Source organism: Carassius gibelio, chromosome B6 (assembly GCF_023724105.1).
Source record: "Carassius gibelio isolate Cgi1373 ecotype wild population from Czech Republic chromosome B6, carGib1.2-hapl.c, whole genome shotgun sequence".
In the NCBI taxonomy this organism is placed as follows: domain Eukaryota; kingdom Metazoa; phylum Chordata; class Actinopteri; order Cypriniformes; family Cyprinidae; genus Carassius; species Carassius gibelio.
In genome coordinates, this window is record NC_068401.1 from 5225341 (window position 1) to 5296298 (window position 70958).

The 70958-nt window shown below is 35.6% G+C and overlaps 7 protein-coding genes across 7 annotated transcripts; 3 read left to right on the forward strand and 4 right to left on the reverse strand.

The window, feature by feature from the left end:
• Positions 1–622: 622 nt before the first annotated feature.
• Positions 623–17949, forward strand: LOC127959440 (CD81 antigen). The gene is made up of 8 exons (XM_052558613.1): positions 623–840; positions 5586–5688; positions 11541–11638; positions 12095–12169; positions 12269–12352; positions 12432–12479; positions 16211–16294; positions 16458–17949. Exons 1-8 carry the CDS (start codon positions 772–774, stop codon positions 16521–16523), a joined length of 627 nt encoding a protein of 208 aa, XP_052414573.1. The 5' UTR covers positions 623–771; the 3' UTR covers positions 16524–17949.
• Positions 17879–24537, reverse strand: LOC127959439 (mitochondrial glutamate carrier 1). Its single transcript, XM_052558612.1, has 10 exons — positions 24384–24537; positions 23073–23187; positions 22704–22829; positions 22260–22315; positions 20175–20265; positions 19971–20089; positions 19599–19791; positions 19350–19504; positions 19165–19240; positions 17879–19046 (listed from the first exon to the last, which is right to left on the reverse strand). The coding sequence occupies exons 2-10, from the start codon at positions 23087–23089 to the stop codon at positions 18887–18889; spliced, it is 993 nt and encodes a 330-aa protein (XP_052414572.1). The 5' UTR covers positions 23090–23187; positions 24384–24537; the 3' UTR covers positions 17879–18886.
• Positions 24538–26519: 1982 nt separating this feature from the next.
• On the reverse strand, positions 26520–31677 carry LOC127959912 (thyrotropin subunit beta-like). The gene is made up of 3 exons (XM_052559347.1): positions 31484–31677; positions 28990–29170; positions 26520–28690 (listed from the first exon to the last, which is right to left on the reverse strand). Exons 2-3 carry the CDS (start codon positions 29146–29148, stop codon positions 28397–28399), a joined length of 453 nt encoding a protein of 150 aa, XP_052415307.1. The 5' UTR covers positions 29149–29170; positions 31484–31677; the 3' UTR covers positions 26520–28396.
• Positions 31678–31808: 131 nt separating this feature from the next.
• Positions 31809–39262, forward strand: LOC127959910 (sodium-coupled monocarboxylate transporter 1). Its single transcript, XM_052559345.1, has 15 exons — positions 31809–32312; positions 33037–33102; positions 33313–33364; positions 34006–34073; positions 34253–34407; positions 35411–35551; positions 35645–35774; positions 35852–35940; positions 36761–36873; positions 36977–37044; positions 37187–37273; positions 37916–38106; positions 38435–38544; positions 38630–38718; positions 38888–39262. The coding sequence occupies exons 1-15, from the start codon at positions 31959–31961 to the stop codon at positions 39005–39007; spliced, it is 1833 nt and encodes a 610-aa protein (XP_052415305.1). The 5' UTR covers positions 31809–31958; the 3' UTR covers positions 39008–39262.
• Positions 39263–39351: 89 nt separating this feature from the next.
• si:ch211-105j21.9 (sialomucin core protein 24-like) lies at positions 39352–42207 on the forward strand. Its single transcript, XM_052559346.1, has 4 exons — positions 39352–39566; positions 40252–40762; positions 40855–41016; positions 41320–42207. The coding sequence occupies exons 2-4, from the start codon at positions 40273–40275 to the stop codon at positions 41556–41558; spliced, it is 891 nt and encodes a 296-aa protein (XP_052415306.1). The 5' UTR covers positions 39352–39566; positions 40252–40272; the 3' UTR covers positions 41559–42207.
• On the reverse strand, positions 41999–49235 carry LOC127959909 (synaptonemal complex protein 1-like). The gene is made up of 32 exons (XM_052559344.1): positions 49146–49235; positions 48767–48893; positions 48569–48650; positions 48422–48465; positions 48089–48253; positions 47933–48000; positions 47788–47861; positions 47611–47669; positions 47435–47501; positions 47242–47315; positions 46960–47068; positions 46791–46885; positions 46501–46685; positions 46287–46354; positions 46136–46197; positions 45923–46039; positions 45727–45831; positions 45524–45627; positions 44730–44847; positions 44571–44641; positions 44399–44480; positions 44251–44313; positions 44107–44169; positions 43851–43967; positions 43656–43766; positions 43463–43555; positions 43028–43153; positions 42818–42955; positions 42616–42684; positions 42428–42535; positions 42227–42310; positions 41999–42145 (listed from the first exon to the last, which is right to left on the reverse strand). Exons 2-32 carry the CDS (start codon positions 48890–48892, stop codon positions 41999–42001), a joined length of 2994 nt encoding a protein of 997 aa, XP_052415304.1. The 5' UTR covers position 48893; positions 49146–49235.
• A 326-nt stretch (positions 49236–49561) lies between these two features.
• On the reverse strand, positions 49562–58374 carry slc16a1a (solute carrier family 16 member 1a). The gene is made up of 5 exons (XM_052559498.1): positions 58254–58374; positions 55764–56006; positions 51814–51957; positions 50855–51649; positions 49562–50453 (listed from the first exon to the last, which is right to left on the reverse strand). Exons 2-5 carry the CDS (start codon positions 55978–55980, stop codon positions 50224–50226), a joined length of 1386 nt encoding a protein of 461 aa, XP_052415458.1. The 5' UTR covers positions 55981–56006; positions 58254–58374; the 3' UTR covers positions 49562–50223.
• Positions 58375–70958: the final 12584 nt, after the last annotated feature.

A 70958-nucleotide genomic window follows, 5' to 3' on the forward strand; every position in this document is an offset into this window, starting at 1 on the left:
CACCAAAGTAAATATAACCTAGCTATATAATTTATGTATAATGTAGAGACTGGGTTTTACATGTAAAAATACATGAACCCTCATGGGTTTGAATAAATACAGTAAAACGACAGCCTCTCCTGAAAATGTGAGAAAGATTTTAAGATCATCAGCTAAGTGAGTCGAATTTGACCTCAAACTTGCAGACAATGGCATCCTCTCACCAATGAGATGACAGTGATTGTGACTGATGTGTTGTGCAGTGAGACAAACCTTATGAAAGAGACTCAATAATGAATACCCTGAATGTCTGACCACATCATGAAGGCGTTGTAAATTACACCATAGGTTCAACATAATGCCTGAAAGCAATTCTGAAAACAATGTATTTTGTGTGTACATGTAGATCTCATCTTTAAAAAAAAATGTTTTTATTGCGATTTATATATAGCCTATCTATCTATCTATCTATCTATCTATCTATCTATCTATCTATCTATCTATCTATCTATCTATCTATCTATCTATCTATCTATCTATCTATCTATCTATCTATCTATCTATAACCATAGCTGGACCACTGGGCGGTGCTGATCCGCGTGCGCGCTCTAGCTCTCTCTCTCTCTCTCTCTCTCTCTCACACACACACACACACACACACACACAGACGAAGTGCAGCGATAGTGTTGACGGTCTGTGAGTAGATTCTGCTTAAATAATATTCCTGACCTACATATCTTTGCAAACATTTTGGTCCAAACGGCGAGCGCGCGGAACGAAACGGCAGGCAGGATGAGTAAAGTCCAGGGCTGCATGAAATGTGTCAAATACCTGCTGTTCGTCTTCAACTTCATATTCTGGGTGAGTGCTGGTGGTATCTGAGATGATGTCACGCATGCATGCTTTGATTTAGAGTGAAAAGCACGAAAGCAAATGTACGTGCATTTGTTGTCACCTGTTTGTCGTGGAGTTGCTCAACATGCGTATGATGCTCTTTCTGTTTTAACGCGAACTTGTGACAGCTCTCTGTGGACTCTGGGATGCAGATGATTTTGTAAAGTACAAGTTGGTGACAGATGTCGGTAGTGTCTCAAATTCAGTGAGCTGCCTACCTGGACAACACGTCTGAGCATCATGGGCACGTGCAGATATTTTGAGCATCGTATGTGCATCAAGCGCCTCAGATGCTCAATATCTACTAGATAGACAGCCACCATTTACCTTTGTTTTAGAGGAAATCTGCATTTTTATTAGTATACTTTCCATTGGTTATGGAAAATGTATTATAGTTGCGTGGATTGGAGACAGTCGCCGGGCACAATTGGAAGTTTAAAATGGAAAAAGATGGAGAAAAAACACCTACAAACAAACACATATACAGTATATATATATATATATATATATATATATATATATATATATATATATATATATATATATATATATATATATATATATATATATATATATATATATGTGTGTGTGTGTGTGTGTGTGTGTGTGTGTGTGTGTGTGTGTGTATATATATATATATATATATATATTCTTTCTGCTGTTCTCTTTCTCTCTATAATTTAATGCTGTCAAACGATTAATCGCGATTAATTGAATCCAAAATAAATGTTTTTGTTTACATAATATATGTACGTGTACTGTGTATATTTATTATTTATATCTAAATATACATAATATACATATGTATACATAATAAATATACAGTACACACACATATATGATGTAAACAAAAACTTTTATTTTGGATATATATACACACATACATTATTGGCTTTTTTTTTCAAAATGCTAGTAAAAAATTGAAACCTCAATTAATATAAAAACATTATTCATTAGTTTACTCTTGATTGAATGGACTTTAGTGCAGTTTTACTTTGTTCACTAAGGCTGAACTACAGAGCTCTTGCAAACATCCACATCTCTGTAATCAGATGCGTTTTAAACTGCTGCCTTCTCACCTCTGTCAGTTTTTGATGTGTTTATTTTGTTTTTGAGAGGAAAGCGCATAGTATATGTTAACATATATATTACGTCGCTAACTTTTGCTGCTTTTGCTCTGAAGCCCTCCCCAGCGTCTTCTTCTCTTGAGTTGCATCTTCTGGAGAGCTTAATTACAGTCTTGCGGTACAGCGCCACACTGGTCAAACTGCGTTATTGCAGGTTCTTACATTAGGTCATATGACATAAAACGACTACTCGACAACAAAAATATTTGTTGACAATTTTTTATTATCGACGTTGTCAATAATTTTGAATAATCGTTTTAGCCATAATATCAACCATGTTCGATATTCACGGGCTGCCTCTGACGTGATATCCGCGGTAGCCAATGAGAGCAACAAGCACAGAGAACATCCATATTCTTTGTTTTACTTTGTTTTTCACTGTGAAACAGAATGCATGTCAGGAGAGCCAGCTAACAACATTGATTGTCCTCTGTTTGTTTTTCTTCTCAAGTCATGTTTAGGGATGGGTACCGAAACCTGGTATTAAACTGGCCCCGGGGCTAAATTATGAAAGACCGTAATATCAGTAAGATCTGGAGGGAAAAAAAAAATAATGAACTATGTATTTTTGCTTAATAATGTTATTGTGCACATTTTATCTCAACAAACATTTCTAATTTGCGATCATATTAAGACTTTTGTCTGTGAGATATGCGCACGCACACATAACAGTACGAAAACTCCCGCTTAATAAAAAGAGTGACGATGGCGGAGATAGCAAAACATTCCAAACTGTGGTTATACTTAACTAGAGTTGATGCGGACAACATAAGGGCAAAAAAAGTTTTTTTGCATGTAAGGGTGGAAACACAAGCAATTTGTCAAAGCATCTTTCAAAAGTGCGTCATGTGCAGACAGATAAATGCAAAGTTTTCGACTGCCTAGCTAGCTCGTCTCTGGTTGTTGCCACATCTAATGTCACCATTCTGAATCATAGGAAAAACTGTTGCTTAGGCCTATTGTTTATTGGCTGTCTGTTCACTAACTTACAGTTAGATACTCTCCCAGTTTGTTTTATTTGGCTCCTAGAGTCTTTTTCTAGTACTCCCCACCAGCTGAGAGTGACAAATGTTTCACAGACTGTCAGTTTGTTGTGATATTTTTTACAAATCTCAGGCAGTGCCAGAAACACAGAATTACTCTTATTTATTGAGAAATCATTTGAGATTGGGATGTGATTTCCTTTGGGCAAGTATTAGAAAATTTCTGTAGATCCATATTGTGATTCAAGTGGAAAGCATATGCCTGAAGCTGATTATGTAAGTTTGATAATCATACTTCCACATTAATGTGACAATTTACTAACAGGATTCTTATAGCTTGAGTATGTAATAAGCAAACAACATGCATAATTTAACGTAAGTGTCTTTGAAATTCTCTCTGTGGCTTTGTGAATGGTTTTTAAGATTCATGCTGCACACGCTGAATGAGCAAGCCTTCAAAGCTGGTCTTCAGTCAGTAAAGGATCGGCTTTCTGTGGAAAGTTATTGAAAGTGCCACTCTTTTGTGCTGTATTCAGCACTCCTTTATTCACTGAACCACAGTGAATTCTGAAGGGTGCATTGAACTCTGGATAATAGTCTTATCATTTCTTCAAAGACGAGGCCACAGTGGCGGTCACTTTTTTGTCACATGCATGCTAAGCGGAGAGATAACTCATATACTATGATAATAATGTTACAAAATCTCCCGTGAGGTGGAACTAAGGTTGCTTTTTAATATTTTATAGTCTCGGTTTCTTGTAATGCTCACTTTTATCATTTGTTTTATGAAAGTGCAATCCTAGTGCTATAAACATAAATCCACACTGTCTAAATAAAAGATAACCTATGCTGCTGCTTCTTAAAGTGATCTTCTTATCATGTGACCAGTTGTGATGCATCATGTTATGAATACACTCAAAGTCTATTATTGAACAATACTTAAAATGATGACTGTTTTTATCTTTTTCTTGTTTATTTGTTTCTATTTAAAATTTAAAATCTCTTTGTCTTTAATTTTTTTTTACATTTTTATCATAGCTTCATTTCTGTTTTAGTTTACAAAATCACTGTATCAGATAAAGCATAATTTCCTGCATTTATTATTATTATTTTATTAAATTTGAAGCTGATGTGAAATAAGTTCTTTTAAAATCTTTCTCCAGTCTTTAGTCTTGGTTATTTGAATCCATTCAAAAGTCATAGGAACTGTTGAAAGAGCACACGTAACTCCTCCTACTTTTCATCACACTGATTTTTTACCGCGCTAATGGTCACATAAGATTGGCTTAAACTGTTAGTGTAAGATGTAATGTAAGGCAGTGGCGTCAGTCATTGTCATCTGTAGAGTGTTCTCAGTGTGCTGGACAGCACGGCCTTTGTTTTTGAGAGGGCAGGCAATAAAAGAAGTGGGTCGTTGTCCTGTGCAGTTTTATGTTGTGTCGGGTGGGCATGAGGGGGCAGGGGATGGCATCAGGGCAAGCTTGTCAGACTGGCACAGCCTGCCTGTTGATCATAGAGATGGGCACCACAGTAGACCTACAGTGGCCCTAAAACTATTTAGATGCTCACATTACACTAAAACAACATGCTTGAAGCTAAACCCTTAAAAAACTTTTCTGAATTGTCTTTACAATTATCACCTGCTCTATTTAATTCCATTTCCACCAAATAAGAAAAATATGCTTTTTAAATCTGAATTATTACATAAAAAGACAAAACTGAGATACTAAGACATAGTTATGAGATAAAACTCCAAATTCTAATTTAAAAAGTCATTGGATATAAAAAAAATTGACATAAAAACACAAAATTATAACAAGATGCAGAATCAACTCTTAAAAAGTCAGTTATGACATTACAAGTAAAAAGTATTAGAAAGTCATAACATAAAAGACAATTTTTAACATTTTTAACATTGTGATGCTTTTTTGAGATACAAGTCAGTTTTGGTATTAAAAAGCAAAATTATGAGACTTTTTATGCTTTTTAATGATTTTGACTTTTAATAGGCTATAAATTTCTATCTCATAATTTTTACATCAAAAGTTAAAACTATGAGATCAAGACAATTATGTCATAAAATTCAGATGTTTCTCTGAATATTATTTTCAGTTTTTGTCATGAATTCAACTTTCTATCGTAAATTGTGAATTCACAAATTTAACATTGATTTAACCGAGCTAACATGAACTGTAGTCTTACTGGAAAGGATATATATATTTGTAAATGTATGGTTCCCTTTGACTTGATAACTAGGAGGCAAAAGGACTTTAGTTTCTGCTGTCCTTTCAGATGGACAAATGATTGTTTCCAGTATCACAATAAAGCACTTTACCTTACAGAATTACAATCAATGCTCTATTTTAGTCAAGGTTATCTCTAAAGTTACGGTGGTGAGCAAAATACTAAGTATCCTGTTCTCAAAGTCAAACCCAGCATTCATGTGTTTGTACTTAAATAGACCTTTGCAGAATGTGAAACCAGTGACATGGAGTAAACCAGCAAATCTCCCACAAACAGTTTTTTCCACTTGTTAACAGTGATCTAATGAAGTGGTGATGTTTCCGTACATGTTTCTGATCTGTTTCACTCTTGTTTGCAGCTGTCGGGGTCACTGGTGTTGGCTGTGGGATTATGGTTGAGGTTCGACCCAGAAACGGCCGACCTCTTAAAAGAAAATGATGCCCCTGAGCACTTCTTCATTGGTGAGTTGGAAAAGAATGTTAAAGCCCATGTCAAATGTTTACATAATAGTTTTTGTAGGTTTCATAAATCTGTATAAACCTAAGCCATAATAAAGTGTCAGGAATGCAGAGTTGCAGGGGTTATTAGGAGAGGAAACGGGCATGTGTATATCTGTGAATGAGAGAAACTGTAAAAAAAAATGTGACCAACATATAAAATCACCAACCAAAGTTTCCTTTCATTTTCTTCATCATTTAGGAACGGGTTTATTTAAAACAGTTTATACCACAATGATAGACTGACATAGAGAAAAAAAGTAATTTTTCTTTTTTATGTGCATTTGTCATTTTTATAATTATAGCTACTTTTTCTATTTTTATTTCAGTGTATGTCCTAGTTATTTTATTTTATTTATTCAGTATTTTTTTTTTTTTTGTACATAGTTTTAGTTAACAATAACAATTGAAAAACAGAACAAAATACTTTGTCAACTTGTAACCTTTCTACCCTGCCTTCTGGATTTTGCATAAAGCCATCCAAGAGCTCTCAAGGTTGAGGAAAAACTTTTTGTGTGTGCAATATATCAGACAGACGTTGAATAATCATTAAATAAATACTTCCACTTTTTCTGTGCTTGAATATGCTAAATTTGCCATTATGCACTACATAATGTGACAGGTGTTGTTATGATCATGTGGCATTTATTTGTTTATAACTATATCATCAATCACAAAGCACAGAAACCGTCATAAGGAAACCCATACATTGCAGTTTCATTCATACAAGCACAACACCAACACACTATTAACAACGCACCGGGCTTCAATGGGAGTTTCAGGCTGAAATTTCCCATCTGCCTCATGAAGCCCTAATGGCCTCTGTAATGGCGTATCTGATATTGGTGTTAGGTGTGATAAATGAGCAGGGATGCTGATAGTTCTTGCTAATGGCTAAAGCTGATTTCTCATAGGAGAGGCTGTTAAACTGGTGGGGTGAATTATAAAAACATTATTTCCCCTTTAGCTCTGGTTTAGTTCAGCATCCTGATGTTTTTTCTGCATGTGATAGCAGTTAGATGATGTTTATTGGCCTCTGGTGACTAGACTGCGGTCCTGAGCTGCGTTTAAGGGCTCATAATGGACAAACTACTACTTTGCAAGTGCTAACCATAATGATTCTGAAACAAAATGCAGTACTGGTTTATTAAGTGTTGACATCATATGCTCGGATACCCAGAAACTGAGCGGTGAGGTTAATCATCACTGCTCAAATCTTAAGCAGAAATGTTTCAATAATTTCTCAGCGACAGAGCAAATATAAAAAAGGAGAAGTGAGAGAAGCTCTGTGGATCTGTTGCTGACACACAAGATAACAAGCATTTCTTGGCAACATGCTTATACTTAACAAACAGTTTTTACCCAGAAACGGAAGATATATCACTTGGCAAACAACTATGTGTTATGAAGCTAATGGAGCAGATGCATAGAGACAAAAACAGGAAGAAAGATTGAGAATTCAACAAAACACAGCAAAGTAATACACTTATATGTGTGTCTGCTTTTTAAATTACACTTTTTATTTTTATAAAACTTTATTATTTACATTTGATGTTTGAATAGTTAACACTGGGATCTTTTATTTCCATATTAAACACTGCTCAACTCAGACTTCTTATTTAACCAAAGACATTTCAGATGTAGATTTGGGTATCATGTGAACAGCAATATACAAATTGCACTTATTTTAGCCACAGAAGTGGTGTTAGAGTGTGATACTTCTATAAACAGATGGTTGCGCTTAAGTGATTTTTTAAAAAAAGTAGATTAGAATGTCAAAAACTAAGTGTTGCTGGTGCAACAGTTTAATCTGTATTCGTGAAGATTTACTACATTTATATATGCACGTGTCAGTACTTAGATTTAGATTTTTTTTTATTAATGTACTTGAAACCAGTCACAACAAAAATTCATTTGGGTCAAATTCTGTTTAATCAATAAGATACCAATGCATCACAGACATTAAAATATTAATTAAATAAGTGTCATATAGTCAAGTAAGTCATATATTTCTAGTGCTAAAGTTAATATTTTGCGTCTGTGTTTGTTTTTTTTTATGTAGCAGCATTGCATCGTATCTGTTGCTGTATTGTGCATTTGAGCAACAATGACTGGAACAATCGCTTTTACAATAACAGTGCAGAAGTTAACTTCCAGTAAACATCTTCGCAGATGAGTCAAAGCTTTCCATGTGCTCATCTTTTTGCTTTTCTTGTCTGGGGTCATTGCTAAACAACAAATGCACATATTCCATGCCCTGAAGTCAGGAGCAATTGAATTGCCTGATTCCTGGCATGTTTAAGAGAGATCTCTCTGCCCATTTAGAGATGTTCAGTGTTTGTGTTAGAAGGAGGGCAGGAGGCCCTGTTTATATGAAATGCCAGTGTGTTTTCCATCCATTTGGAAATTAGGAAGTCAAGAGTAGTAAGGGCTTGGTGTTTTTAGCTTGCTGAACTCACAGAGGAGTCGTGTCAAATCTCCTATGTCCTGTCCTCAAAAACAACATTATTTTCTCCCTCGGCGATTAATTATTGTGTGTTGGGATGATTGTCTTCCCTCAGCGTTTTTGCTTTTTGGCAAGTCTTTTGGTCTTCTTGACTCCTTGGGGAATGGAAATGTCATATCTGAATTTATTTAAACCAGTGTTTAATGGTAGAAAAATGTTTGAAAAGCTGTACTGCTCGTTGTTAAACGACTGGGATTGTAGTATATTTATTTAGGCCTTCTGATTTTGCTCTAGTTTATCTTTTTCCATTAATTAGTTTGGCCCTATCTTGTCTAAAGTGGCTCTCAGTTGGCAATGAGGGAAAGCAGTTGCTCGCGAGGGAGATTGCGGCATCCTTAACGACGGTGTCTCGAGTGACTGTGCTAGCGCCATGCGCCTGGGGGGACTGAGTTGTTGCTATGGTGAGTTACTTGGCAAGAAGAGGAGAATGACAACAAGATCAGGAAGATCCTGTAATCATGATTGTCCACAATAGATCTGAACTGTTATGTCTTTAACTACAGCTTTACATTTTCTGAAGAAAATGACTAAAGTGTTGTGCCAGGGCATGACTAGGATGTTTTTAGGTGGTTGTTTGTTGGTTTTCAGGTCTAAAGATATATGACACATTTGGTGGGTCTCTAAAGAAAAGCAACCAGTAACTTCTATAATGTTTTCTTTGTATAGTTAAAAGGATAGTTCATCCAAAATGAAAATCTGATGTTTATCTGCTCACCCCCAGGACATCCAAGATGTAGGTCACTTTGTTTCTTCAGTAGAACACAAGCTGAGATTTTTAAGTCAAACTGTTGCAGTCCACCAGTCTTATAATGTAAGTGGATGGGGATCACGGCTAAGACATACAATAAAACTAAACAAAAACATACACAAACAAAACCAAATTAAACCCTGCGTTTCATGACGATACTGGACGATACATAGACTGCAACAGTTTGACTTAGAAATCTCAGTTTGTGTTCTACTGAAGAAACAAAGTCACCTACATCTAGGATGTCCCGGGGGTAAGCAGATAAACATCACATTTTTATTTTTGGGTGAACTATCCCTTTAATTAACATATAACAGCCATTCAGTCTCAAGTGAAAAATGTGTAGCTTAACAATTACCAAGCCCAAAACAAAAATGTATATATTTTTAACTATTAGCCTATACAACAACTTTGCATAACGTATTTTTCGGACTATAAGTCGCATCAGTCCAAAAATACGTCATGATGAGGAATAAAACATATATATGTCGCACTGGACTATAAGTCGCATTTATTTAGAACCAAGAACCAATAGAAAACATTACCGTCTCCAGCCGCGAGAGGGCACTCTATGCTGCTCAGTGTAGACTATAGGGGAACTGAGGAGCATCTCTGGCAGCATTGAGCGCCCTCTCGTGGCTGTAGACGGTAATGTTTTCTATTGGTTCATTTCTCTTGGTTCATGACAAATTAATTTTGATAAATAAGTCGCACCTGACTATAAGTCACAGGACCAGCCAAACTATGAAAACAAGTGCGACTTAAAGTCCGGAAAATACGGTAAATACAATGGAATACTAATAATGATGATGACCATGATGATGGACTATTAATACATTATATCTGTGCTGCATTTAGCACAGATATGATTACATTTTTGCATCCTTACTAATAAATAATTAAATTAATATTTTGCAAAAAAAAAATTTGCATAAAAATAACAATATTTACTTAAATATATAATTATTTTTTATATAATTATATTTATGTAAAGTTGTTTTATGATTTAAATTGTCTGCTTTTGACTAAATGATCAGTTATAAAACATAACATGCATTAGCAACAAAAGCAAGAAAATTAAGTAGCAACAACAAACTGGTCTTTTGTTCCTGGGATGTTGTATTGCTGCATAATTCATCATTTCTTAGAGCATCAAGTAGATGTTCACAGTGAATTGAGGCTGTTAACAGACTGTGGGATTGAGATGAACAATGAAATGTGTGCTTAACTTGTTTGGGGGGAAAAAATCTCACCGGTAAATAAGATTATAGTCTCAGGGCACTGGTTGAGCTTGTGGAGTCTGAGTGTGTTGTGAACACAAAGACTGTTTGTTTCTGTTGAGCCGAGGCCTTTGACACTCTGCTTGTTGGAGATACGTGAGGAGACACATTTCACACAGTCTCAAACTTCCCTGCATACAAGATGCAAAAACAGAAGAATTGCAGTGCGCTTTTATGCCTTGTGCTTTTGCGTGGGATTGTAGTTTGCATTGCATGGGAAAGTACCACAACATCTGTCAGGAAATGCCCACAGAACTTTTATAAAATTAGAATCAGCTGCTTTCATTCTCAATCATCTAAAAGTACACCTGGGTCCACATTGATAAACCACCATGAAGTGAGAATAATGAGAGAGACTGGTTTTACATCAGTGATCCTAGAACACTGTAAAGTGACAGAGAGAACTAGATTGCACATCGAAGTTTAATAATAAAGCTTTGTCTTTTGCATAATAGTACTCTATATCAGCCATTTTCTCATCCTTTAAGGTAATAAATAAGCTGCTTATTTAAATGTTTTTAAATATATTAAAATCATTAAATATCATTATTGTACATAATTAAAATTAATATTATTACATCAAGTACTCTTTATGACCAATGAATGTAGGACTGTTAAAGTTAACTAAAAATGTAAATATTATCAACATTTTTGTGAAGTGAAATTAGGCTGAAATAAAATAAAATATAAATATTAGATGGAAAACCTAAAAAAAATTAGCCTTGGTGTTGAATCGCTAAAATAAATAACTGTAAATAAATGAAAACTAAAAATCAACTAAATGAACGCTGAAAAGTAATACTTAAGAGCCCAGAAAAAATGACAAAAGTACATAACTGAAACTTACTAAAAAAATTATTTTATTTGAAATCTGAAAATCTGAAAAGAAATAATAATGCAATTATTGTTATATTATATAAATAATACTAACGCTGAAATAATTTTGACTCACAAACAATTTTCTCAGCAGTTTTTACATAATAATAAAATATTTATTTATTTAGATAGATAGATAGATAGATAGATAGATAGATAGATGCTAATTTGCATCTTAGAGATAAAAAGAAATAGAAAATATTATTTTCATTTATTATATCCACTTTTTAACATCCACATACTCAAATTGTACAGTTGAAAATGAACAGATGATTTCATTACACAGTTCTATTCATGTTCTGCCATCATCTGGTCATACAGTGAACTGCATGCTGGGATGTTTGTGGACTTCAATTTTCAGTAGACCAACTCTAAACATTACACTATACTCCTGGCTTCTCCTCAGCGGTGTACATCCTGATCGGAGCGGGAGGCCTCATGATGTTGGTGGGGTTCTTTGGCTGCTTCGGGGCCGTGAGGGAGTCACAGTGTCTTCTGGGATTGGTGGGTAAGAACCGCGCAACCATCCCCATCTACAGTCTACATGCACACTGAATGTTGAGACTGCTTTAAAGCACCACTTCTGTGATTTCTGCCTTAAGTTTGTTTAAATGAAGATTTATTTATTGATTATTCTTGAATTGTGATTAATTTATGTTCTGGAATCCTTTTAATTTATTATTGGTATTAAATCTAATTTGGTAAAAAAATGGATTGTGAATCCTATCGCATTGTGAGTTGAGTGAGTTGAGTGAGTTACATCCCTAAAATGGACCCTGTTTACTTTCTTAATACATGTTTCGGGTCTGATTATGGACAGCCCATCAGTTCAAATTCTAAAATAAAATAAGTAATAACCCTCCTATTAGAAGTAAAAAACTATATTTATATCCTGTGAAATAATACTGTTTATTTGTAATTAGTATTGACAAACTAAAGTGAAGTTTCTTTGTTGTCTAGTTCTTCGCTTGCCTTCTTGTCATTTTTGGGGCAGAGGTTGCTGCTGGAGTCTTTGGCTTTCTTAATAAAGATAAGGTATGTCACACACTGTATCAGTCATTTTATTGAACATAAAAATGAACATCTGTCATTTAATGATGTGATATGATCAGATACTCTCAAATGTTTTTCTAGATCATTGGCGATGTCCTACAGTATTACAATTCTTCTGTGGAAAATGGCAATAGGACTGCTGTTGTAAACATGTATCACAAAGTGGTAAGTCAAGCTTTTGTTTTACATAGAGTTAGTAAATGGTCTGTGGCTATCTTCTGACATTTCTGTTCTTCTTTCACAGCTTTCATGCTGCGACGCTAAGTCCTCTACCCCTTCTGAACTGTGCAAGGTATGTTTAAATTCACCATCTGTTTTTGAAATATGTATTTGAACACAGATCTGAAGGAATCTCTTGAGTTAGTTGAAGGGAGTCATAATTCAGAGGCTTAAATTTACTTTATGATGCATGATAAAGATGTTATATTTACATTTTATTTACTTAAAACAGCATATGTTACCCTGTAGATAAAAAAAATGTATAACCTTTATTTTACTTTATTATGTGGCACTTATGAATCAGAGCTTTTTAGTGCTTTTTTGTCTCACAAGCAGGGCATGTTTCAGACTGAAGTGATGAGTACTTCTGACTTAGGCCTTTAGATGGTGGCCATGTTGTTCTGTACGGTGTATAAAGAAGGGAAGGAGGGGTGCGACACAGACCAGTGGACTGTGGCGGTAACAGGGGCTTAGAGAGAGAAATGAAGCAGACAGTGGCAAGACATCCCATGAGTCACTTGATCCGATAAGCCCTTAGGGGCACAAAGGCGACAGTTTTTTTTATTTATAGCAGGCGGGAAGACACATTGATTGGCTGATAAACATGAAACACATTGTGCTTCAGTTGTCAAGTTCATGCTGTCAGTTGATCCCAATCATTAATGCACATTAGAGAAAAACAAACTGCAACAGCATGTTTACATAGTGTTTACAGTGGCTAAAGAGCACAGAAATGAAATATTAAAATATATTTTGTGCACTAGAACTATTAGCTGCAGCTCTGTTTTTGTGTAATATAAAATGTTGCAATCTTGTGAAATAATTTTACATTTTACTATTTAAAATATGTGCTTTCTGTTTTAAAATGTAGTTTATTCTTATGATGCAAACTGAATTTTCAGCATCTTACTCCAGTCTTCGGTGTCACAATAATTTCCAACAATCATTCTAATATACTGGTTTGCTTTTTAGAAATGTTGAAAACATTTGGTGCTGCTTAATATCTGCATGGAAAACGTTAAACATTTTCTTTCAGGATTAGTTGATGAATGGAAAGTTTAAAAGAACAGCATTTATTTGAAACAGAAATATTTTGTGACGATGTAAAGTCTCACTGACTGCTTGCAAAAATGAACTTAAAGACAAGGTTATTTGTTATTTGGTTTGCAGTCAAATTTTCTTTCAATTTAAACTATCATAAAATAAGTAGGCACTGCCCACAGTTGTGCATAACAGTGATTTGTACATAGTCCGATTACTTTATAAGCAATTACAATTATTGGTTATAAAACATGCATATCTGCTATTTTATAACTTTGATAGTGGTTCATCCAGTCAGATTTCAGAGCCAGAGCTATTCATTGTATAATCTGTAGAAGAGGGGGGTGCGAGGCCCTGTGCAAAGTTGACGTGCGAGGCCCTCTACAATTTTGTGTGTGTGTATGTGTGTGTGTGTGTGTGTGTTTGTGGTTGGGGGTTGCTATAATAACGAACACAACTTTTACACACATCTGATCGATTGTGATGCAATGCTCACTGCCATACTTGCGCACAATTCACGGTCACACACACACTCATAAGGATCTACTTAATAATAATAATAATAATAATAATGATAATAAAGTAATTAAATAAGTAAATAAGTATGCTTTATGTTCAAATGCAAAAGCCTCTTAAGTACCATCCAACATTTTCTTCTAAAATTATTATTCTATCATTATGTTATAATTATTTTATTATGTTTATATTCTATTATTTTACTTATATGGGAAAGAAAAGAAACTATTCATTGCCATTAAAGTGAAATTACTGAACCTACACATGGGAGCTTTAAAAAATTCTAATTTTAGAAGAAAATTTGAAACGCCACTTCATATGAAGTAGTAATCAATTTACACTATTTGAAAATAATATTTTATTTTAACGTGTGCACACTCACTCTTATTTGTATATCTAATAGTCGAAAATGCAAACATCTGTTGTCACATTTATTTACGATGTACCATCGTATATTTTCAATTCAAAATGGAAATTTCAAAATTAAAATTTAATAAAATGTTGAGTGGGCTAGTTTGCATCACTAGATAGTCCATTACTGTCGGTCAATAAACATTTGTATCGTAAAACAGTTTTCTAATACAGTAGGCTACTGCTTACATCTTTCCACAAACTCTAGCTGCGTTGTGACAGTTACAGTAAGGCCCGCAATCTTTGTTTTGACTGGCCATCTCGATCATTTTGACATTGATTAGTGCTGTTGGACCACTGAGGCAGACCAGCCTAGAGACCCCTGCACGGCCTCAAATTTAAGCCCTACCCCGAGACGCTCAGGCCCTAGCACAGACCGTGTCTGACAGCTTATCAGAATTACCGGCTCAAGCTCGTCTTTTTTTTACCCCTTCTCCCAAAACATCTAATACTATTCTTTCAGCTATTAAAATAATTAAGTTTTGTATGTAATGCCAAAGTGATTATATTTAGTTTAGTGTTTTATTATTTTTTTATTACATTTAGAAAAATGTATCGACCGTTTTTATTTTGTTCGTGAAATATAAGTTGTTGTTTTTTAACAACCAAGCAGCCAGCGCCAGACAGTGGTTTGATCAATTTAACCTTCTCAAATCATCATGACTTGCCTAAAATAAAAAGCTATAGATAAAAAAACAGTTCAAGCTCGTTTAAACACTAAACCTATAAGTGTGCGCTATATCCAATAGTTTGTGCAGAGAGTGCAAGCTAAAGAGCGCTCTGCAGGACATGGAGACGGCAGCGCAATTACTTTTTTTTTTCAGAGGATACGCTGTAATTTTTGCTCATAAATGTAAGAGTAATGCATAATTCATAAATGTAAATTGTCTCCTTTTATTTGTGTGCACTCACAATATCAACAAAATGTTGTGCTTTTATAAAATACAGTGCTTAGTGCAAAATGTTTTAAAAATAATCATGATGTGCTTTCTGCTGTCTCTTCTTGAACAGAAGCGCTTCACAAAAATAAACCAAAACTCAGTGAATACATGCCTCATAGACATGACAAATATATCTATAGAAAGCTTTAAATGACTCCTTAATGAAAAAAACAACAAAAACTTTCTTTATAATCATAATCAGAAGCGTGATTAGAGGTGGCGAGTCAGGATCGGCAACTTCATCCTTGCGATACCGACTCAGAAAACACTATTTATTAGTAAATAATTCAAATATATCCTTCCTATTTCTCCCTGACTCATTTATGGTTACTTTTGCCGGTGCTTTGCGGCAAGCTTAAGCCTATTGGGTGCATTTGAATGCAGAACTCTTTAGCTGCTCTGACGACGCGCTGCAGGACACTAAGCACTGTTGAACCACTCTTGACAGTCACGGTAACTTGTGTTGTTTCCACCAGCGTGCCAATTTTTTCATCACTAATTGATGGATGTCTAAAATATAAAAATAAGGAGAAGCCTAAAATAGGCCCAAGTCAGGGTGAAATGCAGGGCTCTAGACCAGCCTAAAAGTTAAACTTTTAAAACTGTTTGTCATCCTAACAAACACTTTTACTAATACAGAATATTAAACTGTCTATCAGCCATTTTTTTAGTCTTTCAAAGGACAAAATGGGTGGAAAAACAGACATAGACATAAATGACATAAATTTCAGGCCAGGAGTGAGGCCCTCTAGAGGTGCGAGGCCCTGTGCGGTCACACCCTTGGCACAGCCCTTGTGACAGTACTGCATGTGGTGTATGTATGCTGCTGTTGTAACATTATCACACTGCATCAGTTTGCCATACTCAACTAATGTTCTTTTGAAATATTTTCAAGGATTGTAACGAGGCTATAAAAGAATTCTTCGTCGAAAAACTCTTCATAATCGGATATGTGGGCATCGGCATCGCTGGAATTATGGTAAAATTCTATAAATAATAATATAAGTAATATACAAAATGTGTTATAAATATTATGAATGAGACTTGATTTGATATTTTGCATTGCAGTGACCTTCATATGTACGTGTGTAGCCTATATTTGTCATATTTAACATTTGAACATTCCCTCTCTGTTTTGGCAGATAATTGGCATGATCTTCAGCATGGTTGTATGCTGCGCCATTCGGAACAGCAGAGAAGTTATTTAGGTTAATCGTGGGTCCCCTCTCATCCAGTTAGACTGTTTCAAAGCCCTCCATCTTTGACTTCATTGGATCATAACATTCAGGCTCGGGAAGCGGGTGGAGGAGTTCCCATGAGGCAGCGAGGGTCTTGTGGTACTGTTTTGTGAACAGTGTTCTGTCTTTGATTGTTTCTGTCTTTTTTGTTACTTGCATTGTTTGATGATGACCTCCACTGCATGGACTTCTACTGTAACAGCATTAACCTTTACATTTATTTTGTCTTTTTTTATTACTGAGTCATCATCATCACATTGGGGAAACATCAATGTAAATCTTACTTTTTTCCAACTTGATCTCCTTTAATAGAGAGTATTCAGTTTAGACTTTCATAGTGAACTGGACATTTACTTAAATAAGCTCTCTGCTGCCTCACTGATCAACTACTTTTCAACTTTTTTAATGTTATTTATTGTGTGAACAAGACCAGGTTTTTGTGCTAACAGATGATGGGTCATATGTTTATTGTTTTTTTTTTTTTACTATTAATATTTGGTTATTGTAATTTTGCCACATCATTAAGATCCTGAATGAAGCTGAGAAGTGGATCGAGTCAACATGAACTTTTCATAATATTTAAAGTTTTATAATGAAAGGTTTGTCAGTGCATGGTTTTCCCAACGAAACAATTAGCTTTATAATTTTATTAAAACTTAACTTGCCGTCTCTGAAACAACTTTTTGACCTCACATTAATGTGCTAATGTTAACCAAAAAACATCAGTTTAGGCTATTGTCGTAGACCACAAATTTTTAAAAGATATTGCCAGTACTAATTTAATGTTGATTTATAGGAATATAATAACAATTACAGCAATAATAGCAAATAAGAGTTGGAAAAACTTACTGCAGAGATGAAACTTAACTTTCCACATCCGTGTTCTAGACAATAAAAACCTTAAAATTGTTTGATTTATGTTGACGTTTTCAAGCATTACACTGGTTTAATTTTTTTTTTCGTCTCGTTAATGCTTATTACTTTCCTTACTTGGCTGATTTTGGATCTGTAATGTTCAAACCCCAATTTTTAGAAAGACTAGGCAAATATAATTTGCAAAACCACTATTAAAATGGCAAAAACAGGCCTGAAGTAAAACTTCAACCATTTCCTGTTTTTTAACTTTTGGACATCTGTTCAGGAATGTGACCCACTAGTCCTGTACCTTTATAACAGATAAAGCTGCATCATAAACATGTTTGCAATTACAATATGCATTTTTGTAGTTTTTTTTTTTTACTGTTTCATAGCATCGTGTTGCATGTAAATGGCTTTGAAATAAACTATGGTCACAAGGCATGAGCAACATACATTTAAAACACCACTCACAAATATTTTTTTTTTATTCATTTTTGTAATGTTGTATTAGACCATTGCATTAAACAATTTAATACATGTTGCATTGAGGCGTCATTGTAAGAAAATATTAATACTTTCAAACATCACAGCAATTAAACACAGCCTTTTGCTCAAGGCCAGGTTTATCAAACTTTGTGAACAGTTTGTCTTTCATGTTAATTCAAGGCAAACACATGACCTGAAAATAATGACCTACGCTCTGGGATCAGAAATCCCTGAAAACTAGTTGTAACATCCTGGTCCATGTAACAAAAGAAAAATAAATGCCCATTTTAAATATTGCATGAATACAATATGCATCATATGTTATGCTGTTTTAGGTTGCCACTGCATACTTCATTTTAGACTGCACCTTCTCCAAAATCAGCTCAGAAACTTCAATGGACCACGATGTGCATCTGATGGAATGAAACTGAATGAATGTCAATGACATTCCCTAAAACTATGAACAATTTAGAGTTACAAAGTCTGAAAGCTTCAATAGCATTAAAGTAACCCAATTGTTTAGACACTGAAAACAGTGACAGGAACAAAAATACACAGAAATAAGTGAATTCTGAGCAGGATTTAAAAAAAAAAAAAAAAAAAAAAAAAAAAAAAAAAAACACAAACTGGGCCAAAGGATTATACAAAAAGAGTTGTAGCTAGATGAACAAAAGTCAAGAAAAACAGTGTCATTACAGTGACACCAGTCTCCCTCATTGAGGGGAAACCTTTACATATGCTTCAAGAAAACATAAGCACCTCAAGCGCTCTCCTCCATATCCTTACCAACAAGTGCAAAATGCTGGCCACAGCCCATCAAATAAGCCCATAAACCAGAGGAAGTGTGGTAAGGCTGGAAAAAACTCAGGAACTTAACCAGAGTAGAAGTTGTCATTCTCGACAACTCTACCATCTTGATTAACGTTTATCTTCTCTTGTAAAATGTAGTTGGTTGTGTAGCTGCCACAGTCTGAGGTACTGGGGTCTGTTCAGCCAGAGATTAGCTTTAGGGAGGACTGGCTCATGATAAACTCTCCTACGCCAATGAAGTACATGACCTGTACGATACCGAACAGTGGTGCCATAACTATAGCCCTGCAGCCAGCTCCCTTAAGAAAAGCTGATGGCCCTTCTCGCTTCATGATCTTGCTGTAAGAGGAAGAAAAAAAAAAAAAGTGTCACACACTGTAGATGATATACTCACTTTCCAAAAATGCAAATTGGTTAAACCATAACATTAAAACCCATTATAGGACTGATGCATTACCCAAAGCAGTCAATTATGCCACTGTAGCTTTCCTCGTTGGCTCCTTTGCTTAGAGATTGCAGCCTGGTCTTAACCACTGTCAAATAAGATTTAAAATAAAAATGGTGAGCATGTGCATTTTTAATTTTTTTTTTAAAGGTGTAAAAGATAAAAAGGGCTGGGGGGGGGACCAAAACAATGCTTACCATCACATGGGTTAACAGCAACAGCAGCGGTGGAGCCTGCGACACATCCAGAGATGAATGACCAATAAAATGGTGCAGCCTCATCAGGGGAGGGCTTACCCAGCTTGTTCAAATTTGCAAAGAGAGGGAAGTAGACGATCGAGAAAGGTACATCTCTAAGAAAGCAAAAAAAATAAATGACTTTAATTTATAGTCTCATTACTGTGAATGTTTACATTTAGTGCTACAGTAGATTTTCTGGCACATTACCTCAATAGAGTTGCACCAAGGCCTTTGTAGAGCCCCTGGATGCCTTGAGTGTGCAGTAACTCTCTTGCGATCTGGGTGGCAGATACGGCCCTGAGTGAGGTGTTGGGCACTACGTTGTAGGAGCGACTCAACACTGCATTTGTGGTCGCCAGTCTATTGGGAGGAATGATGCATGGTTTTCTCTGCTGAGCGGCTGTGAAGAGGATTGGAAAGTTGTTACATTTAAATGAATGAGTAACACAACTACACCGTACTCACAATATTGCAAAATAACCCCAACAAACACTGATGCCAAATGACACAACTGACCAATAAAATAAAAAAACTCAACAGGCTAGATTTTGCTACTGTACACGCAAAAAGGGAACCTACCTAGTCTCCCAGCATCCTGTAGTTGAATTTTCAGCATCTCCATTGGAGTAGTGACAATAACTTGGCACATGCCAGCAGCACATCCAGACAACATCTCTCTAAATACAGTCAGCCCTCTCCTGTAACAAACAATTACATGATTATAAATGTTTTAAAAGAACTGCATTTGAACAACACTAATAAGTGCAGCAGTAGCTAGCGTACCCATCTCTGGAAAGGTGGCACCGGAAGTAGTCATTGGCAGCCAGTTTGATGGCCTTCTCAGGAGTGACCAGGGTAAGATTGACCGCAGCGCCTAAAGACAAACAAACACAGGGTTAAAGAAAACTACATCACAACTGATCACAGATCAGCAAACATACATTCCCCACCACCATCAAACCAGAGATAAGTCTATACCTTATCAAATTACATTTAAACAGATAAAAAAGCTCCTGCTAACAGACTGTAACAATATAAGCAAAACTTATGAGAGAACTGTGAGCTGATGATGGAGGGGGATTTTACATAATGTGAACAAAACCAAAAAAAATAATTAAACCAGTATATAAACAGAGAGAGGACAGAAAAACAGGATAGAATATTCAGATAAAATGTAAAACAAAAATGAATGCAGGCACATTCCAGAAAGAGACCGACATTAGGGTTGTGCAGTATCACTGTATATAGTAGTAGAGAAACGTGTCAGCAGGTGATTAACCTGCAAACAACAGAGAAATACAGCCTATTCTCCAAACTTCTACAAACAGCCGCTTATAATGAAGAATGCTTTGTGTAGTTTTGATGTGTTGCACACACTAGCTGTAGTTTTATCAGTAGTCATCTGATGGGAGGTCACAATAGCTCCAAATTTTATTTAGAATGTACTGTATTGAGCCTGGTTTAAAACGAGTTAAATGTTAAATGAAGTGAAATCTGTTTAAGAGAGATGTATGGATTTGTCGTGCATTCCTCAAGTTCACATACTAAAGAAAATCAATTAAAAAGTTAAATTATTAAATTAAAATGTATTTAAATTATTGATTATGTTATGAAATATAAAACATTTTGGGATGAATTGGGTCATACTGCTCAGCCCTAATTGAAACCAGTTATTTTAAGATGCCACTGTCTTTAAAGATAAAAGCATAGCAGTTGTTCACATGATCGAATAAAAAAAAAAAAAAAAGACCTTTAAAAAAGACAAAGAAGATTATGAGCATAAGTGATGATGATGAATATCCAACAAAACTTTCTAGATGTTAACAGAACATGGCAAGATGGGTTAGTACTGAATGAGACAAGAGCAAGGACAGTGAAGAAAGTGGAGGAGGGAAGAAAAAAAAAATAAAAAAAAACTACAAAGAAACAAGAAGCAAAAGATTAAATATCAAAATTTAACAATTATGTATAAATAAAACAAAAATTGGTGCCTAATTGTAATAGAGCAGAGGGAGTAAGAACCATGATAAATGATTTGCCTCCAGCGTGGCTGCGCCTTATCGGCTAGCCTTCACTATCCCAGCGGGGACCCATGTCTGTAACATGAAAAACACAGATGCAAACAACAGCATTCCTCACAGAAATGGAGACCCGGCACAAAACACCGACTCCAATCTCCTCCAAACCCTTCAATACTTATATTGGCCTACTGAATAACTGAAGCCAAACAACCAAATGTAATAATTACAACATGTTTGATTTGCTTCATTTAAAATTAACCCTCTGATGAATTCTTTATTCAATCTCAGAATGGTAAAGTTTCTTCATACTTCAAACCACCATAAAACCATGACATCCTACTCATGGGTACATTCTTTTATTAAATAATTTGAGATTGATCCATTAACATAAGGTAATTGTTAAATATAATGGGTAAATATTATAGCTACTTATGCAAGATGTGCTGTCAAGAATAAGCATGTAGAATTATGGCTGAGGGTTAAATAAAAATAACCCCAAGGAGGTTTGGACAAATGGACTAAGCACAGACCATGCATCAGAGGGTTATGTACTACTCTAGGCTGTCAGTGTGGCCATTTAACAACCCAATTGTACACTGAACAGTAAAAAAAAAAAAAGCTGAACTAAAAATGTATTCTTTATACATTGAGAAAGTGCTTAATTATTGCTATTTCAGTGCTACAAATAGCAAAAATAAAATGTATTGGTTTGAATTTAGCTACCACCAGCCAAGCTACACTAGTTTATTCTCCAAAGTCATATGGACTGGATTCCTCAAGTCTATTCAAGGTGTACCCATCATGTCATGTAACAGGCTATGCTAATCTAAATAAGAGTGAATCTTACCTCTATACATGCCAAAGTATCCCTCAGATCGCACTGTTTTGATGAGGCAGTCAATCCTAAAGGACAGACAGAGTGGTGTTAACATTTCACAGACTACTTCGGCTTTAACAAATTAACCTGTATTAGCAACGTGTGGCCACGTGTGGTATGTTCAGTATGCGTTTACATCAGGTACGTGACATGGTCTGGACTCAATCCTTATAAAGCTTTGCAGTGACCATAGCAGCTGAAACGTCCGGCAGAAACGAATGCCTGACCATGCATCACACATTCCAATAGGATTAACTACCAATCCATGGCTAATCAAATCAAAGTGAGGAAAGATACACAGCCATGAAACAAGCAGGAGTATCTAATAATAGTGTGTGTGAATTAAAATAGAATGTAAACGTCACAGGAATGAAGCACGGAGACGTTTTAAGGAAAGCAGTGGAGAGCCCTTACATGCTCTTGTAGACTTGCTGGCCTGGTCTCTGGTTCTGGAGTCTGGTCTTGGCCAAATCTATGGGAAACACACAAGTGACCCCAACTATGCCAGCAATGCCACCATTAATCAGTTTGGCAGGGAGGCTAGAGGGGAGGAAGAAAAGTAAAAAATTAATCAAAACTAGTTAAAAAAATAAATGCATATACAATTAAAGGGGACTTTTGCCAGCTTAATATCAAAAAGACCTGTGTGCAAGTGAGAGAGCATACTTTTTTGAACACTTAACTATTTACAAAAAGTCAAGGGTACAAGGACATTCAACAAAAAAATTAATAAAATAAAAATATTAATTTTATTTATTTATTATGACTTATAATATCCTTTACCTGATTTGCTGAGACATTTTGAAGTGAGGAAATGAGGAATGAGATAAAAGGTTGAGTTTGATGAGAGCTTCTTGCAGTGATCAGTAAAGGAAGTTCAGACCTTGAGCGCAGAGACCTGGAGTAAAGACAGTGATCATTGTTAACTGACCGATATAAACCGGTCTACACGTACTCTACAACCGGAATAAATAACTTGCACCTCACTGCCATTAAGCTCTTCCTACGCATCACATGACGTTTTAATTCACCGGCAAAAACACTGAGCCACAAGGCCAAACGAGACTGACTCACTTCCGGCTAATGTGTAAGACTACGCCTGTACGCATGTGTTCAGCCCATAGACTGTCGTTCATCCACGGGGTTTGACTTCCTGTGTTCTGCCGAGTAGAGATTACTATAAGATTCATTTCCGCGGATCGACTCAGTTTCAAAACGCGGCTAATGCTTTCACGTGGTCTCTGTCATCTCACATATTAAACGCTTTAAAATGTTTCAGTAAAGACATATTTATGCACATTATGTAATTTATTAATAAGGGTGTTTGTTGTTGACTCGGCAACTGCAATGAATGTTTAAGTGAATTCGTGAACGAATCTTTCAAACTGGTTTCGAGGACCAGCTCAACGTGTTCATCAGAGAGTCGACTCAAAAGAAGTGATTCATTCACGAGCTTGAAACCTTACTCACGAGCTTATTCGCTTCACAGGAATTTAACAAGATAACTCAAGACCTGACATGTTTCAGTGACTTTCCTCTTACAGACGCCCATTAGTTCAGACTTGCAAACAAACATAAGTCTCTGCATGTTATTTCTTATGTAATTTTACAACCATTTTCACAAATATCGTTCCTAATTCCCAAGATTTGTGGCTGTTGCATTAAAGATGCAGATAATACAGTATTAACGGGAGTTCATAATGCAATTAAAAAAAAATATAAAAAAAAACATTCTCAAAAGCAACCCTTTAAATACGGTTAAGGAAATTCAGTCAGCATTTTTAGAAAACCGGAAATGAATTAACGTTAACTTACTCGATTTCACCTAACGGTCTAAACTGAAAGTTAGTTACACGGCCAACAATAACTGGTTAACATAAATTAAAATAATTAAAAGAACGTAACATTAACTCCAATCCAGAATATATAACATTTTAAAAGTAACGTTAATTTTTTGTTAAGTTAACCGTTTGGGCGGTGAAGAGCTTGTTGCATAACAATTATATTTCTGCTATGTTTCTACTATTTAAATTATATATTAATACTAGAACATAAATCTGCTTTACGCTTTTCAATAAAAAACAAAACACTTACCGCAAATATATTTAACGAGGATCCGTATTCTAGAACCTTCCACGACGAGGAACTTTGAATGAATGTTTGAATGGAAATTTCCTTTCGACTTTAAAATAGAAGGCGGGGTGTTAGTACCGGAAGAACATTTACTTGTCCAATCATTTGCCAGTCAGTTCTAAGGTCCGCTTACGAGTCAAAGCCGAGGGGGCACGGTGTCAAATTACAGCGGAAAGAACGGGTATTTAGTTCTGTGACGTTTCTAGAATAATAGCTCCGTTTGTTCTAAACACAATATGTATGAATAATAAAATGATTTATGGTCATAATTTATATTATTTTTTATAATACATTAAGCATTAGATGACAAAGGTATACCCCCAGAGAATAGTACACAGATATAGTGGGTGTGGTCTCCAGCAGTCACAGCAGTCACAGGAACTACTACAAGGGCACTTTTTTAATTCTTTGATTGCCCTGATTAACATTAGAAAGCTTATGTAGAAATTGTAAACACTGGGAAAAGCCCAACAAGAAAACAAGCTTTTTTCACACTTTCCCCCTGAAACCCTAATATAGTTGTGAGACACAATGTTTACTTGTTTTGTGTAGCCTTACTGTGATATAAAAGATGTAACACACTGACACCGTCTTCCTAGAGCATGATGAAAGTAAATACCTAGAATCTTCTTCTCGGTTAAACTCCAGAAAGATCAGCGATCTACGTGCTAACCTTTGTTTCTCTGGCTGACAGATCTAGTAATAAAGTTCTAAATTTAGTGAATTAAGCAAACTGTTGACTGATATGCTTAAAATAACGGAGAATGAAAGTACATGTGTTCTAATAAAACTATCAGGCCTGCAGCTGGTGTTTATCAGTCAGAGTAACATTCTTTAGCTCATTGACTCATAACACGTGAACTACTGACCAGATTTAAAATAAAGATGATGATGCTGTAGTCATGCTGTTATTTTATCTTAAAAACTGTTCTTTGACACATTTTTACAGGAACTGACTTGTTGAGACCTGTATGAAAGTTATTTAGGTCATCTTAAAAGACCCGCTTGGAATGTACCTTAAAGACTCAAATTTGAATGCAACACTGATGAACATGTAACAACAGCCCCATTGAAATTCAGCCTTGGGCTTCTCAACCTTTGGTTTATGTTTCAAGTCTAGCCAGTTTTAGCTAGAGGAATGCGACACAAAAATTCCACTGGACCCTGAACACATGGGGAAGGTATGCTTGTCCCACCAACCCTGCAAAAGACTGCTGAGCAGCCAGATTCCACCAGCTTTATTGTTTGATGTATTATTATATCAGGGCATTGGATTATCACAACACAGACTCATGCACTATTGTCAAGAAAGCCTCTGCGCTATTCTCATTTGATTGGCTAGATTGTGACCAAGCTGACAGGAATCCTTGAATAATATGAAGGGGATCACGTTGGAATGGCCGTCTCTGCATGTGAATGAGCATGGTAAAGAAAAACAAACAAGGAGAAATAATGAAATAACAACCAAAAGATGGAAAACAACCTGAATGCTATTACATAATCCATGCATGACAACTTAAAATGTATTGATTTGAACATGTCTGGACAGGGAACAAACAGAACATACAGTATGTTCTCTCTATATCATGCATAGTAGTTTTCCATAGTTAGGGAGGAGTGGGTCATGTTTGTACTGGTTGGCAGGACACTGACTGAGAGGCAGGACCTAATATATTTCATTTGTTGTCCTGCCATGAACCCCAAGCATGTGATCATGGTGACAGTTCTTCACCCACCTCTAGGCAACACTCTTTTATAACTCTTCTCTATTTTCTACCACATAAAAAAGAAAAATATATTATTGCATGACAGCCATAAAAGAAAGACGTAGTAACACTGGTTACAATTTCCCATAAAACACAATATGGCCTATAAAGGCAGTAACAAAAGAACTAGAATGAATGCAAGCTTGGGTTAACCATCCTCTGAGCTCGTAATATAAATAACCCACAGCTGTTTGTCTCTCTAAATATGCATTATCTAGCAATGAGTGCTCATTTACTACACACAAACACACCGCAATGACGGCAACTTCTCAGATGATTAAATGTTAATGACACTGTATACAACACATAATAAAAAGCAGTTCTTTTAATGAACAACATTTACACAAAACAATGCTTTACTAAGTGGCACAGTTTTAGAATTAGTATTTAAAAGTCCCTTTCAGCCAATCATGCTTAGTTTAACAACATTAGTTCTACCAATGGAATGCGTCTTGAGGCGGGATCTGTTTGATGACTAATGGCAGACAGGTTGAATATTTTTCACATTAGTTTTGCATTTCTGGCCAACCCGATCACATTAGGTGGAGATTTTGTATGAATTAGTACAATTTGATTAATTCAGAAACATTTCATAAAAAAAAAAGTAAGCAAGAAGGACCATTAATGGGACTTTTTTTTGAAAATTGTATGAATATGGGACAACAGAAATCATAAAAATTCATATGAATTACAGCCACCAATTCACCAAAATGACAAATTGATCGTCATGAGAGTGTGATGCTTCAGGGTCAGAGATTGTTCACCTCTTGTTTTGCTTAGTCCTTACAACCAACTGGAAACCACAATGGAGTATGAATTAATATATTTTTTAAATGCAATTTACTGAAATTACCAGAAAAGTATGTATAAAGTTCCACTCATAACTACACCCATAAACCTAACCATCAAAAGGACATGAGATCGTATGAAAATATACAAAGGAGATTATACAAATTTGTGAATTAGACACCATTTTCAACAATAGATAGGGATGTCCATCAGAGCATGGTTCTGGGTCTGAAATTATTCACTTCATCTCTTGTTTTGGTTAAAGGATTAGTTCACTTCCAGAATGGAAATTTACTCACCCCCATGTCATCCAAGATATGCCTTTCTTTCTTTCTTTCTTTCTTTCTTTCTTTCTTTCTTTCTTTCTTTCTTTCTTTCTTTCTTTCTTTCTTTCTTTCTTTCTTTCTCTCTTTCTTTCTTCAGTTGTAAATAAATTTTCCAACATGACTACGTAATATTTGAAACTGAGCTAGTGCAAGATGAGAATTTGTTGTTAAAAAGTATATATATTTAACCCACTGGCTTTTATTGAAGTCTAATATATGTCAAAAAATCCTGGAATGTTTTCCTAAAATTAGTTTTCTTGGATGACATGGATGTTAGTAAATTATCCGGAAGTGCTTTTTATTCTGGAAGTGAAGTAATCCTTTAAATCCATGCTTGACTAGTCATTGTCCTACAACCAATTGGAAACCACAAAAGAGTATGAATGAATGATTTAAATTGTACAATGTGATTCATACGGAAATGTACATTAAAAAAATTAATACAAATAAAATAAATCACGAAGGTACACCCCTAACCCCACCATAAACTACCATTATGGGACTTAAGCAAATCATATGAAAATGTACGAAAGGAATCAAAAAAATTCATATGAATTAGCTACCAATTTGGCAAAATGTAAAAATAAATACATATTGCCATGAAAGTTTGTTGGTTCTGGGACTTCACCTCTCGTTTTGCTTCTATTGCACGACAAGCTTTGTCTTTATAGTTTACTGTAAAACCTCACTAGAGTATGAATAGTTACACAGACGCAAACTGTTAAACCATAAACGCTAAACAATAATGATAAAAACGTATTTTAATAGAAGGATTGTCACTGTATATTTTTTATAGAAGCACTGCCAATCAAACACTAAAACATCACTAAAGTTTACAGAATGGATATTATCCATAAAAGCATAAGTATTTGAAACCCCATTAAAACCAAACCTTTTTTTTAACCACTTTTGGCCTTATTAAAGACATCATGCGCTTGATATAAAATGCAGCAAACATAATGTGTTAAGTAACTTTGTGTCATAAGGTTTACTCAACGATTACATAAAAAACAAAAAACAACAACAACTGTACACACTAAGCTGCTACAAACACTTTGTTTAATTTAAGTTTTAGTTAAGGACTAATCAAACATTACTCATACTGTTCCCAATACGCCTGGTTGTAGCTGTTCTCTTCAGGGTCAGGGTACAAATGACGGACAGGTTTGGAGCACTTCATGCCAGCGTTGTTGGTTTTGTGGGCACATTCATCACTGTTGGTATTACATGTGCTGCAGTGACAGCTAAGTGCCACCGGATAGATGAAGTGAGGATCTGCATGTGAAGGGCAGCCGGGCAAGATGGCCATCCGGTACTCTACTTCATGATACGTGCAGCCCCTTTGAACCAGGAAACGAGCACCCACCAACTCCTTCACATTACTGTCCTATAGAAGGGATATTAGGATGCAGATTTATCCACACTAAATCAACCATCCCAAATGTAAATAAATTGCATTACTCATGCTCATATATTTCCAAGCCCATTCGACCTTTGTTTTTCTGTGGAACCCAAGATAAGGTTACAATCAGTGGGTTTGTGTTCCACAGAAGTCAGTCATACAGGTTTGGCGAACAATAAGAGAGTTATCATTTGGAAATGTGCATGTCGTGCGGAAAACTGGGACATCTCTCCTCGGATCAATTTCCCTATACATCTTCAGTTTTCCTCACCATGTTCGCTTACCCTGGAGAAACAGAAGCCCATGCAGATCGTGGTGTTGACAGCCACACAGTAATTGCACTCCTGTCTCTCGATGTAAATAGTGTACTCGGTGGGTGCACACATAGGCATGGCTACCTTCATCAAAATACCCAGCATGCCAACAACATACACAGGAGACATAGCTGGCTGTATTGCAGGATGTCTATTAAAGAGATACAGAGAACTACAGTGAATATAAGGAAAAATAAACACTAAAATCACAAAAGTAGACAGTTAACCAGGCAACATGATTTAAAAGTCCTCTTAAACTAGAAAAATGTGAGTGGTGCTGGCAATTGCTATGTGTGGTTGCTAGTGCATTGTTATGTGGTTACCAATGAAGCCTTCCAGTACCTTCGAGTTGGGCGTTTATTATTGCAACATGACACGCATTCAAATTGGAAACATAACATGGAAGCAGCACAAGCAAAGAAATACATTGCTAACAACAAACCCACATAACTACAGAATGAAAACACATCTCTTTTCACACTTATTTCACACTTATTTTTTTCATGGAATCACAATAAAATGTAAAGTTTAGAAATTAAAACCATTTGCTAAAGACTTGCTATTTCCCTTTATATAACTTATACACATTATCTATATTATAGAGCAGTGCTTTCGCCCATGTTTTAAATTGATGCCTCTTCTAATGTCACGGCTACTCAGTTTGTCTATCAAAGAATTCCGAGTTTTTCACTTGTATATGTGACTTTGCTTTGTAATTACAATATTTCAGACTCCCCTTGAAGGGTACAGTGAAGGCGAATTCCAAACGGCATTTTTGTATCCTTGAAGAGCACTTTTGGGAAGGAACCATTCATTAAGGGCCCTTCCACAAGTCCGTTTAGCAATTTTATTATTGTTTCTTATTACCATTATTATAATTATTATTATTTTGTGACAGCATGCAGTGACGCAGTGCTAGAAAAAAAAAAAAAAACAGGATTGAATGTGTATTTCTGAGCTTTCCTAAACTTTTTGACTGTCAAACGGCAGTATTATAGTAGAAATCAAAAGACCTCTTACCTGGAGGGCATCTGGTTAAGCCTGTTTGTGTTGAAAGGCTGCTGTTCTTATATAGACACTGAACATGACCTCCATCTGTCTCCATCATCATCTATTGTGCAGCATGCATAAAACTAATGCTTTCTAACCAAATCAGCCACATGCTGTATATGCTTACCTTTCAGGGCACACTAAATATTAACCTCGCATATAAAGTAGTTACTGCTTTTCATGCAGGTCTGTTACATTTGAATATCAACTAAAGTTTCAAGTGTTCTCTTGAAATGACTTGCAAAATAAAAATATAATTAAAAAAAGAAATTCAATTAACAAAAAAAAAAAAAACATTTATTTTTAGGTATTTGGTTTTGGTAGCATCCCATCTCTTGTTCTTTGAGGAAATTTATGAGAATTTTATTGTAAAGTCTGTGACCTTTGTTTGCAGGCTACGAGGACAGTTGGAGACATCGTTGAGGTCTCAGTTAATCTCATGAATAGAAAATCTACTTTCTATTAGTAAAGTCTAAAAAAACCAACTCAGATACTAGAGAGATCTCATTTGGGATTTTCCTTTCCTACAGTAGCTTTTTGGGTCTGATCCAAAATCAATGATATCTTTAGTATGATATTACAGCTTTGGAATAAACATATTTAATGTCACTTTTCTACAATAATTACAGGATTCATTTAATACTTTCCTAGTGTTCCTAAGATACTCAGTGTTGAAATATATCCTATGTCGGTTATGTACACAAATTAAGCAGTATTATAACATGGCAACAAATGGCTTTCATTCACTCATCTAGCTTGACAGATCGCACACCTGACCATTAATAAAGCCACACACTATCAGGCCAGTCAATTAACCGAGCTCTCATGATAGAAATCTTTCATGTCTTATCTGGTGTGCAAAGTTCACAGTATAGAAAATGGAAAAATAAAAGCATGCACAGTTTGCATGCAATTCTTTCCAGCTGAGTGCTTCGCATCTTCAGCGCTCAAACAGGAGAAAGAATGCCATTAAAAATTGTTTTGCAGCTTGGAGAACCTGTAACAGCTTCACAACCACAAGATGTTTTGACAGTGTCACAGATTAACTTCCTCAACCATTACTAATGTTGATTTACTGGAGTGGAGTGAACTATAGGTTCATGTTCACAGTACACAAGTGCCACTGAATATCATCTATATGTGATTTTACAGCTATCTTTTATGTACTCATACCTGACGACGTCCTATAGAACCCTTGTTTCACATGTTGTTAATAATTGCTACATCTTATCACCTGTAATGTTTCTGTCAAGCTGTAAATGAATGGAAAACGGCACACTGTTTCTGATTTACCTGGAACCGTCAGTAGATACTGATTCAACTGGACCCACAGGAAACATTTTAAGCTAAAAACTAAAGTCTTATTTCAAGTGAACTTCAAAAGAGTACCAGGAACTGAAGAATTTGACATGACCTGCCACGGGCACGTGATGAAATGGTACGTTGGTCCTGTTCTGGACGTTCTCTGATCTTCTAAAAAGATTCTAGAGCTTCTTGTGGTTTACCTTATTAGCTTATCAATGGAGGGCGAATTAGTTGACTGACTAAGAATGGTTAAAGTCAGTACAAAGCGTCCTACTGAATTCATTAAGCAACTTTGATAAAACTGTTCCTTCAAGATTAGGAATAAAAAACATTCACTTCCTTTTACAATGTAACTTGATATGTCTTCTGGCCTTGAGGGATCATTAACCCAAGTTTTTTTGTGGTTGGTCCAAGATTACAGAAGACCTGACTTCTTATCAGTTATTGGCACTGACAGGAGCTACTTGGTTTCGTCCTCCTGTTGGCAAAAGCTTTAGAGGAATTTCCAGCAGAACATTACTTCTGACTGGCGTGACAAGGGCTATATAGCTTTTGAAGGTCTCTCTGAGCACACTTTCTGAATCATGGCGGGCAGCGGAGGTCCAGTTGCAACGTTCTCGGTATGGGACTATGTGGTGTTCGCCGGTTTGATTCTTTTTGCTGCGGGCATCGGCTTGTTCCAAGCCATCCGTGGACGCAAGAAGGCCAGCAGTGATGAGTTTCTCCTGGGTGGTCGTCAGATGACCGCAGTGCCTGTGGCTTTGTCCCTCACGGCTAGCTTTATGTCAGGTATCACTGTTATTGGCACTCCTGCAGAGGCGTATATGTACGGCACACCATTCTGGCTCTTCGTCTTCTCCTACACCATCATGTCCACATTCAGCGCTGAACTCTTCGTGCCTCTGTTTTACCGGCTGAGCATCACCAGCACATACGAGGTAAGAGGGGACACTGGACACGAGGGGTTTGCATGAGGACAGAGAACAGAGACAGAGAACACCATTTGTGCCTGCACTTGCTAAAGAATCAATTGATGGAAATAGAACAAGGGCCAGAGAGAGAGAGACAGTGAAATAAGGTTTAAGGAAAGTGGTTATTTGTATAGATTTATCACTTCTAGACATATTCATAGTGAGGAGTTTTACTGTATAATCCAAAGTGCAAAGCAGTTCTTGGTCACTGTCCATGACCCCATAAGTACAATATTTCCAGTTAGTTCAACTTAAAAATTAAATTTCTGTTGCTGCATAAAATGTTATGTATAATCAAACTGGCTGTACAAGCTATTTCAGGTAAAATTATTTTGAATTAAATTAATAGAAAAGACTAAGTGTAACTGATTACATAATTCTGTGCAGTTTGGAAAAACAACAACAACTGAATTCCAAATATTTTAAAACGTAAAATGAATCTAAATTAAAACAAAAAGATATATATTAAGAGTTAAAATAAATCAACGTCTTCATCTACTTCTGTAAAAGGTTTAGATGATGTGATGTTTCAACACAAGATTTTTATCATTAACCTTTAAAACAACAGATGTTAACTGTATGTAATGGTTGATAGTACAAACCGAGTTTTGTGTAATTATGTAAATTATATAAAGCAAATTTGTTTTTTTGTTTGCTAATAATTAATTGAATTGGTCACTTGTTTTTGCAGTACTTGGAGATGCGTTTCAACAAGCTGATACGAGTGATTGGAACCAGCATGTATATTGTTCAAACCGTGAGTTGGCTTTTAGCTTCTTGCGTGACTTTATACATAACTAAACATGCATTGGGATTGCGTCGTCGTATTTCACTTTGGAAAAACAATGTCTGTTGGGTCTATGCTTCTTTCACGTCATAATGGTGCATAAGTGTTGAATATATTGAAGAATTTGAAGCAAAAGAGATTTATGTCCAATTATCTAATGGGTATTGTTATCTTTCATAGGCTTTATACACAGGCATGGTTATCTATGCTCCTGCACTCGCACTTAATCAGAGTAAGTAAAGAATCATTTCCATTTGGATAACAGAAGTCTCTCAAGCTCATCAAGGCTGCATTTATTTAATCCTATTTAATTCTTATTTTAATGTTGTGAAATATTATTGCAAGTTTGATCTTTCAGAAATCATTGTAATATGCCGATTTTTCACTCAGGAAACATTCCTTATTATTATCAATGTTGAAAACAGTCGTACTGTTTAACATTTTATGAAAACCATGATTTTTGCAGGATTCTTTGATTGATTGGAATACATTTTATTTTAAAATATATTCAAATAGAAAACAGTTATTTTAAATCATAACCATATTTGGCAACACTTTATTTTGATAGTCCATTTTAGAAATTCTACTGACAGTAAGTAACTTTGCAACTAAATGTCAACTAGCAGTTATTAGAGAATTAGAATTGTCTGTTTATAGGAATACTCCACTTTTTTTTTTTTTTTGAAAATTTCATTTTCCTTTGGTCTTAGTAAATAATGTAACTACAGGAGAGTCAAGTTTTAAATACGAAAAATATAGAAACTCATTGCTCATTTTTGAGTGAGATGCTAACGGTCTAATCAGATTCTGTCCCAAAGGATGATATTAACAAATCAAAACATAAATATCTATAAATAAACTGTTGTGTTGCAGTCACCGGTCTGGATTTGTGGGGAGTGCTAGTGGCAACAGGGGTCGTCTGCATCATCTACTGTACCCTGGTCAGTAACTTAATTCAATTTAATTGCAATTTTGCACAGTGTCCCATACACTCCTGCCGGTTTTGTACTTTAACATGAAAGATAAAATCAGTAAAAGTTGTGAAAAAAGAGAAATTTGCAGGAAATGACAAAATGTTCATCCATTTGTGTGTTTTACCTGAATATGCTTTTGTTAACAGGGAGGGCTGAAGGCAGTTATATGGACAGATGTGTTCCAGATGATCATCATGTTGAGTGGGTTTGTGGCGGTCATCGCTCGCGGAGCTGTGCTCCAGGGGGGATTTGCAAGGATCTGGAATGACAGCTACCATGGAGGACGATTGGAAACGTTCAGGTAGAGTATACAGTACTGTTCAAAAGATTGGGGTCACTTTTTGAAGAAATGTATACTTTTATTTAGCAAGAGAGCATTCAAGTCATGTGAAGTAAAGACATTTATGATGTAAATTTTTTTTTTCAAATAAACAATTTTTTTTAACTTTCTGCTCATTGAATAATAAAAAAAAAGAATGTAGCAGTTTTTACAAAAATATTAAGCTGCACAACTTTTTTCTAAATTAATAGTGATAAGAAATGTTTCTTGAGCAGCAAATCAGCATATTAGAATAGAATGATTTCTGAAGAATCATGTTACACTGAAGACTGGAGTAATGATGCTGAAAATTCAGCTGCGCATCACAGGTGTAAATGTGACCCTGGTCTTAAGTGTCAGTTTTTCGACAGAATGCATAAGCTTACCATTGATGTATGTGTTGTTAGGATCGGATAATATTTGGCCTGGATACAACTATTTGAAAATCTGGAATCTGACGGTGCAAAAAAATAAAATAAAAAAAAATTAAAAAAAATTCACAATTTTGAGAAAATTGCCATGAAAATTGCCCAAATGAAATTCTTAGCAATGCATATCACTAATCAAAAATTAAGTTTTTATATATTTAGGTTAGAACATTTACAAAATATGTCCATGGAACATGATCTTTACTTAATATCCTAATGATTTTTGCCATAAAAGAAAAATCTACAATTTTGACCCATACAACGTATTATTGGCTATTGCAACAATATACCCCAGCGAGTTAAGACTGGTTTTGCGGTCCAGGGTCACAAATTACATTTTAAAACATACTACAATAAAAATGAGTTGTTCTAAATCGGAATAATGTTTACTGTATTATTACTGTATTTTTGATCAGTCAAACAGCCTTGGTAAGAACAAAAATATATGAACAATTTGTACTGACCACAAACTTCTGAACAGTAATGTAAAGTTAAATACAGACTACTTCAGATGGACAAACAGACAGATATTCTAACAAATCTCTCAAATTCTTCAGTTTTGATCCTGATCCTTTGAGACGTCATAGTTTTTGGACAATCGTTGTTGGCGGCAGTCTGATGTGGGCATCCATGTACTCGATCAACCAATCACAGGTCCAGCGCTACATCTCCTGTAAGACAATGACTCATGCCAAGCTGTGAGTATGTTCACTCAAGACATGATATTCTAAAACTTCACTCGTGCTAATGTGGTCCAAACACTAGTGTCCTGTCAACATTTGCCCACACAGATCTCTGTATTTGAATATGGTGGGATTATGGGTCACTGTGAGTTTAGCCATGCTCTCGGGTCTCACAATGTACTCCATCTATAAAGACTGTGATCCTTTTACCAACAAAGATGTTGGAGCTTCAGACCAGGTAATACAAGTCCCAATAGTGGCGGCTTAATCTCACAAATGCTTACGTTTGTTCTGACCAAATCTAATGTTCGCCAGCTCCTTCCTTATCTGGTGATGGACATACTAGCAGAGTTCCCAGGACTGCCTGGACTGTTTGTGGCTGCAGCTTACAGTGGAACATTAAGGTGAACAATAAATAAACGTCCGTCAGATGAGTCCATCCTCATCGTTTTGGGAAAGGTTTTTAACCAGGACCATTAGAAAGATTTGTATTAATTTTTTTTCTGACCAAGGGCAGCTGTTATAGCAGTGCCAAGCCAAATACATATAAATATACATTAAATGCACATATACAATAAATACACCAAACTATCATAAAATAATATTTTTAAATATTTTAAAATGTATATATATATATATATATATATATATATATGGGAAAAACTGTAACAAATAAGTGTAATGTCAAATAATTATTTATACTATATATAAATATAGTATAGCTTAGTTGTTTTTATTTTTAATTATTCATTTGATAAATATATAAAATTTATATATGTGACCCTGGACCACAAAACTGTTTAGGATAGGACAATATTTGGCAGAGATACATTTATTTGAAAATCTGTAATCTGAGGGTTCAGAAAAATAGCAATGGAAATTACTAACCAAAAATGAAGGTCTGACATATTTACAGTAAAAATGTGATCTTTGTTTAATATCCTAATAATTTTGGCCATAAAAGAAAAATCTGTAATTCTGACCAGTAAGTTGTTGGCTTTTGCTACAAATATACCTGTGTGATGTAAGACGTACGTTTTGTGGTCCAGGGTCACATAAAACAATAAATTATGATTATTTTAAAAGATTATATATATATATATATATATATGAGAATTAAACCGACTAAAAGTGTGGGATCCTCTAAATTTTCAGGTCATGATGTAACACTACATGTGAATTTTGTTGCTGGTTAGTTTTAGCTTATGTGTCTGGTTTCAACAGTACGGTGTCGTCGAGCATCAACGCTCTGGTGGCTGTCACAGTGGAGGACTTCATGAAGCCAGCATGGCCCTGGCTGACAGAGAGACAGCTGTCCTGGATCAACATGGGGATGAGTAAGTTTCAGTGCAACAGCTGTATATACACCAACAACTGAAGCAGGACATGGTGGAGAGGGATGATGGACTGACGTGTTCATGCTGTGCTGCTTTTCTCTAGGTGTATTCTATGGAGGCGTTTGCATCGGTATGGCTGGAGTGGCATCTATGATGGGCAATATACTGCAGGTAAATCTATTCTATACACAAAGCCAACATTTTAAATGCAAAACTGCACTACTGTCCCTTTACAGTGCTTTTTCACTGTATCAAAGGCACCCTCTGCTGATAACAGACTGTAATGACATGCTACAAAACCCTTCCTCAACAGGCAGCTCTGTCTATATTTGGTATGATCAGTGGACCTCTCTTGGGCCTCTATATGCTGGGCATGTTCTTCCGCTGTGTGAACTCCACGGTAAGAACGTGCATCTCAATGTACTCATTACTACATTTCAAGTGTCATTTTGTGCATCTTTTCCAACAAATAAGAGTGCACCAAGTACAGTTTTTTTTTACGGTATTTCTGCAGTAGCTTCAGTAACTAAAATCTTTTACTTTTTACACCATTCTACATCCACACTTATAGGGTTTCAAGACCACTGTCATATTATCAAAAATACTTAATGCACTTTTAACACTTATTCAGGGGTATGCAAGTTTGGTCCTATAAAAGCCCTCACCTGCCTGTAGTAATGCCTAAGTAAGCCTAAAGACACCGATGAGCTTGTTCAGGTGTGTTTGATCAGGGTTGAAGCTGAACTCTCTAGGACCGAACTTGCCTAACCCCGCATTAAACCAAACTAAACTCTTTCCCCTAGTTTCACAGACATGGCTCAAGGCTGGTCCCAGATGAAAATGCATGTTTGAGCTGTCTGAACTGAAAATATATTTCTCTGACATATCTTAAAATATGTCAGTTCCATTTTTCTGTCTCAAGATGCACACATGCAATGCTTTCTTTTAAGGCATTTTGATAAAAGCTGCTTAAACAAAATTTTAACTAAGGCCTAGTGCTGGCTAATGGTAGTTCATATGGATTAACTGTGTGTTCCTACAGGGAGGCTTAGTTGGTTTGATTCTCGGCCTGGCTATAACGTTATGGGTGGGAATTGGAGCTCAGGTGTACCCTCCTTTACCTGAAAAGACCCTTCGGCTTTCCTTGAGTGTGGTAGGATGCAATGCACCAGATATGAATGAAACCACCACTATGACACCATTCAGCACAGTCCTACAAACCACAACTCCAAAGTAAGCATCCCATATTTTGATATATTTACAAAACAATTCAAAAGGATGGGGTCAGGGTCTCTTATGCTCATCAAGCCTGCATTTCTTTTATTAAAACACACATATGCCAGTAATTTAAAAATGTAATTTATTTCTGTGATGTTAAAGCTGAATTTTCAGCAGACATTAATCCAGTCTTTAACCTCCATTAAATACAAAATAAAAATAATACTTTGTTTTAAATAGAAATCTTTTGTAACATTATACATTTCTTTATTGTCATTTTTGATCAACTGAATGCAACAAAGAAATCAAAGTTAACTGTAACTTGTCTCATGACATACTTCAGGCCAAGACCAGCTTTGGCAGACAACTGGTATTCATTGTCCTACCTGTACTTCTGCCCTGTGGGAATAATAGTGACCATGGTCACAGGACTAATAGTTAGTGCAATCACAGGTAAGGTGACTCTTTCTCATCTTCTTGTAGGTGTGGCAAAGAGAGTCAGAGATTGAACCTAAACTCTTATTAATCTTTACTTTAGGTGGCTGTAAGCAGGAAAAAACTCGACCTGAGCTCTTTATTGGAAAAGCAGATCTCTTCTGCTTTGGATGCAAAAACTCAGACTCAGAGGTGAGAGATTTCATTACCAGTGTGACAGGCATAAAATTCGAATTAACTCTCATAGAAACTTTTTTTTAAAGGTCTGAAATAATATTTTTCAGTTAAAAAATGAAACAATAACAACAACATGCAGTTAACTGACTTTGTATTTAATTGCATGTCATTCTTTTCTTGTTAGGTGTCAGACTTAATTGAAAAAGATCCCACAAATATCCAAGGGCTGGAGAGTCCAGTTTTCTCTGACAATGAAATTGCACTGAAAGAGAAAGACTTCAAGGAGAAGATCACTAAGTTTTGATGTGAAAAACAAATAGTTTTTGGATATAATGTAAATAGTAAATTATGACTGTATTTTTGTATGTTGAAATTAAATGATGATGATGCATTCAATCTTTTCACTGAGAGAAGCAAGAAATAGGCTACATTATACTGTATATATAGGCTTTTCTCATAAACTATATCAAAATTCTGTGATTTTAATGATCAAGTTTTGAATACTGTAAAAGGTTTTGTAATAAATCTGAATGGTTTTGAAATAAAATTTGACAAATTATTACGTGTTGATCTCACTGAGAAATAAAGTAACACTCAGGAAGGAACCACTCAAATCAAACGAAGGGTTAAAAACACTTGGGTTACACGAGTGTTACACAATGGCCGAACACCTGCCTCCTCGATGCCGGTAAAGGAAGTCAGTCAGTAAAGGCCAGCCCACTCTACCTGTTTGTTTGACGTGGAGCCGAGCTGTTTTTCTTCAGGGAGTGGAAAAAGAGCGGAGCCTGCAGCAGGTGGGGGAGTGTAATAACTGCTGCCAGCCACTTCCTGCTTTCACTACCACTGTTTCTTTCAGCTTACAGGTAAGTTTTGCTCTTGCTGTCTGATATTAATTCTGTTTTTATATAAACTACAACAGTTACACAAATAAGAAGGCGTAGAAGAATAAAAGCATGATGAGAGAAAGAAATGAGAGCAAATTTAGTTTCTTTTAAGAAGAACCACACTGCTTTGTAACAAAGTATACTGGATGTAAATTCAACAGAACTGTCTGCGAAACAATTAAATAATGGGAAGACACTTTATTAGGGTAAATCTGTGATGGGTGGCATTAATAAATGGGTTGCCCATGGCTGTTTGTTTAGCCTATGCAAAACCATGTGGCTCTTTGTTGTCTTCAGTTTCATGTCAGCGCCATTTTAGTCATAATGCCTAATGCTCTTGTAACTTCCTGTATGCATTCTTTTAAAGTATACATTTCATTTTTTTTTTTTTCAATATATAAATAATTCTAATGGCTAGTACAAAGAATGTATTTTGGTAAAGAAGAGAAACAGTTTAATTAATAAAATACAATGAAAGTCATGATGCTACAAAATTACCAGAAATAAAAGTACTAGATAAATGGAAACTCTGCAAGTGCACAACAGGAAACCACACATCAACACCACATACAGATAAAACACACTAAATTAGGTCATGCGCTGTATGAAAATGTATGTCTTAACTCTTGACCTGTTGTTGAGTATATGATTTTTTTTTTTAAAGGATCAAGCTCTTGCAACAGTTATGGGTGTGTTAACTCTTCAGCTTTTGGTATGTGGCCAGCTAATAGTGTTGTCGTTTGTCTTGAATAATAAAACCGATGCACAAACGACCAGTGTGTCACCATCAAGCTTGGCAACTACAATAGCTCCACCTCTGAATGCAACAGGAAACCACACAGAAAATGGCTCAAATTTATCAACCTATTCACCATACAATGATAGCGCAACAACTCAAAACAACTTGACAACCCCCACCACTACTTTGGGAGCCAACCAAAGCAATGTAACAGGATCAGCAGGGAAGCCAAACACAACAGAACATGCTCAGACACCACAATCAGCAACATCCTCAACATTCAACATCAGTTCAACAGCTGTCACTTCTACAGACAACACCACTCGCAGCAGCAATGGAAGTCTTACATCAAGCACTACAGCAGTGACCCAATCGACAGCGATTACTTCTACTGCTGTGACTCAAAACAACTCAGCTTCCTTCAATGGATCTCAAGGTAGGTCTGAACATAACCTCACATTTAGAATGGAAACCAAATAATGAAATATGTTTACCCTACCTAACTACTCCTACCTCTATCTTAAACAGACGGTGGCCTGAATCATTCAGAGAAATCTCTGACCATTTTATTCAGCATTCTGCTTGGTGTAATAGTTCTGGTAGTTCTGGGACATTTTGTGTACAAGTTCGGCAGGAACAAAGAGAGAAGTGTCCAATACACTCACCGCCGTCTCCAGAATGAAGATACAGGTTAGGAAAACCTATCTGTTAAAACTAATATGACCTTGTAATATGATCAATGATCTTATTGGTAGTGTTTTGCTAAGGTAACATTTTTTTATATATATAATTTTTAAAGGACCTAGCAACCACTCATTACACCTTGGAAATAGGTTAAAGTCTGATAAAGTTGTCAGGCCAATTCCAACATAATTCCGTCAAGTTATGGGTGATGGGAAAGCACATTTAATCTAGTATTTAGTTCACAGTAATCCTATTTTAATCAAATATTAAATATTCACTATGAATTATGTCTGTAATTCCCTTTCATAGGTGAGCCGTTTGCACTGCCAGATGACACGCTGGTCATTTCAGGAGGACTCTATGATGGTCCTCAGATTTACAACCCCACCATGACAGTACAGAATGAAGAATTCCAGACAGACGCATCTGGATTTGCTTCCAGACCCACTCAGTTCCGCTTGGAGTTTCTGAGAGAGGATCAAGACAGAGCATTCGACCATGAGAGCTCCACCTTTCAGACATTCCATGAACATGACCAAGAGTCTTAAGATCTCATCAACAAACCTCTTTTTATTAGGAAAAAAAAAAATCTTTCTGATCTGAAAAGTTACTTTTACTTGAGTCTATGGGAAAAGACTGTTTTTAAACCTACGTTTTTTTACTTTGAAACTGAACATTTGAAGAAATTAAATTAGTTAACACATCAGATGAACACAAATGTAAATACAAATATGTAAAAAACACCACCAACAATACCAGGAACCAGCATTTTTTTGATAAACATGTTAAGGTACTGTATTTTAACTGAACATATATATATAGAAACTGTGTAATAAGAGTTTAGAATAAATACTATAAATATACTTCAACTTACTCAAAATTCCATACTAATTGCAAGCAATCAAAAGCTATTGTCTTAAGAGTATACGTGCTCTAATTTAAAAAAAAAAGATTTTCACACTTCTTTCTTTTTAATGCTTTGATACTTTTAAGCAAAAATTTTGTCTGTTACTTTTTTTTTCTTCTTATCTGAATTGCTAACGGTGGTCCATCCAGCATCTCGCATTCTTTTTATTGCAGCCAGTTTCAGCACTGTTCCTGGAGACTTACATGGAAAAGAACTCTGCACCTGTACCTAATTTGTACATAATGACAGTCAAAACAAGAACATAAAGGAATAAAATTGGGACAAAACTAGTCAAATGCTATTTTTTACCTTCTTGAACATGTCCAAACTCCCTCTGTCTGCCTCTTTTGGTTGCATAGGTTTCTTTGATTTCACAGGTCTTGGAGAGAAACTCTAAGAGAATTACAAAAGAGTAACACAAATTAAATAAAACTGACTGCAAATAAAAATGCAGATCACTGAAAATGTATATAGCACGATACCAATGTTATGTAAATTGATAAAATGTACCAGTATGTCATTGCTGTCTGAGTTGTCTGATTTTGGATCCAGCTTAAGAATGTTTTCCTTCCAAGACCCTGTAATCTCAGGTGTGGGTGGTGTGCGAATTCTGAATGACTGAAGTGGAAACCAAACTGGCTCATATAAATGTTCAAGATGAATGATAATAGTGCAAAGAGTTCAGGTTGTCCCCATACCTTTATTTGAGGTGTTGTTTTAGTCGTTTTGCTCCATAATGGGGTATGACGGTCTTTATTCACCGTTCCCTTGCATCAGTAAAACAACAACAACAAAAAAACAAACATACAAAACACACACACACACACACACACACAAATGTTGATAGATGTGAAGTATAAGAATGGACAAAATTGACAAAGATAATGGGAAACAACCTACAGCAGGAGTGTAAGATGCATTTCTCGATGCTTCACTTTCATCTTCATTTAAAAGTTCATACACAGACTTCTTTGTGATGTCAGCTTTTTGAGTTTTAGAGATCTTGTTTCTCCTTTTCTTTGGTTTGATTTCATTTGCCTAAAAACAGTATTTTCATATTGCACTGTCCATTTTAACTTGCCATGTATTTCAAATGACAAGATACAACACCTGTTGAAGTGTGTCTTTTTCAAGAGATGAGACTGGTGTACTCAAGGCCATCTTCTCTCCTTTGAGCTTTTCAAGTTGTTCTCTAAGCTCTTCATTTTCCACTTGCAGGTGAGACAGCTCTAGTTCCTAAATGTATTGGTTATTCGGTTTTTAAGTAACATAGACAAAAAATTTAATTCCCAAACATAAATCCCCAAAATGTACATTATCTACTAAAATAACAATAGTGCTGCTACAACAACCTTGGATTATATGTCTCAAGGATACAACTCAGCATCAAAGATTCCAACGAATTTATAAATCCATATTTTGGACCTAGAACTCTATAATTCACATCTCAGGGATCTAATGACTATGTTATTTTGAGGATGACAATCATTTCAAGCTTTGGATTGCAAGATGTAAAGGTAAGCCATAAAAAGGTCAAATAATTACCAGAGATGCTTTGCTTGCACTGACTTCAGCCTCTCTCATCCGTTTTTCACTGAGCTCTGCATCTTTTTCTTCTACCATTTTGTCATACTCATGCTACAAAGAAAATAACAATATTTAAGTGACTAAAAAGTGTTCAAAAATTAATAAAATATTATATAATTTCAGAGGGCAATTATTAAGAAAAAATAATGACCTTGTGTCTCTCCATCAAAGCAACCATGTCTGATATCTTCTGCTGGCATTTGATTTCTGTGTCATCTTTACTCTTCAGTGCCTCCATGGCTGTTTGCTTTAGTTTCTGTACCTACAAAAACAAAACAAAAAACTATTATTTGCATCAAGTTGAATTAATTCTTCAATTATAGCATTTGATGAAAAAATAATTCACCTCAAGGTTGAGTTGTGCCTCCGATGTCAATTTGTCTTTGAAGTCTGAGCTTATTTTCTGAAGCTCCTCCTTGTGACACTTCTCTATTCTTTCCGAATCTTCTTTCAGTTGAACAATCTGCAAGACATATGTGAAAACACTGTAACATGACCACTGTTTCACTTCAGCACTGTTTTACTACGAATTTATGAGAAAGCAGTGTAAACTTCTTTCAACATTGTTTGATCATTCAGAAAAATAATAGTAAATGATCTACCTCTTTTAGACATTCCTCGTGAGCTTTCATTTTGGTCTCTAGTTTTGTTTTAGTGTTTGTTAGCTAAAAAAAAAGATATTTAAAAATGTATTTAATGAGTACAGAGAACAACAGTGTAACGTATGTCACAATATGATTTTTTACTTTTGACTCCAGTGCTTTGATTTGTTTGTCTTTTAACAGAAGTTCCCGTTTTGCGGTTTTGCCCTGTTGTTGTAATTAAACATGAATTATTGTTAGATAGATGAAGATACTCAACTAAAATTATATAATATTAAAAAAGATAACGCACACTCTCCTTCAACTGCTGCTGAACATTCTTACTGTCTTCATCCTTCCCAGCAATTTTTGCAGTTAAAATATCCACCTGCTCCCTGGAATTTTAAATTGTATATGTAAGACATAATATAACAGATTAAACCAAATTAGAAATGTTACAAGACAAAAGTTTCTTCTAATCTTACTGAAGCTGTTGTTTCTGACTCTCAAGTCTCTCTATTTCTGTCTTCTCTCTTTCTGCATTTGCATTGCTTTTCTGTAAAAAAAAAAAAAACACAAAATACAGCATTTGAGGATCTCTTGTCATATTTACAAAATACAGAAACTTGATTTAATTTACAAACCATGACATGAGACTGAAGGACTTTCTTCTCTAAAGCACCACTATCAGCCTGTTGTTGAATGGTGTCCTTCTGTATCTGCAGGTTATTGTACTTCAATATCAGCTCCTCATATATCTCCCTTTAAGAAAAAAAAAAAAAAAAAAATATATATATATATATATATATATATATATATAAAATATTGAATTAATTTCAATGGAACAATAGCAGAATGGACAACATAGTTCAATAAAGGAGATTTATTTATTTATATTAACATGTTTATAATAATAATAGCTTATTTTCTTATAATAAATTTAGATCACACTTTAGTTTGGGGACCAGTTCTTACTATTAACTAATAACTGACTATAAATTTTGCCTCAGTAAACTCTTATTTGCAGTTTATCAATAGTTAGTAAGATTAAGTTGCATGTTAAGTTTATTGAGTAGGATTAAGAGATGTGCAATATGGTAATTCAGAATAAACCATTAACATATACTTTATAAGTACAAATAAAACACTAATATGCTAGTGATATTCTGGTTAATAAGCAACTAGTTAAAAGTGAGAATTGGACCCAATCGAAAGTGTTAGTGTACATTCTTGTTTACAAAACGTTCCACATATAATAACTCTAAACACACATCCACCTATCTATTTACACTGTCTGTATAGTATATGTAACAGTAAGCAATAAATCAGAGGAGCAAATGGCTAAACAAATTTACATTTATTGTTTTTAACGTGAGGGGCTCAATATGACATATAAAGATTAATGATATAAAACCAAACAGGTCATGGATGCACTTACTTCTGCTGCATTATGTCCCTCTCCAATCTGTCTACCTCTTTTGATGCTTGAAAACTGCTCTCCAAAGCACTCGACAACTGTTCCTTCACCTCTTTTAATTTAGCCTGGATGAAAGATGTACAGATGCGAGTATTTAAGTTGTTGGACTGTCCTCAAATAAATACACATGCTTTTTAATATAATGAAAATATAAACCTACTGACCTCTTTTAAAACTACAAGTTCTTGCAGCTCTTCATTGTCAAGTCTTGCTTTTGTCAGGGCTTCCTTCATGTTTTTATTTTCTGTGTTGACACTTTCCATTTCATCCTGAGAGGGGTGATGGTTAGATATGAAGCACATGTAGCACTTAAATTACTATGTTGCTATGTCAATCAGTGCTTAATGACCTTTTCATTACCTTTAAATTATTTGCCTCACTTTGCTGATCTTCAAGTGAGGCAATAAGCTGGAATACCTGAACCTCCCTTGTCTTTAATTCCTCCTTTGTAGACAAGAGTGAGTTTGACTTCTCATCCTGTTACAGAATCATTATGGTTCCATGATTATGGAATATTGTTTCTATGATTGCAATTCAAAAAATTTGAATGCTCAAACAGAATAAAATACAAACCAGCTCATCTCTGAGTCTCTGTATTTGCTTGCTATGGTCTTCTTTCTGCCCCTTAATAACTTCTGCATGAAGAAAGTGTAACCAATGATTTTAGAATTGTATTAAGCATGAAAAATATCATTATTCATTACCATCGACCGTTTCAACACACCTAACTCCGTGTTTTTGTCACTGAGATCATTCACCAAGGAGCTTATCTTTGTCTCAAGGTCTTGCGCCCTGTGAAAACAAAGAAAGCATTTAATAACAGATTAAATAAGTTTTTAAAGTTCTTGATTAAATATTTTATTGTATTTTTTATCTGTGATAATGGTTTGAGATTTACAAAACATTAGGCTAGGTCTTGTGCTGTCTCTTTAACATACCTCTGTATCTCAGAAGTTAGTGAGGACTGCAAAGAATTCACTGTCAGCTCCATCTCTGAAAGTTGGTTTGACTGTTGCTCTTTGATGTTGTTTAGTTCCTGTAGATCACTGTCTTTCTTTTGAAGAACTTTCTCATGGTTTTCCTTGCTTTGTTCTAGTTTGTAATTTAGGGCTCTCTGGTTTTCCTGTGAACAGCAATACAATGCATAACATGAATTATTTTCAGATTTATGTAGTATCCTTATAAGCAAGTAGGTACATTTGTATTTAGACCTTGTAAAAGGACAAACCTCCAACTCCCATCTGAGTTGCTCTGTCATCCTGAGTTTCTCCTCAAGTGCCTCCCGTTCCTGTGTAATGCTTTGAAGTAATTTCTGATGTTTCCCTAAAAACAACAAAAGTGAAGATAAAAAAAAAAAATCAAGAAAAGACTGAAGGAAATGTTTCATGCATTCTTACTTGCTGACTCCTCCATCACACTGGAGCTTTGCTGTGCCTCTTTGAGTTTTAGTGAAACATCTTTAAGATTGTTTTCTTTTTCTTGGAGTTCTTCTTGAAGCATAGCAACCTCAACAAGTCAAAGTAAAGCAACATAAAATACACGTGTTTTAGTCACAACAAGAATACAAAGACAGGTGTATGTTACTGTAGGCAAGGTTTTTCATTAAGATTATTCAAGCAAGTGCTGCCCCCTTCAGGCTGAATTAGTTAATTGTAAGGCTCATGAGCAAAGGCACTAACCTCCTTCTCCCTCACATGGCATTCACGCTCCAACTTCACTTTAAGATCCTCAAACTGTGTAAGGCATTCTCTAACTGTAGGTAGGATGTTAACAAAACAATGTTTTAATTATTAATTGTGTCAAATACATATGCTTCAAATGACTTCACATAATTAGTTAAAAATAATTATAAAAATTTATAAAAATTAGCACATTTCAACATATCCTGCTGATCAGCTTCTGCTTGCTTCCGAAGAGCTTCAAATGCTGCCACCATCCTCTGCAAATGAACAAATTACAATGTCATGAAAAGTACTGTCCTAATCTAGGGTTCTGCCTATTGTCAACTCTGCATCCATCTTAAATAAATACATATTTAAAACAGTTACCTGAACATTCTCATTGTTCTGTAAGAACAGATCATGAGTTTCTTCCCGTTCAGCCTCAACTATACAGGCAAAATAAAAAACACATTATTGTCCTCTAATAACTGTCAATGAATTGACATATTTAGTGTTAGGCTACAGTATATTACATATTATAGTATAATATGCTCTCCCACTTACACAAATTCATTTTCTCAGCAGATCTCTCAAATGTGTCCTTTAGTATGTTACACAAATTTCTGGTTGCATTGTTTCTGCATAATAAAGGATATAAATTATAACATAATATATGTGCTTTTATGAAAATTATCCATGCTGTACATACGTATTTCTAAGATCTTCGTTCTCATTCAGTTGATCTTCTAATTTCATGCTCAGACTTTCATTTGCAAACTGCAAAAGACATAAGTCATAATTTTGTCTTTAGTGAAGCAGATGAAAAATAATAAACATAAATCTACTAACTGCAAATCTGATCTACCTGAAGCTCTTGAATGGCTTTGCGCTGCGTCTCAATGGTTTTTCTGTTCTCCTGAAGCTTCCTGTCTTTTTGTGAAATCTCAGAATCTATTTTGAACTTCCAGAGTTTGATTTTCTCAGCTTCATCAAGCAATCTGGAGTACAGCTGGCTGGATCTTAATGATGTCTGTAATGCAAAAGCAAAACAGCTATTAAACTGCTTAGATTTACTGACATTATGCATTTCACTGAATTCCTAATGTGGACCTTAAACCATTATAGATTATAAAAAATAAATGAATAACCTTTTAAGCAGTAAACTACAATACAAAATGAAATAAGCATTTAACCTGACCTCCTCCTTTTCCATTGGCATGACTGCAGCCTTCTTCATGCCTTCTGAAAGAACAAAGTATCAGTATTAATGGATTTAACGTTACTTTATTAAATCATATTCATTACAGTAACTTACACCTTTTTTTATTTAGATTATAAATGTTACCAGTTCTTGATGTCTTCGTAGGAAGCACCATTTTGGATGGAAATGGCAGGCTTGTCTCCATATCTGAACACTTGTTATAATTCTACAAACAAAATGCACGAATCCCAAGTTACATTTAAATGTTCATACAGCAGTTTAGCAGCCAGAGGTCAAATAGAAACATAATAGCACAAACAGAGAATTTACAAGTTTGCCAACCTGGTTTGAAGGAGAAAAAACAGAGTTTTCTTCAAACAAGCCTGTTTCCTGAGGCTTCACTGCAGAAACTTGATTCAAATGAGCTCTTGGGGGCACCAGCAGTTTGAAGTTGAATGGTTTCTGCATGCTGTGGAGTCAAACGAAATATATCGCTTCAAAAATCCTCAGAACAGTATACTTAATAGTTTTATATTTGAGTTTTTCCCTCTTCCCTTTTGAGGCACTAACGTAGCTAGCTAAGAAACGTAAAGTCAAAAGTTGAGGCAATTGAGCAAAGGTAATTTCCGTTGATATTCCTCATAAATCATTTGATATCCGTTACTTTTCCTCTTTTATAAACTACGTGTAATTAAACTTAATTTTAGAAACATTTAATTACCTTTAAGCAAATCACTCTAGCACTTTATGAATGTTTTATAATTATTACGACTCCGTTGACCAACGGTTTTTACTTGACGTCAGTTTGTCTCACGCGACTCAGATTTTAAATGTTTTGCGCGGCTGATTCAATTCAACAACAGCAGTAGCAACTTAAATGACAACATGTCAGTCGGAACTCGCCAAATGTCATAATTTATATGCCACATTGTTTTTTTTATTTTTATTTTGTTATTATTATTTCCTAAAGCATTGTTTAACACACTTGTCACATTTATGAAAGGTGCATCCAACTAAAAGTTAAAGCTTCAATAATATCAAAATGGTTAGAGGTCAGATGAGCATTTTGCAAAAGCCAGAGGTACTTACATCATTGTCATTCTCAAAAGAACACTTGAAAGGAAGTGTGAAGCTTTGTGAAGTTTTTATTAAAATGAGAATCATTTTTATTTGAACAATTTTGCAACAGAAAAATGACAAACATTTAAACTGACTCTGATATTAACTTACTTGGCATTTAACAAACTATTTCCCATTATGCTATACACAAATTGCTTTTGTGTTTACACAGTTTCAAACGAGTAAATCATCTTTTATCCATAAATTGCTAGACTACATGCATAGACATACAAAAATACACAAAATAACAGATGCCGACACTGAAAATGTATACTGACAAAATATTTTTTCATATATTTAACAAGAGACTGTATTTTCCTATCTACTGCTTTAACTTTACTCCAGTATCTTTTTAGTCAGAAGGCAACATTTGTTTCTTCCAGATTAATTCTTAATATATTTACTGGTTTAATCTTTCTCTCAGTCTCAGCTTGCATAAAATGCCCTAATATAATAGTCACAGGCAGCTCTTGCCCTACAGTAAATGCACAAGTTTTAAACTAATGTTAAATTCTACAAATATCAACTGCATGACCATGTGCTGGTGCAAGGCATTGAAAAGTTTATATCACTGCCTCAGTAACCTGAATAGTCCAAGATGGATGTCTGTAATCAAACCCTCGACGTAGAGAGTGCAGAAATGTAAGAATCACCCAGAATAAAACCATGATCAGCTATTGTCACACAGTATCCTCTGCAGTATTGTCATCGGGTATTTTCAGTGCTTCTACAACTTCTTTGCCAGGCTCCTCATGCAGATTGGCTTTCTTGGATTCTTCTTTTGCTTCTTTATCCAGTAGCCTGTAGTTGATGCCCATTCCGATGGAAAGAAACAAACTGCCAACCAGCAGGACAATTCCACAGCCCATGTATGTATATTTGTAGTCATGGTAGATGTCATTGAACTTTCCTGTGAGTGCAGACAATTATAAAAAAATAAAAAATAATCAGTGATCCAAGTGGAATCCATGAATGCTTTTTTTTTCAACAAAAAGTGATGCAAATGTTTGTCATGCTTTTGCTTTCACTCACAAAGGTTTTGCAATAAAATAATGCACAATGCCATAATCTATTCCTCATTCTGCATTCCTCATTCTGTAAAGGCATGCAGAAGTCTTTTCTTCTGGGACTGCATGGTTAATGCGGTTTCATAGATTTTTTTTTTTTTTTATTAAAATTTATCTGAATGCATGAAGGAAAGTTAATTTAAAATCATGTGACTGGTCATTTAACTACAATTTGCCTTCACTAATTTCAGACGAATACCTTTTTTTTCTTTTTTTTTCTGGTATGCTTTTTAAAACTACTCACCTAGTAAAGGAGGCCCCAGTAACACTGGCCCACATTCTACAATCGTCACCAGTCCCACAGCACTGGAGAAACGTTGAGATCCCACAAGATCCATGAGGGTCTCAAACAGCACAGAGCTCAGCCAGCCGAAGGCAAACCCAAAGAAGATGGCGTAAATCACGAACCCTGTGTAGTCTGTGGACAGAGGTGCAAGCAGGTGGCACACACCATTAAGGAGAATGGATGCGGCGAAGAAGTATTGCACCCTTGGCCTGACCCATTTCGTGCTGGCAACTATTCCCATTGAAGGTCGTGCAACCATATCTACAAAGGCTAGGATAGAGAGTAGAAAAGCCGCCTTCTCCTTGGGAATTTCCTTACTCTTGGCGTAATTACTGAGGAACACAAGAGGAGAGAAGAGGCCGAAGAACATGACCACATTACCCAGAAGGTACAGCAAAAAGCCACGATGCTTGAAGAGCGTCAGATCGATAAAACCATTGATGATTTCAATCACGCTCTTTTGCTCTCTGGCTTCGCTATTACTGTTAGCAGCTTTAACAGCAGGTTGGGGTTTTGGCCCAATGGGCCTCATCAGTGAACCAGCTACACAGCAATTCAGCAAAAGTCCACCCAGGATCAAGAAGCTCCCTCTCCAGCCGAATTGGTCGAAGAACCAGGTGTTCAGGGGAGCCAGAGTAGACAAAAAGACCGGGCTACCAGCCATAGCAATACCATTAGCTATTGGGCGCTTCTTGTAGAAATATTTGCCAATCATTGTGAGAGCTGGGTTGAGATTGAATGCCAGTCCCAGACCTGGAAAATATCATAACACAGAGTTCAAAATGAAAACAGGTCCCCTGTGTGATATTAAAATATGTCACAAGAGTGTAACATCACTAGGAGTGCTATTACTGTAAAGTACATGGGATAAGAGCAATGGTGTGTGTTTAAAAGTTGTTATTTGTTTTTAATTATACCTCCCACTACACCGACACAGAAGTACAAGCCTTCGACGGTATTGCAAAAAGAGGCAGCGATGAGTCCTGCTCCTGAGAGACAGCCTCCTAAAATCATAATAGGCCGACTTCCATACTTATTGACCAGGATACTGCTGACAGGACCTGGGAATGAAAATAAAAATAAAAAATCTAACAGAATTTGCACAAAGCAGAGGATTTTTTATTTATTTCTGTAATCTGAAGCCATTTTTAAAAATCATTTTATATGCTAATTCTGAATCAAATGCAATTTCTTGAAACAAATGCAGATTTTAAATCTTAAGATTTGAAAATCTATTATAAGAATATCATATTGCTTAAAAAAAAGTGTGACACACACACACACACACACATATAAATATAAAAAAATAAATTATGAGTTAATGTACTTGTATACGAAGGAGTGTTACCAAAAGTGTTGTTGAAAAGCATGCTTGAGATTAATTACAACACATGTGGCTTGTGAAGAAAAATCAAGGTAATAGTAAAAGAGAACAATGGTTCAAGCAACACCCAATTCCAGGTTACCAGGAAGTTTAATACAGGACTTGATTTTATCCGTTGGGAATTGATGGAATTGAAAACAGTGGGGTTGAAAAAAGGCTGGACTGGCCTATCACCAGAACAATGTTTCAGAGTGGAAGCATGTTATTACATTATGAAAAAAGATTACAAAGACAAACGTCTGTCTGAAATAATATGCACATATGAACTGTTCACAATAACATCAGGAATGTATACTAAATCAATAAACAGGATCAATCTTCTTTTTCCAATGACGTAAGGTAATAGTCTCTGTTCGGACCACTAGAGGGCATTGCAGCTCTGTGGGGAAGAACAATAGCATTTGACATAGCATATCAATACAGTAATCATCAAAGTATTTCCAACTGTGAGCCAGCTAACTGAGCAAAATATGTAACCTGTGAAATGCAGAGGCTGAAAGATCAATCTTAAAGTGCTCTACTAAATCATATTTTAGATATGTTTTGCACTATGGCAAACTTTAGTTCACCAAACAAACTAATGTGTTCTGATACTGCCCTACAGTAGGAAACACAAGGATCCCAAAGGTATTGCCAGTTACATACGTGTTTTTAAAGCTTCCCTGTATGGAGTCCAAATCCTATCACGAATGTAGGAAGGAAGCCTAGCTAATCATGTGAAAACCGGGGAGGGATGAGTACAATAGGCTTTCTTGTTTGCCCCATACAGCGAGTCACTGTGAACATGTACGAAAGAACATTTAGCCTACACATTTAGAAATGCGGAAATTCATTAGTATCACGTACAAGCCATGGTTTACGTCACAACAACTAAGCTACTAATACCAGCACTTTAATCAGATTTGAGTTTTAAGGTTCTATTTAAAATGTTGAAGTAGATACATTTTGTGTGTGTGTTTGTGTGTGTGTGTGTGTGTGTGGGGGGGGTCATTATTATTATTAGTACATGTATATTATACTGTGAAAATATAAATTACATAACATGATAATTTATTTGACATTACAACTGTAGAATTAAAATACTAATATGTTTGGCTTATTTTGTTCTAAATAGTCTTCCATTTATACATGTAAATAAATGCTCCTTACAAATCAGCTTGAATACCAGATAAGTATTACAAAAACTTTCACAGCCAATCGTGGCAGGCTAGGGCGGGGCTATCTGTTTAAACAACCAATGGCAGATGAGTGAAGTACTCCGGGAAACCTGTATGAAAACAGTCAGTATGTGACATTTAAGTGATGCAGAAATGACACAATTAAGCTTAAACTATTTAACTTCCAGGATAATTAGGAGAATCACTACATTTCGAGCACTTTATTTTGTGCAGCCTGTATTCACATTAGAGTGAATGAAATTAAAGTGGCTGTACTGTATATGTGGTACAAGAATAATCAAGAATTAGACTAAGCCTTTGGGTGACATTAAACAAAAACTCACTCATGACATATCAGATAAGTCCACATTCATATAAATATCCTCACATCTGGACATCTGTAGCCCCAGGGAAACTACCTCTGGGTTCCCTGGGTCACCAAAAACATGCGTACATGCAATGGAGGTCTATGTAGGAAGATGTCTTGGCCTAGAATGCCAAAACAACACATCTCAGGAAAATAAACGAACACCTTCTGACAGTATTTAGCTTAGAGGGGATTCAGACTTCGCTGCAAACTGTGGGTGAGACAGTGGCTGTATTCAGAGAAATGAGAGCAAAAGGGGAACCACAACACATGTCAGTCATGGCCAGCATCAAACTACATGCTAAACAATGGCATTCTGATCTACCTTTGAGCAAATTGTGAATTATTATGAATATGACATATATTGCTACACAGATGTCTGATGTGCATAAGTGAGCATAAAATATTCACACAATTATGTCTTGCCGGCAAATATTGTATTACAAACCAGTATCACTACATGAAGTGGTTCTGTTTATCATTGTCATCAGAACAAATTGCTGGATTGTTTCCACGCGTGGTTGGTTCTGTGATCATCTGGGTCATGTGCTATGTATTGCCCCCTGCATTACAGTAGGGAATTAGCTCTGCTGGGCCAGAAGGGGCATGTGAGTATAAGGTCAAATGTAAAGTCATGTGCCTCTCACATGTCACGAGTTCTCATGGCCATAATGTTAACCCCACCAGCATAAATTGAAAGGTCTATCTTTCAGAAACTTATAGAGCGCCTTGTTCTTGTTCATGACAAATGTAAGGGCAAAAGCTCAAGTTTGACAGAAGTATGTGGGTCAATGACGAGTAAAAGAAAGAAAAAAAAATAATCACATTGTTCAAAATGAACTAACAAAAATATATTATATTTTATAAAATGTATACACTTATAATACGTAATATATAATATATTTTTGAATAAATCAATATTTAGGACAAAAAAAAGCATGTGGAAAACTGAATAAAAGTCAAAGATTTGATCCATATTCTAAAACTTTTTTGTCCTTTTTGGAGCTTTACAAATCCTAGTTGCTATATTCTTGGAAAATAAGAGCATTAACATTCTAGAAAATTTCTTTTTGTGTTCCATGGAAGACAGAAAGTCACACAGGATTGGAATGACATGAGGATAACGTAAAAATCTGTTTAGGAGTAAGAGTTTTATTTTTGTGAACTAAATCTTTAACTCAAACTGCAGGCTGGTTTATTTTTGCCTGTTTTAAAGGTTACGTATAAGCACACAAGCAAACCATACTGACAGACTAGAACACTAATTGGCTTCTGCGTTGTAACCAAAAAGTAGCACCATACTGTCAGAAACATTCAAACCTTTATTTTTTTATATCCGTAATGGTTTATATTTTTTAACTTGAGTTTGATTTGATCAGTAGCGTGAGAAGGCGAACGTGCAATTTAGTCTGTCTGTGTGAGTGTGCTGACATCATTCGCTGGTGCTCCACTTCCTGAGACAAGTTTGCTATTGACGCTAGTCATCACAAGTCTGTGCGACTCCTGAGTTAGGCGTCTCATCTCCTCATCTCTCTCCAAGGAAAACATCTGACACTTGCAGAATAAAGGGCTGACTGAGAAGAAAGACTCCAGAGGGAGATAGAGTTGCCCATTCAGAGCTCAATGTCTCAGCAAAGCAGCCAGTGGCTGATGTGTAAGCCTTGTCTAGCATGCCTCTCGTTTCTACAATTCAAATGAATAAGGGCCTTTCACTTGCACCACATCCATTGATAAACTGTGTCGGGATCTTCATTAATTGCGCCATGAACTCACCACTGGCTTGAATGGTTGAAAAAACAGCCTGATTGAAAAGTTACCCAAGGACAAAATTATTCTATTAAACAACTCCAGTTATGAATCAAATGCAAATTCGGAAAGAACATTTTATAATATGTGTAAAGAGACCTTGAGAGTTTTAAGGAGAGGAAAAAGAGGAAGATGCAGGAAGAGACTGCTTACCTCCTCCATACATGACAGCAAGCATGATGGAAGAGATCCAGGACACTTGACTGCTGGTGACGTGGAAGATCACTTCAATTTCCTTGAAGAACACAGTGATGGACTTTGGGAAGGCGTAGGAGAAACCAATAGAAATGAAGGCTCCAAACACTATGGCCCAACCCCAGCCACCTTCAGGAGGGGTGTATCCCACAGGACCTCCGACAGCAGGTGCCATGGCTCCAGGTGTTTACAAAGATCTTTCTGTTAAGAAACAGGGAAAGTTTTGTTTAAGTGTTCAAAATCTCAACATCTCCAAGGCTGCTTATAAAAATACTGTTGACTGCATATTTGAATGATGTCACCTAATATAAACTGTAGAAGAAATTCACAATAGAAAACATTCAAGAAACATACATTAGCATTCAAAGGTTTGGGGTTAAGATTTACTAAAATGTTTTTGTAAGTGGTCTCTTAGGCTCAATAAGGCTGCATTGATTTAATAAATATACAGTGAAAACAGTAGTATTGCTATATCATATAATATAATTTTTTATCAATTTAACACATCCTTGCTGAATAAAAGTATTTATTTATTTCAAATAATAATACAAATATCATACTGGCCTGGGCCAAAACTTTTTTTTTTTTTTTTTTTACTTTTGTTGAGTGTTCTTAGTTGCTTTCAGTGTGTTGCTATCTGTTTGCTGACTCTTTATAATACTTCTGGTCTCATGGTCCATGCCACTCATTCAGTGTAATTCTATAAGATATTCTAGTCCATTATCCAGAAGGTGAGAGATGTCTAAAGTCAGAAAAGCTCCTCAATTTAAACATATGAGGCAACATTCTTGTCCGAAGCACAAGTGGTTTGGGATATGGGATGAGTTACGCACTGAAATTTAATACCAAGGGTTTGTTCAGATCCTTATCCCTAAGTATGAGCAATAGTAATAGTGATGCTAGCATCTCTAATGCCTCGATTCATGGCCAGGAAATACAAGATTTTCTGCACAACTAGTCCTCTAAAGGTAAACCTAAAACTTCAAAGAACCACACATCAATAAACATGAATCATATCAAACAGCTGCAAGAAATCATTGTGCACATGTGGCAGAAAAGTGTTCAAAGGAAACATAGATGGTACATAAAGAGTCATGGTGCTTTTACATATTAAAGCCTCATAGCCGAACTGAACACATTGAGTATTTGTAAAGCCACAGCAGGAGGCTTTTAAAGCGAACATGCCCTCCAAAATGGAAATATGACTTACATTATTTCAGAAGGATCAGAGGTTTATGTCAGAGAGAGGCACCTTATACCAATATCAGGTTATTTCCTCTGCTGGCATTTAAGTCTCTCTACATGTGCTCTTGGACTTGTTATGCCAGCCCAGACAGCGTGATCTTGAGGCATCAGGGCGCCTTGCCATTAGCTGCTAGATCGTTTTTAAGAACAACTTTCTCATTAAAAAAACAATGTGCAGTCATTATCACAAAACTAATTCAGACAAGGCGATCAGGACAAAGAGGGTCTTGCATCACCCCGAAGAGGTTTATTTTGTGATAATGACTGGCTCCCTGTATGCTGTCTTCCATATTACACAACAACAACCAAACAAATGAATAAACAGACATTAAATCATTTTAATACACTACTGTTAAAAAGTTTTGGTTCTATAAAATGTTTGCGCTTTTGCACCTTTTATGCTCACCAAGGTTGCATTTATTGGATCAAAAATACAGTAAAACTGTAATATTTTTTTTTTTTTTTTTACAAAAACTGAATTTATTCCTGTGATACAAAGCTGAATTTTCAGCATCATTATTCCAGTTTAAGATGCTGATTTAATGCCCAAGAAATATTTCTTACCATTATCAGAAATTGTTGTGCTGTTTAATTTTTTTGTTTATTGTTATGTCCATGAGTTTTTTAATGAAAAGAAAGTTCAAGAGAACATCCTTTAATTGAATAATACATCTTTTCTAACATTAAAAATTTCTCACCTTTGCTCAATTTAATGCATCCTTGCTAAACAAAAGTATTCATTTCATTCTACCTCCAAGCTGGCAACAATAAAGCCATGGAGTGATTGGTTAACTAATACAATTATACAAAAATACTTAACTGCATGAAGACTGACTAATCAAAATCAAACATTCCAGAATGGAGTATAATATTTTTAAGGTACTGTCAATCAGTTTCAAATGCATAATTCATTCAATTCTCTTAACATACATCGTCATTGATACAATTTTGTATTAAAGATGTATTTTGATTTAGCCAGTATTGCATCACTGGGCTGTTCACTTTGAATTTGAACAATCTGACAGTTTGACCATGTTGGCAGAGCATATCATTCCTTTCAACTAGAGTGCTGTATGGTTTAAAAAGAAGTGAGAATGAAATGGATCACTTTACAGGTAAAATGGGTCCTTTACACGGCGTCAAGCTAGACGTTTTAGCGCATTCAAGCTCAGAATAACACATTCCACACAGAAGCGCTCCTACCTTTCTGGCACACTCTATAAATTCTCTGCATAAAATAGTCCAAAGTACTCTTCTATTCCATAGTGATGGCAAGCAGCATTTTAAGGGACCGGTCTGGATCAAGGCAATTCTCTAGTTATTTAAATAATCCTGAGCAAAAAAAAAAAAAAAAAAAAAACTCTGTTGTAACTCAGCCTTTTCAAACTGTGTTCAGCTGAGTTCAGGGCAGACCTTATTGGCCCCCAGTGTCTACAGAATTGTTCAAGATAGGTTTCTATTGGCTCCTTGATGTCTGCCACCATGCCCATTGTGTCCCTGCTCTCCTCCTCCTTGTTCTTTCTCTAAGCCACCCCTTCAGGACTCTGTTCAGGTCTCCTTTGGAGGATACAGGTCTCAATATGGGGTCTTTGAGATAGGGTGTACATTGCTTTTTGATTGTGTCAATGCATCCAATGTCAACAAACACCCATTATATTAAAATACACTGACGTTATTATACTTCCTGCAGCATGTACATGCTAATTTATAATTAGCTCTGATTCACGTTACTTATCTTTCAGTCAGATGAAAGAACAAAAAACGAGGACTGACAATGAGGATGAGCTTTGCAACTGTGCATGAGATGTGAGAGATTCTGCTAATGTAAGAATAATATGCAATTTCTTAGAATCACTTACAATACTATAAGTATTAAGTATTAAGTATTAAGTATTATAAGTAAATAAGTAAGGGAACAAACCGGAATCAAATCAATTTCAGGAGTTACACATACTCTCACACACACACACACACACACACACACACACACACACACACACACACACACACACACACACACACAAACACACATATATACGTATAGTATATACTTCTCTAATCTAAGTTTAACTGTACCCATTTGTATAACTGTCTATCTATCCATCCATCTTAAATCCACTTCCTTAAATTCAAAATACATTTCTACATCCTGTTTGCTGCCAGAATTCTAATTCAAATTAAACTGGAATTTAAAAGGAATTTTAAGTTCAGTTTGGAATGTTTGGAACCCCAAAACACAATGTCTTCATGCTCACTAATTCCAACCAAAGCATCCAAATTATAACCAATAATCTACAGAATTAATGAATCAACATTAATTTGCAGAGCCATCATTGTCTCTATTACTAAACGAGTAGGCCAGGGACCAAACAACCAAGGTGACAATGTTTTAAGCCATATTTCCCAAGCGAGAATAAACTGAAGCAATAATTACACTCCACTTTTTTAATGAAACTAGAAAATGCTCAGCTCAGTGTGTCAGCAGAGTCAAACCGTAAAACATGTTCTTTCCATTTCCCTTCTGTGACTTTCAAAGACCTCTTTCATTTCAGAGCGACTGTGTCCTGGACGTGACACCAAGCCAAAATATTTACTTTCTCCGCTTTGCATAGTAAGACCTTCACAAATCTGACATCAATAGATTTCCTCTTCAATTTAGGAAGCTTTGCACTCAGGCCAACTGCAGGAGGAGCAATTGTGGCCTTTTTTGAGGTGTGTGCAGCCTCACACCCAAGCAACACAAGATCTGATGGCCATACATTTATGCTGAAATATACACGTTGCGTGTAGAAAAACGGCTGTCATAATAAACATGCAAGAAAAGAAAGGCAGGAAAGAATAGAGTAGGCAGCGCTCTCCCGTCGAGGTCTCTATTGTTCAACACATCAAGGTTTACTGTGAAAGGAAGCGTTGCGTGACACATATGGAGTTTATAGGAAAGAGGAGGTTCAAAAGACTGCCAGTCTGATTGTCTCTTTCAATCTATTTTCTACATGTCATATTTTTGCTGATGTGTCGGCCAGAAGTGTGACACTTCATAGTTAGAGGGTATGATAAAGTAGAGGAGACTTTGACCTTCACAGCTTCTATTTAGCTTTGGTGCACACTGAGGATAAATGTCATCACACTTGAGAAACACATTTGGCTAAAATAGTGACAGTATAAGAAGCATTAAGGATTTTATATTACACACCTGCATCAGTACCATCTCAGAGTTGGAGTCTTGCAGCCTTTGCATCTTGGTCTATGTCTTGGCTTACAGGTCCCCATCAACTACGTTTTCACAACTCCTGATATCTTTCACATTATTTACACCTGGTATTTACAGTACACGCATCTCCTGTTACTACTTGTCTATCTGATTTTGTGACTACCTACATCACTTACTACACAAATTTACCATTGCATTTCAATAAAGTGAAAAAGGGTATATAATATTAATTTATACTATACCTACATATTGTTATTTTGTGGCAAACATGAAAATTCCAGCAGAAAGCTTTTTGTTATTTTGTGCGCCAGTATTAAACTTTGAACGTGTGTTACTACATGTTAATTTGAGGTCTAAGAAACACATTTGGTGCTTGCTTATATTTCAACATTGTTTCACACTTATAAGTTGGATTTTCTTTCATAGTAACCAGCAAATGTTTTTTGTACAGTGGCTGAATGACATGCGAGTAGAGGGCTCTTCTGTGTTGCATCAGGACTGATTAGTGTCTACACTACAAACATGATGTGAGAGCGTGCATTTCTGATCATTTCTGAATGTGGTTTTACTTTTTTAGGGTTATAGTATAACAAGGCGAAAACCTGTTCAGCATGCCACTATTTGAAATGAAGGGTGCAATAAATTCCTTTAGCTTAGTTTATAAATCATCAAGTCTTGGTCTGAGATGTGGAGTCTGGTATTGATCTGTTTGGGGGTCTCGTAGTCAAATGCACAACATTTAAGCATGCGTCAGTAATTGCAAGCAATGAAATGTATTTTCTGCAAGCTCTCAAGAAGAAAACAAAATAGCATCACAGATATAAGCCAAGATTTAAAAGCTAAGAAAAAAGTATGAGAGCACTTAGAATACAGAAGAAAAAGTAAAGAAAAAAACAGGAAAATACAACGCAGGCTAACTGGATAGTATAATGCATGTATATGGACATAAGAGTATAAAGGTAAAGACGAATCTGAAACTAAAACGATTTGATTTGAATTTCCTTCTTACTTTCTTTTATGTAAGGCCATGATTAGGGCAAAACAGGAATCAAGGATAATTTGAGGAAATTAAGGAAAGTCTTGTTAGAACACATTAAATCAAATATCAAATAAGTCCTTTCATGTATTTTGCAAGCATCACTGACAATAGTAAGCTCTCTGATTTGTCCGGCAGAAGAGGGCGGCTGACCTTGAAAGCAATGGAGAGAACTGACAGAAGGGAACACTGTTAACAAGGACTGGCCATATATCAAACAGCCAATTTGGATCTCTTAATCCATCGGTGGTCAATTCTGGCCACGTGGACATAGATCACAGCGGTTCAGGACATATGCCACATGGCTAATGTCTTTCTGCTCAAGTCTCCATCCAGCCTAGCTTTGTATTTACACAGAATGAGAAATAAAGCAGAAGGAAATGAACCGCACAGAACTGAATGCACATGGACATAAATGTTTGATTGCAGAGCTAAGATTGCTTATTGTACATCTAAATGCACTGGGATAATTGCACATTCATCCACAAACAGACTGCGTACATGCTGATCCAATCTGTATATTCACACACAAGCTACATGCAATAATTAAACACCAATGAGCTGAAGAAGATGTTACATTAGGGAAGTCTGATGTATGATGCCATCTTTCTCTTTTTGCAGTTTGGATGGTTTAGATAACATTGTATTATTTGGAGTAGGGCAGTTACATTAATGGGCAGGCAGATCTTCAGAAATATATTTTTGCAATACTCTTAAAGTGCACCAGTGCTCTAGCAGGCAGTAATGTCACCGCTAATGGCTCTCACAGTGGAGCTGTGGTATTACCTCTATTTACTCATCGCACATTCCATCTTATGCCTTGGAAAGTGCTCTTGTCCAGCTACAATCTGCTCATATCATATAAAACCTTAGTATAACCACACACACACTAAAAATTATATATATATATATATATATATATATATATATATATATACACACCACCATTTAGACGTTTTTAACGTCATACCATTGCTTCCAGCTAAAATAACTTCACAAAATCGAACGTTGTATAATCCATCAATGCATATTAACCAAAAATATCTCTTTGCCTAATATTTAAACAAAATAACTACATGTTTTGCCTCTGGAATAAGGTTCCTTTGACATGACTTAGACCGTTCAGGCTATCAGTAAATGTTAAAAACAGCCAAATGGCAATTTAGGCATTTAAGAAATGCAGCCTTTCTGAAATTTTGCCAACAGTTAATTCAGCAGTTTCATGGCAGATTTAATGTAAAAATATGATGGCAAAAAATCCAGTAATATATTTAAATGTGAAAAATAAGTGTGTGCACTGGGATACAATAAGATACACCCTCGCAAGGGTGAACTTCGGTTAAAAAACATCTTCAAACTAAGTCCTTCACAATTCCTTGCAAACTCACATTCTGGCTCAATCCCAATACAGAACAGCCACTTTTTCCAATCCAATAAATTCCTGATGGGTTAAAATTTATAATTTATTAATATATTTAATTTTTTTATATATATATTTACTCAAAAAATACAATCACATTACAGTAAATAGATTATGAAAGTAGGCAAAAGTCTATGTTTATTCTCCATGTAATATTTTTAATCACTATAAAAAAAGAAGTAAAGAAAATATATTAAAAAGTGGTTAAATAGTTTCCACCGCTCACAGTTGTTCAAAATCTCAACATGTAGACATGTCAACCATCAAAGGAATTCTAAGATGATTTAAATCAAGAAGAAAAAACCTAAAAGCAAACAAAGTACACTGCACAATTAATACCGCTTCCACAACAGTGAATCTATACATGACAACACTTATAATTTATATTGACAAAACAGTCACTGGCAGCTGCATCGTCTGATGTTAAATGTTCTGTAACACACAAAAGGCCCAAGGCCCCTTGAAAAGACACAAAACTGATGCTCCTAAACTTCCATATAGTGCCCTCATTGTGTCAACACGGCAGCGAGTACATTCCCCTGCGTTATGTTGGATGAGGCCTGTCTCTGTGTAGTTCAGAACCTGCACTCAGCAGATAGACTGAACAATTCTAGGATCCATCTAAGTCCCCATATGGCTAGGAGTTGCAGCGCTCTAGAGAGTTTACGTCAGAACTTTTTTTCTTTTTTGTGAATGTGTAACCTCTGCAATAGCTGTGGCTAGGTATGATTTGTATTTCTGTCATATTGTAAAGTCATGCCAGATGGCCAGCCTGCTGAGTGGGTACAATCTGTGAGACAAGTGATGTGTCACCACCGTGAGGCCTCTGGCGGTGGCCCTGTAGACCAACTTTTTTACTATCAACTTTTTTATGTAATTTGATAATTAATTTTTATAATCCAGCTTTGTCGATATACTAAAGAGAGATTATTTTCAAGTGGTCTTGCTTTAGACTTAACATTGGGCATTAAATTGCAATCCTAAAATATGAACACAATGAAAAAGTGCTTAAAATCAAACACTGAAATGTGTAAAATACTATTTCATGTTCACAACAGCATATAAAATTATGAGAAGTATATGAGAAGTAAAATTATCAAAAGTATGAGGTCAGTTATGTGTTTAAAAGAAGTGTCTTGTGCAAATCAAGGCTGCATTTATTTGATTAAAAATACAGTAAAATCAGTAATACTGTGAAATAATATTAGAATGTTAAATAACTGATTTCTTTTTTAAATATATTTTAAAATGTAGATTATTCCTGTCATACAAAGCTGAATTTTCAGCAGCCACTTCTCCAGTCTTCAGTGTCAAATGATTTGGATGCTGATTAGCTGGTCAAGAAACATCTTTTTTATTTTATTGTTTTTTTATATATATATTTTTGTGTTGTTGTTTTGGATTTGATGTTACATAAAGTATTTGACCATGGAGCACAAAACCAGTCATAAAGGTCAATTTTTCAAAATTGAGATTTATACTGTACATCACACGCTAGCTAAATAAATAAGCTTTTGATGCATGATTCATTATGATAGGGCAATATTTAGCTGAGATGCAACTATTTTTAAAAAATCTGGAATTTGAGGAATTTGTGCAAAAAAATCAAAATATTGAAAAATAAAAATCGCCTTTAAAGTTGTCCAAATTAAGTTCTTAGCAATACATATTACTAATCAAAAATTATGTTTTGATATAATTACCATAGGAAATGTACAAAATATCTTCATGGAAAAGTATCTTTACTTAATGTCCAAATGATTTTTGGCATAAAAGAAAAATCTATAATTTTGACCCATACATTGTATTTTTGGCTATTGCTACAAATATAGCCCAGAGACTTAAGACACACACAAACACATCCAAAATGTATATACCAGAAATATATACCAGAACAGTGTCAGAGTAGGATGTGTTGCTAGATCCACAAGCTTAACAACCAATTAGTTTGTAAAGTTAGGTTTAGGTTTAAAGGTTAGAGCAGAAGTCAGAACCTGACAACATTTGATTAGTCTATTATTTCCAGTTTATGTTGTTTTGACAAGAATGCTGTTCTAATACCAATGAAACATCAACGCATCATCACCACAGCCTCTTGTAGCTTTTTAATTGTTCTAAAGTACTTAGAATGACATTACAGCGCCACCTAATGGAAATGGCTAAGATGGTTCTATGACTTTATAAGGTTAATTTGCATTATTGTAGATGTCCGCTGTTGTTTTCAACAAATAACCTTTAAGGTTATCTAACAGTAATCAAATCCTTACCTCAAACATAGGCACAAGACAATAAATGTACTGTTTCTACTCAATAAAATATGCCTTAGAGAAACTATGGATTACAACCTATGATTGGCAGTGTTTGTCTATTAAACCGCATGAAACTTTGTCTCTCACCCGGTGGGTCTACTTGAAAGAGCGGGACTAAATTACAATCCTTGCAGGTCATATTTAAAGATTCATGCGTTTTGCCACATTTAAACTGATGTTGTTTTTTTCACGTAGACATCAAAATGGGTGTAAACAAGCAAATTATATTAATTTTTAACAAAGCCAACGAGTGCCACGAGCCAACTGCAGTGCTGGAAGCTGCCTGGATCTCCCTTGAATTTGAAAAATACCAGGGCATCTGTAGAGTAAAATGTACTAAATAAAAGTAAGATCTTATCCCACGGTTTCACAGACAAGGCTAAAGCCTAGCCCCAGTCTAAACTGCATGTCTGGGCTGTTTTAACTTAAAGAAACTTGCACTGACCAATCTTAAAATATGTTAGTGCCATTGTTTTGTCTCAGGATGCACATCAGTAATAATGTTATTTTCTAAGCCACGTTTACAAAAGGTACTGAAATGTAACTGAACGATGACCTAATCCTGGTTTAACCTAAGCGCCGTCTGTGAAACCAGGCCTTTAAATGATAAATAATACTTTTGTTATACCATTTAAGATATTTTCATAACCCTAAATTAAATCACTGAATTAAAGACATTTAAAGACCCATAGTCGAAGAGGATGTTCGCATAGAATACATCTTTGTGTCTCAATCAAGAAATTCAGCACTCAGGAATGGTTTTAGAAAAAAAACAGTTGCCATGCCAACCTGATATTGTAAATAAAAGTATGGAAAACTTGCCCCACCTCTAAGGTTTTCTAAATGGTCCACGGTTTTGGAAGTGACATTGATGAGCGGCACTGCGTGTAAAAGTATTTATTCTTTTAACTTGTCAGGGTGTCTTCAAAATGTGATGCAAGCACAGTGGTCATACACCTTCGTCAAACGTGTTTACATAGAAAAACATTGAAAAGTAGCGCAATGAAATGGAAAAATGCACTGTGTGTAAACGCTCCCTTAGGCCTACTCACACGTGCATTATACCAATTGCCCAGTTAATTAAAAATAAGTGTATTGTCACTCTTCTAATAGGTCAGACTTACAATTTTACTAGCGAAAATTAAAACCCATGGTAAAAAATCCCATATCAAAAGGTATCTAGACATCGCAACCACCTCAGAACACCTTAGCAATGCCCTGGCATCCATCCACAACCCTCCATTGTGGCTTTAAATTTTGCATGGGTAAGCACAGGTCACATTTTTTTCATAAAATGCAAAAATATAGTTAATAGATGCTGCTGTTGAGGAAAGAAGCTATTCAGACTGCATTTGCCCCCCAACTCTATTCCTAACCTCGAGTTTCCACCGAATCTGCAACATACTTATTCATGTATTCAGTCGTTCTAATATACCCCTGCCTTGGCACAGCAATTACCAGTCCATCTTCTCCACTGCCAGCCTCAAATCGTGCCTCTATTCGGGGATAAGTATTCACCCCAGGGTCAGGGCATTTAAAAATACTCCGGAGAACTCATTTAACCACTGCACTGCTCCTCTCTATTGGGACCGATTCTGTACCATGGCCCAGAAACCCTGACTAATTCCTAAATATTGGAACTTAGTAATTCCTGAATGAATTTATGCATGACTGGCATTTAAGTTCAGGCCAAGGTCTAAAGGATCAGGTTTAAATAGGGTGACAAACACAATTTTGATATGATTCTGAGCTTCTCTGACCCAAAACAAGCTTGATGTGAGAAATCTTTTATGTGATATTTAGCAGCACATTGACATTAATCATAAGGAAAGAGCATTTGCAACACACCCTCATTAGGCAACGTCTCTCTAGTGGCTTTTAAACAAAACATAACACTGTAACAAATTAGGTGTTCATAGAAGCAAAAAAAAAAAAAAAAAAAAAAAATAATTGATAATTTGCATGGCTTTTAAGCTGAATTAATTAAAGTAAATGTCTTGAGTAAATTTAAAATGTCAGAATGCCATGACTGCCATCATTATAACAATTACCTGTTTGCATGGGATAAATTGTTTTCTTAATTTAAATAAAAATGATTCAGTATCATTATTTTATGATGTACATGTCATGGCATGTCTAATGACATCACAAACATTAATCAGAAAATACCATAATTTACCACACACAGATCTCAAAAGTGTAACAATCATCTAACTCATTACTTTAACTGTTTATGCAATCTGACATCACAAGGCGAGTTACTAAATAAAAACAACAACAAACTACATACACTCTACACTGTATATACCAAAGTCCAAAATCTAGGGCTCAGTATTTTTTCTTCAAAGAAACCGATACATGCATTTAGCAAGGATGCAGTAAATAGATCAAGTAACAGTAAAGGCATTTATAATTCTTTTGAACTTTCTATTCATCAAAGAATTTTGAAAAACAATACCCCAGTTTGCACAAAAATATTAAGAAATGTTTCTTGAGCAAATCAGCATATCATAATGTTTTCTGAAGGATCATGTGACACTGAAGACTGGAGTAATGATGCTGGAAATTCAGCTTTGCCATCACACACATACATATCCTGAGGCTTTGATAGAACTGGGGTGAAAATGTCACAGGAGAAACATTTTGGTGGTGCAGTACTGTATAAAATTTCTACAGCAACATTTCCCTTGTGAGACTGCCCTGGCATTTGAGTCATGTGTGACTTTTAAGGTGTGAAAATGTTCTGGAAGTTTCAGAGGTAAAAAAAAAATTGGATGCGTCTGTGGATTTTTAAGTACCGCACAAGTGCAGGATTTTGCAGGTACTCAAATCAAAAGCCTCCAATATGTTCGCTGATTGATTGCCATGTCTGTCTCAAGTGTCCCTGCTGAAGCTTTTAACATTAGGAGACTCATTTCTGTTCATCTGAACCCCAAAAATTATTTGTATTTATTTATTTATTTTTTTACAAACTATCCCCTATAGGGAAAGCCTATATTCTTGTTCTAAAGTAAAAAAAACAACAACAACAACAACAACAAAGAAAACCTACCAATTTGTAATGGAATAATTCATGCATCAGAGGATTAAATTAATGGAATTAATCCATCTTGACCAGATACATGTGACTGGTAAAGAAGCAACTGTTATATGATTTGATTTACAGCTTAAATCACATCCTACACACATTATCTCAGAATATGTGCACAAAGCAATATCTGAGGGTCACGTGTCTCATATTCTGTATTCCTTCTATTTTCCGCATGGCGAGGCCTGGAAAATTGACTCAGCCGATGTTTCCATGCAAAGCGGGTTTACTTTTACATTAACATAATGTCTCGGGTCATCAAAGCGGGACGCAGGTGTAGCCTCAGTGTTAACATTGCAGTGATTGTCAACCCTCGGAAAAGACACAGAAGTATCTCTGATGCAAATAAACGGCACGCTGCCATTCGCCCCGCCGTTTGCCTCCCTCTGTCACACACATACAAACACACCGTGTGATATGCCACGACGTTTATGCTAATATGGGCTTATTGTGCAGCAGTCAGTCTGCGTTTGTTGAGTATGTGATGAATCTGGTGTCAAAACTGCTTGGAACCACTGTCAAAACATGTAACCTGACCCTGAGGCAGTAACTCATACAGAAAGGAAGCAAGAGTTTTAGCTAAAATATAGTAGTAAATAAAGTAAGTTGCAACAGTAATCTGGAAATAGATGAATAGTCACTAGTCTCATTACAGAAGGTATGTTTAATTGTTGGTTATAAATTATTAGAAGACTGACTGGTCAAATTGCAGCATTGTGTGTTATTATCAAAGGGATAGCTCACCCAAAAACGCTTACCCAAATTCTGTTATCATTTACTCGCCCTCATGTCATTTAAAACCCACAAGACTTTCATTCATCTTCAGAACACAAATTAAGAATTTTTTTAATCAAATCTGAGAGATTCATGTCCCTCTATTGACAGTAACCACTCATTTGACGGCAGCCATAGACTTCAAGTCAGTGGAAATTGTTTGATTACTAACTTTCTTGAGGGTAAGTAAATATTTGGCAATTATCCTTGAGACTAAAATACAGTCAGTCGAAAATTATTGCAAAATCCCTTACATAACAGTAGCGCCAGGAAATATAGCAACTAGTTGAGTAACTGTGGTCATCGTGGAAACCTTTGTAAAGTTAGGCTACATGCAAATAAATGCAATGCATTTGCATAATATAATTAATGATTAATCCATCAAAAGGTTAAATTAATAAAATCTATCCATTTAGACCTGATACACACTTTAAAACTTCCATATACTTTCTCATTTACAATATTTCAATTTATTTTTCAATATTTTTAAGTGCATATATTTCGCATTTGCTTATTTCAAAACCACAGATGATTTATTTGACTCTGGTATCTTATGACAGTATATACTATATAATAAATCATAAGACTAGATATTATTTGACCAGATAATGCCTTAAGAAATCAATTCATCTTCTTAAGACTCCTAATCTCCACCATTCCCACTTCACCCTGTCTCTTTTCACCTTCTCATAAAAGAATAAAGCAGTTCCCCCTGGGGACAAAGGGCTGCACTCACAACCAAACAAAATGAAGAGTGCAGAGCAATAATCATTTGCATTTCCAACATCTGCTTTCTTGACGGAGACCAATAATTTGTTTTTTTGCCACCTGGAGGCCCGTCTTCATATTCAGGTCCCCTATCGAGGTGTTTTGTCACAAGAGTGCATTTTTACGACACCTGAAAAACTCCTGTTGGGTGATTTATTTAATCTACTTCCTTTCTTTGTGCATTTATTTATTTATTTTATTAGTGGTTAGGGGCTGGCTGGGTAATTTACCCTACACATTTCAGCTTACATTAGACACTGCTCTAGCTGACCGGTCAAACTGAAAGCCATGTAAAATTCAAAGTGCATGATACATGGGGCGATTTTCTAGCCTCAGGATTTGTAAGGTGCAAGAAAAAAAGAAAAAAAAAAAAAAAGAAAGCTCGAGCTGCAACAACAATAACAACAGATCCTTCCTAGTTGTAAAGAGCCATCAGGACTAAGTCCCTGGGGCGGATTTGTGACAGGGTTTTTTCCTGGAAGGTCAAATGCCCCGAGAGCTCTAATAGTAATGCCACTTTGAGCGGGGTCGCAGGGGCAGAAGTATACTGAAGGCTGGTAGAGGGGAAGATTGAGCAAGTTCTCACTTTCATGCTCCTTCACTTCATTTTCCATTTTACTAATGCTGCCATATATCTCCCCGTAGGGAGGGAGGTGGTTTAAACCCCTGGGAAGAAAGCGATGATCTAATATAACGTGCGTTTTTTTGAGAGAGAGTCTGTGCAAGAGAACTGTTTCTCGACTGTTGGGCTGCGAACCAGAAATGGATCTCAGTTCAGTTCTGATCATAGCAGTGAAAAACTGTTCAAATTACAGACAAAATTTAATAAATATAATAAAATAAATACAAAAGAAGTCCAGTCATTCAATCAAACTTCAGAATGTATCAGCATACATTTTTTATTGTTAAAAAATATAAATTAAAAAATTAATTACATTTATGCATTTATCAGACGCTTTTATCCAAAGCGACTTACATTGCATCAGGCTAGCATTTTTTACCTAACATGTGTTCCCTGGGAATCAAACCCACAAACTTGTGTTAACGCAATTTTTACCACTTGAGTCACAGGAATTATAAATATAAATATATTAACCAGAATTACAGCTGCATGATATATTGAAATAAAGCCATTACCGTGATATGGCTTAATGCATTTATCAAATCATGCAGACTGCAATTTAAATAACTATATAGGCTACATTACTGGATTAAAGCATGCATGGCAAGTCATCCCACTAACTCTAGAAATGATTCCCTCGTTTTAAATACAGCTACTGAAATAATATGGTGAGAATTCCT

Excerpts from the sequence above, each read along its gene's own strand:
- LOC127959440 (XM_052558613.1), top strand. The coding sequence starts at position 772 with ATGAGTAAAGTCCAGGGCTGCATGAAATGTGTCAAATACCTGCTGTTC. Across the intron at positions 12,353-12,431 it reads TAAACATGTATCACAAAGTG|CTTTCATGCTGCGACGCTAA; the intron begins GTAAGTCAAGCT and ends CTTCTTTCACAG. Across the intron at positions 12,480-16,210 it reads CCCCTTCTGAACTGTGCAAG|GATTGTAACGAGGCTATAAA; the intron begins GTATGTTTAAAT and ends AATATTTTCAAG.
- LOC127959439 (XM_052558612.1), bottom strand. Across the intron at positions 19,792-19,970 it reads ACAGGATGCTGGGAGACTAG|CCGCTCAGCAGAGAAAACCA; the intron begins GTAGGTTCCCTT and ends TCCTCTTCACAG. Across the intron at positions 19,241-19,349 it reads TGCTGTTAACCCATGTGATG|TGGTTAAGACCAGGCTGCAA; the intron begins GTAAGCATTGTT and ends CTTATTTGACAG.
- LOC127959912 (XM_052559347.1), bottom strand. The coding sequence starts at position 29,148 with ATGTCTCCTGTGTATGTTGTTGGCATGCTGGGTATTTTGATGAAGGTA. Across the intron at positions 28,691-28,989 it reads TGGGCTTCTGTTTCTCCAGG|GACAGTAATGTGAAGGAGTT; the intron begins GTAAGCGAACAT and ends TCCCTTCTATAG.
- LOC127959910 (XM_052559345.1), top strand. The coding sequence starts at position 31,959 with ATGGCGGGCAGCGGAGGTCCAGTTGCAACGTTCTCGGTATGGGACTAT. Across the intron at positions 33,103-33,312 it reads GCATGTATATTGTTCAAACC|GCTTTATACACAGGCATGGT; the intron begins GTGAGTTGGCTT and ends TATCTTTCATAG. Across the intron at positions 34,408-35,410 it reads GGACGATTGGAAACGTTCAG|TTTTGATCCTGATCCTTTGA; the intron begins GTAGAGTATACA and ends CAAATTCTTCAG.
- si:ch211-105j21.9 (XM_052559346.1), top strand. The coding sequence starts at position 40,273 with ATGGGTGTGTTAACTCTTCAGCTTTTGGTATGTGGCCAGCTAATAGTG. Across the intron at positions 40,763-40,854 it reads TTCCTTCAATGGATCTCAAG|ACGGTGGCCTGAATCATTCA; the intron begins GTAGGTCTGAAC and ends TATCTTAAACAG. Across the intron at positions 41,017-41,319 it reads TCTCCAGAATGAAGATACAG|GTGAGCCGTTTGCACTGCCA; the intron begins GTTAGGAAAACC and ends TCCCTTTCATAG.
- LOC127959909 (XM_052559344.1), bottom strand. The coding sequence starts at position 48,892 with ATGCAGAAACCATTCAACTTCAAACTGCTGGTGCCCCCAAGAGCTCAT. Across the intron at positions 47,069-47,241 it reads GCCATGTGAGGGAGAAGGAG|GTTGCTATGCTTCAAGAAGA; the intron begins GTTAGTGCCTTT and ends TGACTTGTTGAG. Across the intron at positions 42,311-42,427 it reads CAGACAGCAATGACATACTG|AGTTTCTCTCCAAGACCTGT; the intron begins GTACATTTTATC and ends TAATTCTCTTAG.
- slc16a1a (XM_052559498.1), bottom strand. The coding sequence starts at position 55,980 with ATGGCACCTGCTGTCGGAGGTCCTGTGGGATACACCCCTCCTGAAGGT. Across the intron at positions 51,958-55,763 it reads TGCTGTCATGTATGGAGGAG|GTCCTGTCAGCAGTATCCTG; the intron begins GTAAGCAGTCTC and ends TTTCATTCCCAG. Across the intron at positions 50,454-50,854 it reads ACTGGGGCCTCCTTTACTAG|GAAAGTTCAATGACATCTAC; the intron begins GTGAGTAGTTTT and ends CTGCACTCACAG.